Raw genomic sequence first — 72,089 nt, forward strand, 5'->3', positions numbered from 1 at the left:
GATGGTATCGATTCTTGGTCGATGCAATCGAACTGTTCACTTGATTTATCGATAAGTGTCTAAAGGTGAATGTTTTCAATTTTTAGCATTTAGACAATCTTCCATGTATATTATTAGTATATCTATGTATCAACAGTATACACAGCAAAATTTTGTACAATCAATGCACACATCAAAATTATAAACATTTGAATGTTTAAATACAAAAGATTGAGGTGAGGAACCTCAGATATTTCATTTATAGCTCAGCAAAAATTACATCATTTCAACAAATATCCAGATCTAGATGCATGACCTGGACTTGTTTTTCTATGCTCAGTACTTCTAGGCATTAGTCCTTTCTTTGCCTCTAATAATGTAACAGTGGTTGTGTGTGCGTTGACCCTTCATTACAGATTTTCCTGATTAGTTTAGGATTTTGCATTCTTGTTTGTTGAATTTGACCACATGCCCATTATCACAGATTTGAGATATACTTAGGAGATTATGTGCTAAACCTTTTCTACAGAAAGCATTCTCATTTTTAAGCAAATTAATCCCTTTTATGATTCCCTGTCCAATTACTTTAACAGTGGTTCCATCTTCGTAGGTGACTATCCCATTATAAAGATTCTTATAGTTTGAAAGAATGGACTTGTCACCTGTGACATGTCTTGAGCAACCACTGTCTAGGTACCACTTAGTGTCATTGCTTGTTAAGTGATTTGAGTGAGTAGCAAGACAATTTTTCTTTTCTTTACTTACCCACTTTGTGATAGGATTCTTACTTATAGTAGATTTAGTTTTCTTATTTGATTCTACTACTTGATTAGTTTCTGTGTTGCTACCGGAGGCATCAAAATTTTCAAGTATTTGTGTTCCATACCCAGTTTTTGCTCTAGCTTTCTCATACCCTAAGCCATTTTTGTTATTTCCAGATTTTCCCATACCTAAAAGTTTTTCTAACTTCTCACCACTCTGGGAAAACTTACAGTTTAGCTTGGTAATTTTTTTGAACTCTTCTAGATTAACCAGGAGTGTATGATTTTCATTTTGAAGGAGCATATTTTTTTCTTTTAATTGCTCAACCTGTTTGTTTAGTTTTTTGGACTTAGATTTAAGGAAGGAGTTAATTCTCTCAAGTTTATCATTATCTGAGTGATATTGCTGTAAATCATTGATTAGATGTGTATTAATTTCTAAGATTTTATCCAAATCTTTTTACAGCAATTCCTTTTTGTTCTCAGATATTCCAAGTCTTTTAACCACTTTGATGCTATAGATATATAGTTGATTGTAAGCTTCTTGTAGTTTGTTTTGATCCTCTTCTTCTTCCTTTTCCCTTTTCTCATTATCTGACGAAAATGATTCAGTGGCTTGTTGTTCTTTCTCGTTCTTAGATTCACTGGGAATGATTAGGGTAGTGGAGACCATAAGAATTTTCAAGGATTTTTGGTCTCCATCACTCTCTGAGTCACTAGATTCTGAGTTTAACTCTTTTGTATCATCTCACGTGACAGCCATCGCCTTGCCCTTAGTTTTTTGTTTGGGCATTCAGTGGATAGGTGTCCATACTTCTGACAGGTATAGTATTGTGATTCTTTAGTCTTTCTACCAAATTTTTCTGCAGAGGGTTTGTTGTCCACCTTTCTACCTTTGGAGGGACGACCACGATTTTTCTGAAAGAATTTCCTTAATCGTTGTGCCAGCAAAGCCACTCTCTCATCTTCATCATCTTTTTCACTTCCACTATCCTCGTTTGTTGTTTTCTTTGAAGTTTTTAGGACAGTTGTTTTGGATTTAGGGATCTGTTTGAAGTGTAGTTCAAAAGTTTGTAGGGAACCTACCAGTTCTTCTACTTTCATTTCATCAATATTCCTACACTCTTCAATGGTTGTTACTTTGGGATTAAACCGTTCCGGAAGTGTTCTCAGTATTTTCCTACAGATTTTAGGAACCGGAACTTTTTCTCCCAATCCACCCATGGAGTTGCAAATGATATTCAACTTTGTGAAAAACTCCATAAAGGTCTCATGCTCTTCCATTCTGAGACTTTCGAACTGTGAAGTAAGGAGTTGTAGTTTGGATCTCTTCACAGTGCTGGTGCCTTCATGGGTTGTTTCCAATAGATCTCATGCTTCTTTTGATGTCCTATACATGCTTATTTGATTGGATATATCTTGGGACACGTCACAGTAGATGGCGTTCATAGCTTTAGCTTCAGCAGTCTGTTTTTCTTTATCGAACGTCATCCACTTTTCTTTGGGTTTGGGTTTTGTGATGGTTGTGCCACTGTCAAGTACAATTTGTTCAGTTGGTGGCACATATCCACTTTCAACTATCTCCCAAATATCATGATTCAAAGATCTCAGAAAGTAGTGCATCCTAGCCTTCTAGTATGCGTAATTTGAGCCATAAAAAACTGGAGGCCTGGTGACTAATGAGCCCTCTCTTTTAGCCATATTCCCAACTTCAGTCAAGACCACTCTCTAGGCAGTGAAGCCCTTAAAGAGAGACCCACTCTGATACCAATTAAAATTGAGGTAAAGACCGCTTTAGTTGAAGTAGGAATATGCTAATACGTCCTAGAGGGGGGTGAATAAGACTTTTTTAAAATTTTATGTTTTACTTAAAATCCTATCACTATAATCCTAACAACAAGCAAATATTAGGATTGCTCAACAGTAACTCTACTGGCTTCCAAGCCTGGTAGAGGATCTAATCATAAACTAATTAAAATATAAACAATATGCAAACTAGTTCATGGAGTTTATGACTGTGTGTGAGGTGTGATCTCAGATAATCAAATATGAAGAGTATTATAGTAAATCACACAAATAAAAGAATAGCAATCTCAAACACAGTCACTTTTATAGTAGTTCGACTACTTATCTACTCCACTCTCGGTAACTGCACTCAACCCTTAAGTGTATCAGATTTCACTAAGGAGGTTTCACAGCGGTTCACCTCAAACCTAAGGTTTTAAATCAGGTTCACCTTCAACCTTTACAACCTACACTGAGGCTGATTGTTTATGCTCCCTAAGCAAGGGTTAACACATAGCACCCGGTTTTAGCCACACCGGCCAAGGATCCACACAAGGAACCTCTGTTTATGCTCGCATGAGCAAGGGTCAAGACAACGCACCCAGTTTTAGGCACACTGGCTAAGGATCCACACAAGGAACCTAACTATTTATGCTCTCCACAGAGCAAGGGTCAACACAATGCACCCACCACGTACACTCCCGCTAGAGGCCTCCTACGAGGGCTTGCAAGGGTGAGAAACACCTTAGACCCAACCCTAAAAAGGAATGATCACAAATGTCCTCTGGACTCTAATAACTTACAAATAAGTGGATGAGTCCCATTCAGCACGTTGACGAAGATCTCATCCTTGTTGATGAAGAATTTTCTACTTGATCCGCAACACAGATGATGTACCAATACACGGCTTCGAGTTGGGTCAAGTTCAAGACGAAATCTTACTCTATTAAATATTTTCCTATAAGGAAGATAGAGTGATTCCAGTCATTTATCCATTCAAGGCATCTCAGCTTAATAATTTGCCATTATGGTAATAGCTAGAGGATCCTTGAATGCGGAAGTTCATTCCCCAATCCACTCTATTGAATATCAATGATGAGGGTGGATTGGAGGATGAACTCCCATGAGAGAAAGGGCTTTAGGTATATGATCTAAGGTAAAACACTCAAAAGCACTCTCTTCTTTCTCTACCAGTAGCAATAGACAAGTCCTCTTTATATAGGCAAAAGGTTCTAACGAATATAAAACGGTCACATTTATGACAGAGTTCGATATCATCAAGCGTATACTCTCGATTGCATCGACTTGCCGCTCGATAACACAAACTCAAATATCATACGCTTTTGAACCCTTTTGCTAACTGGTTGATGGAATCAAAACACATATCGATGTCATCGGATTTTGAACTCCGATATCATCGATGAGAGGTTCGATTCATCGATACTTTAAAAAATGAGAGAGACTTGTTATGAAATATTTCAGGTTTACAAGGATGATCGGGGGACCTTCGAGATCATTGAAATTTAAATGTCGATGATAACGATAACTGTGTCGAGGCATCGATAAATCCAAGGGATTTTCGTTTAAGCTTAGTGGATAGTTTCTGTCCCTGTTCGATGCCATCAAAACCGTACCGATACATCGATATTTGAATATTGATTCTATCGAGTGACCCTCAATCATAGATAAACTATCCTGAAATAAATGTTGGAAGACTAGGCACCCATGATCGATAACATCGCGGGCCTTCCGATATCATCGAGATTTGAATTTCGATGGTATCGAGAAGGGGTTCGATATATTGATGCACATGTGATTTTCTTAAGTAAAAACAGGGGCACCGGAGATCTGTCTGTCTATACTATCGAGTCACCTTCGATGGACTCGAGATTTAAATATCGATGATATCGATAGGTATATCGATACCTCGATAAATCCATCTAGAGGTATATGTGGTTGCTGGACGTATTTTGTCCTCATTTCGATGATATCGTTTAAGCATCAAGGACATCGACAGCGCAGGTCGATCATATCGAGATGTGTATCAATAAAATCGACAAAGCAAGAAAATTTAGAGAATTTTCTAATTTTTAAAAAAGTTTCTTAACTTAAATGCCCTATGATGTTCTAGTTTGTTTTAAGGGTTTTATATACCTGATTTTTGGGACATGGGATGTGAGGCTTAGATTTACCTATGGCGAGCTCAGCACACATCCGGTTGAGGCAGACTCTTTGGATTGATCTTCCTATAAGGCTCTGCATCTAGCTGACTCAACACTCACGCTAATTAACAAACCAGGGTACTTTCATGGGGGTGTCTCACTTATTACACGACTCCTAATCCCAAAAGAACCAAGTTAGTACCTAGAGCTATAGAGTGCGCATTCTAAGGTATGCACAAAATACTAAAGCTTATAGACTCCTAAACCTAGAGTCTAACACCATTATAGAATAAAGAATTGCTGAGTTCTTTGAAAACTTACAATCCTTGAAGTCAAAGCATAATGAAGTCCAAAATCCTAATCGAGAACCAGTGAGTATAGCTTCAAAGAAGTGGAAGCTTATAACAAACCTCATAGGAGCCAGATGGTAAGAATAGAAAAGATTCTTACACTGATCAAATAGACTCTCAACGTATCCTTTTCCAACTAGTAGAAGGAGATAAAGAAAATGTTATCAGAAAAATACGTATAGTAATGATTATAAAAGATAATTCCAAAATATTCAGTGAGGCTATGTCTTTTAGAGACTCAGCCTTTTGGAAGGAAGCCATTAACGATGAAATGGAATCTATAGTGTCAAATTAAATATGAGAACTAGTGAACTTATCTATGGGTTCTAGACCCATAGGATGTAAGTGGGTATTTCGGAAGAAATATCACACTGATGGGACTATCCAAACCTTTAAAGCTAGATTAATATCTAAGGGGTTTAGACGAAAAGAAGTGATATATTATTTTGACACATATTCTACAATGGCTAGGATAACATCTATTAAGATTTTATTTGCGCTAATATCCATACATCATCTTCACATTCACCAAATGAATGTAAATATTACTTTCCTAAATGATGACCTAAATGAGGAGGTATACATGGAACAACCCGAAGGGTTCGGTCTACCAGGAAATGAGAATAAAGTTTGTATATTGATTAAATCATTATATGTACTAAAACAAGCACCTAAACAGTGGCATGAGAAGTTTGTTTAAAAAATAATATCTCATGGTTTCATGCATAATGTAGCTGACAAATGCATATATTCTAAAGTTAATGGTAACTGTGTAATTATTATTTGTCTATATGTTGATGACATATTAATAATCAGAAATAAAATGGAAGGTGTAACAGAAACAAAGAAGTTTTTGTCTTCTGTATTCGAAATGAAGGATCTTGGATATGTGGATACCATCTTAGGTATCAAAGTTAAAAAAACATAATGAGGGTTATGCTCTGTGTCAATCTCATTATATTGAGAAGATATTAAACAGGTTTAACCATCTTAATATAAAAGAAGCAAAAACCCCATTTGATGTAAGTATCAAGCTGAATGAGAATAGCGGAAGAGCAGTTGCATAACTTGAGTATATAACTGTTATAGGTAGTCTAATGTATGCAATGCAATGCACTATACTAAATATTTCATATGTTGTAGGTAAACTCAATAAGTTTACTAGTAACCCCAGTGTGGAATATTAGAATGCTATCATTAGAGTTCTTGGTTACTTAAAAGCAATCAAAGATTTATGACTATTTTTACTCAAAGTTTATTACCGTATTGGAAGGATATATTGATGCGAGTTAGATATCGAGTGCAAGGGACAACACTACAGGGTGGGTATTCACTCTAGGAGGTGCAATTGTGTCTTGGAGATCTAATAAACAAACCTACATAACTCACTTGACTATGGAGTCTAAGTTTATATCCTTGGTTGCAGTAGGTAAAGAGACTGAGTAGCTTAGAGATATTTTATTAGAAATCCATTTTTGGGTAAAGCCCATATCGACTGTGTCACTACATCATGATAGTGAAGCTACGTTAGCTAAAGCCTACATCGAACTAATAATGGAAAGTCTAGACATATAAATCTATGACATGATTATGTGAGACACTTGATTCAAGATGGAATCATTGTAATTTTTTATGTGAAATCGAGTAATAACTTGGTTAACCCTTTATTAAACGTCTAACTAAAGAGGTAGTAAATGCAACATATAGATGGATGTAGTTTAAACTTTTCAACCAAAGTTCCACCAGTGATGGAAACCCAACTTAAAATTATAAAATTTCTAAGTTCGGGTTCAATAGGTAAAAACAAGTTACTGATATGTGGAAAGCTTCGGCACTAAAATTATATAAAATCTCATCTATAATAGATAAAGTATTGAGCGTTACAGATAGAGGGTTGAGTCTTAGAACTCTTAATGAAATTCATTTTAAATGACAAGTATCTTAATAGTAACAGAGACACTGGAAGGATTTCACCTATATGAACGTAGAGATGATGCCGTCTCTCATGAGAGTTGGAGTTTCTATCAGGATCGTTTATGAAATATGATAAGCACATGACCATTAAATTATGCTGAGTAAGATCGCAAGAACTCTAATAACACAAAAGTAAATATGTGTGTGGTTTTTCTAACTCTATTATCTGGGAATAACTGGTTCAAAGTTGTGGCTACCAGGAATTTCAATAAAGCTTTGAGATACTAACACTAAGGAAATATTTAAATAAAAAAATTTATTTCTTTAAGCATATAATCTGTTTATATTCTGGCAGATATTTTTTCAAAAATATTTTCAATCAAGTGGGGGATTGTTGTGAAAAATATTGATTATATATATAAACAAAAGATTTTGCTTGAAAAAATGTGGTTTTGATGATTTTGGGAATAGTCCCATATCGGAAAGGAGAGAAGAAAAAACTGTGTTTATATATGGAGTGTGGAGTATCTTATTATTTGCTCGATTGATCCGTGGAGTACTAAACTTACATGTTCCAGTGCGAACGTGCACAAGCACAAGCTCAGGCTCGGTCACGGTTACAGGCTCGGGTTCAGGCTCGGTGCGAGGGCGTGGACATGTGAGGCAGTTTGGCTGTAGTGGTTCTAGTGGCGCACTTTGTACTTCGAACATGCGTATCATGTCGCAGATGGGTCGCTCCTTCACGACCTTATGCGAACTGATGCGACAAGGAATATGGGTCAGGTGGTTGGAGTGGGCGAGTGGTCTAAATGAGACTGGTGTGGATTTTATAAAGGTTGTAAACTAGTCGTTGGAAAGAGGTTTAACTGCACATGCAACATTAAACCCAACCATGCAGAAATTGTTGCATGTGGTCATAAAACGGCTATAGAAACTGTTATATGTTGCTAACCCAACAATCATAGAACGGCTAGCCAGTGAGTTTAAACGACTAGCATGCAACAGCTAGTTGTCCACATGCATAACGGTCAGAAACTGCCGATAACTGCTAGTTTCTCACCAACAACCATATAACGGTCATATCGAGTTATGACCTTAGACCAAAATGGTCAGCAACCACAGTCTATATAAGCAGTGCTTTGATGGTTCATTCGACCATAACCAACACTCGAACCATTCTCACTTACAATCCAACAAGAAGAGCAACAATATACTCTGATCAGTCAACAAGATTCCTACGAGCCTTAGCAAGAAGACCTCAAAAAATAGACCAAAGCAGTGGTCTAAATTTTATAATCTTCTTTCTAAACTAGGATTTTTCCTTTATTTATCTGCCAAACAAAATTGTGTATAGAGAGTTCCATTCTTAGTCTTTCATATTTGTTGAACGCAGAACTACATCTAGGCTCGTTGTATCCTAGAAGCAGTTTGATTGCAACCTATCAGTATTCTCAATTACTTTGAGAATGGGCAAATAACGCTTTTAAGGATAGTGTGATCACACATCCTTCAACTAGTCTCGTATGTTTTTTATTTCTTTAATATTTTGCAGAATTATAAATGAATTATAAATGTGTAATTTAAATTAACATTATAATCTTTAGTCTACGGAGCATCCACGCGTTCAGACAGCTTGGATTGATCTACACGTGAGATGGAATACCACCATAGATGAAAAATGATGGTGCCGCTGTTGCCCATGAAGTGATGATGCATGTATGTATGGGAACCGTTTGGGGAGTTATTTAATATTCTAGCTGCTCTGACGCTTAATACGCAGGCACTTAGAAATGGTGCAATCGACATATATTAATTAAAAGTAGACCCACCAACTCACTATTTCAGTTATAGCCCAAAAATCAGATTGGTTGAAACTCCTTACCTCTGATACCGAGACACTAGTTAGTTGAAAACAGGCCTTTTCATTTTAACCGTCCAATTGATGTCCATCAATCTGATAGTCATATAATCAGATAAGCTTAATAATTGGATGATTATATAACTAAACTAGCTCCTATCATTTGAACTATTTAATTTAAATTACTAGCATGCCACATATGCAAATTTTTTGTAATTTTTACGTGCCTGCCTATCATGGATCACACTCTGCCAGAGTATTAAACCCTCTCATGGACCCTAATTCCATTAAATGGCGAAGATATGTCGACATGGAGAAGATGTCGACATGGAGCACTTGTCATTTTGTGATATTGGATGTACACGTGTTATGCCAGATGTTGACTTCTTCCAACTGGAAAGTTTTTGATACTCACGCAGAGTCTGACGGTTCAAAAGGCGACGTGTTGAACGTCCAAATTGCGGGCATCACTTTAGATGGACCAAGAACGATCCATCGACGCTGTACTTAATTTGCCTATTGGATGGGTAAATTGAAAAGTGGTTAACAGTCTGACTTCAATGACCAAGTGTCAATTACTCATTACTCATTGTTAGATCATTCAATCAATCTGATTTTTGAATTATAAAATAATTGAAGTGGGTCCCAGGATTTGGATGGCTTAATTTGAGTGTGTGTATATCCAGGGAGGCTCCAAAAATGATTATGAATGTTTCAATGAGAGGGTAACGCTTCCCAAGTGTTGTATGTGATGTGCCCTACCGAAGCAATAGATTGACTTAATTTTTAAGTCCGTGGCCACCATTGAATGGTGCATCTAACTGATGGCATGGATGCTCAATACACATCACAATGGAGCCCACACAGCTCGACCGCATGGAAATGATTCCATGCAGTTGAATTTGATTCTATGCTGTTGAGCCCGTGCAACTTCCCATGAGGTCGAGCTATGTGGGACCCATCATGATGTGTGTCGAACATCAACACCATGAATTTGATGGGTTACCTTTAAATTGTGGGATATCCCAAAAATCAACTGTACACGGAACTCAGGTGGGTCATATCATCTAAAATCATATGAAGACATGCGTAAAACATATAAAAGCAGTTGGTGAGGCCCATCTGAAATTTGAATGTGTCTCAAACTTGGTCTGACCCCTCATCCAAGTGGGACACACATAATGGATGGGTTGGATTTGTGAACGACATCTCAGTGGGCCCAAAAAATGATTATGAATGTTTTAACGGGAGGATAACCTCTCTTAACTTTTGTATGTGGTGTGGCCCCAAAAGTCATGGATTGACTTGATTTTTAAGCCCGAGGCCCACCATGGAATGGTGCATCTAACTGATGGGGTAGATGTTCAACACACATCATAGTGGGGCCCACACAGCTCGACTTCATGGAAAGTTCCCATGAGCTCAACCGCATGGAGCTCTCTCTCTCTCTCTCTCTCTCTCTCTCACACACACACACACACACACACATATGAGAAATGGTACTATAAGGTCCACCTCATGGTAACTTTCCATGAGGTGGAGCTGTGTGGGCCCCATGATGTGTGTCGAACATCAACATTGTGCATTTGATGGGTTCCCTTTAGGTCATGAGATATCCCAGAAATCAACTCTACATGGAACTTAGGTGGGTGATACCATCTAAAACTATATGAAGATATGCCTAAAACATATAAAAGTACTTGGTGGGGGCCACCTGATTTTTGGATGCGGCTGAAATTAGTCTGACCCCTCATCCAAGTGGGACACACGCAATGGATGGGCGGGATTTGTGAAGCACATATCAATGGGCCCAATAAATGATTATGAATGTTTTAATGGCAGGGTAACCCCTCTCAACTGTTGTATGAGTGTGGCCCACCTAAGTCATGGACTGAATTGATTTTTAAGACCGTGGGCCACCGTGGAATGGTGCATCTGGCCAATGGAGTAGATGTTCGACACACATCATGGTGGGGTCCACACAGCTCGACCTCATTGAAAGTGCCCATGAGGTCGACCTCATTGTACCATCTATATATATCTAGTTGCATAATTTTCGGTGCATGAGTATCATCAGAGGTCCAGAGTACCACGTAACTGCGCTTGTGAGCCATCACAATTAGGAGTGTACATGAACCAAGTTAGCTCGGTTAGCTTGCTCGACTCGACTCGAAAAAAGCTCGATTCGACTCAGTTCGAAGCTGAGTTCGAGCCAAGTCAACTGATTTTTTGAGCTTGAAAATGATTTCGAGCAGGCCCCAGCTCGACTCGACTCGGATCGAATCCAACTCGAATCAAACTCGGATCAAACCAATTCGATGACTCAATTACTTTGCCATTGATGTTGCTCACCAAGTGTTTGATAAAATGACTCAACGAAGTGTGGCTAGTGGCAAGGAAGGTATGTACATGAAACAAATACCCTTTTTTCTTGGTTTTTCTTGGTTTTTATGTTGCCTAGAAGGTGTTTGATAAAATACCTGTAAAACTATTGCTTTTGTTTCACATACAGAGGGATTTTGAAGGTGTAGTCCAGGTGTTTGTGGAAATGCCTCAATGGCGAACTCGGCTCGATCTTGGCTCGAACTCGGCCCAAGTTGGCCCGAGCTGCTGACCGAACTGAGTCGAGCCGAGTTCGAGCAGGTCAGCTATTGGCCGAGCCGAGTTGAGCTGAGGCCAGCTCGACTAGGTTCGACTCGATGTACACCCCTAATCACAATCTGGCAGAGTATTAAATAACTGCTCCTAGTTAGTAGAGGTTGCATGCCACTTAGAATTATTGATAGCGTATGGGAACCTTCTGGCATCACATCACCTATCTGGCGGGTCCATTACGCCTGACTTGTCATTCATTAGTTGCCTTCTCACATGATCCAAACCATCCAGTCACTGAAGTGCAGAAAATGATGGACGTGATCGTTCGATAAGATAGGTCTGGTCCCTGATGTTTAGGATCATCAGAAGATGTCGTGATTTTTTCAAAATAGAGGAATAAGAGTGGAACATGAATTAATGGACAGTCCAGACAGGTGATGTGGATGACCAAGTCCAACTCAACTAGGTGCATGGGAAGACTCCGTACACTTAAGTCCAGGGTGGCTAGGTTTAGGCATGCAGAGGTTTGCTCAAGACCGGCCTGGCCTGGCTCACCTATAATGGTTAAAAAGAAACAATCCCAAGTTGGAAAAGTTAATGTGCCCACCTGGCTCATTGACAAACCTACTCAAGTCTAAAAGGTGTAGAAAGGTTGGACAAGGTCTACCCGACTTAACAAGCAGTGACCATGGATCTAAAATTTTGGACCACTTGGCGGGTCTACCTCCAAAGTTCTGCCTGAATGAGTAAATGCGTGCTGATAAATGTCTTAAATGTTGGGTTTTCGACTGCAGAATCACACGGACATGGATCTAGGATAGCATTCTAAGAGCACTAAGCAAACACAAGAGAACACTAAGATTTAACGTGGAAAACCCTTTCGGGAAAAAACCACGGCACAAACTGACAGATCTTCACTATGAAAGCAGAAATTACAAAGAGAAAAGACTTACCCGATTCAAATAAGCTTGAATCTCACCCTTGCAACACCCTTTGCAAAACCCTAGAACCCTTTTAAAAAGCCTTAGAATCCCTAAGAATAATACCTCCCAATCCCGTTTACACCCATATATATAGTTGTAGGAAGAATCCTAAACAAAATCGGAAAGGATCATAAACAAAATCGAAAACAAATCCCACACTTTCACGGTTGTGCGAAAAATCTGCACAGAATCTGATTAGTTTAAGACATCAAATACAACAATATTCATTATGTCTTCAATCTTCAAACGTGTAGCTCCTTGTCCTCTTCTCTTATCTCTGCTTCGCATCATAGCTTCATCAATGCTTCTCGTGTATACTCCGTCTTCCTTTTACATCATTGCCAAGCCCAGAGAAGTTGCACAAAACTTGAACTTCTCTGTAGGAATAACCTTGGTGAGTATGCCTGCTGGATTTACGCTAGTGTGAATATTATAACACTCCGTACTTTTCCGTACTCAAGTGTTACTATATAAACTGACTTAGTAGGATGCAATCCTATCTTAGTGAACATTCATGTGCATCCTAGTTTAGATCTGACCGTCGAAGGTGATCCCTATCCACATATCAAACCACCTAGTAGTCAAATAATATATACTAAGTATATTATCTTATCTATTTGTTATATTATAAATTTTACACAAACATGGATCAAAAGATTATGGATGTATTTTGATAATTTATTTATCAAAAAAATAATAATGTATGAAAATGCATTGTAATAGAGTGATATGTATACATTTAGTCTATATAAGATATTATGAAAATTATATTATATTAAATGAACATAATGAATAATAATTTCACAACATAAAATCAAATTATAAATAATAATGTAGGATTGAATATCTTTTATAGGTATATATACAAAAATCATTTGATACTTTAATAGAATTGTATATTATTTAACAATATTATTAAATACAAATATAATTTTAATTAAAAATGATATTGTACAATCTTAAATTCGTTTATATGTACAATATAATATTATATATTATGAATTATATATTAATGAATGTGTGATCAACAACATGTAAATAGTAATATGTTAATATTAAAATTATATTTATATATATGTATGAGATTTTAATCACTGTAATGACCAGTAATATACAAAAGTAAGGAATTGACTAATAGTATATGATGAAAGCCTTACAAATGGCCCCTTTAGGACCTTTTAACTGCTGACATTTAAGTTCGGAATCATCCGAGCACCAGACTAACGGAAACCCATCATTAGAAACAGAAAATTTACAGTATGGCCCACCCGAGCTGTGTACCAACCTGATCTTCGGTTAAAGTCCATATTAGGGTCCATCAAGTGAAATGGACGGAGTGGATTTCCCACAAAAATCACCATGGGCCCCGCATCGGAGTGCATGTGCACCGATGTTACAGCACCCGCTGTGCGCTGGTTGACCCAGCACGTTCTCTCCCAAAAAAAAAGAGAGATTTCTCTCTCTATTTGGTTTTGACAGTGGACGGACGAGCGTCCGTTTCCCTTGATCAGTGGCCCACCTGCACGGTCCATCTGGACAATCCAAACCATCCATCTGACAGAGGACACACGTACAACCAAAACCCACAAGTTTCACGTAATTCGGCACGTGTACATACACACGATTCTTGCAAACAAGTCCCAAAACCACAAACTTTTCCTGCCACGAAGGCAATCCGCGTGACTTCATTTCCTTCCATCGTAACCGTCCACCACAAACGAATCTTAGCCTTCAAAACTAGGTTTTTAGGAAAGAAGAAGAATAAGAGGGAGAGACAGACCATTCCCTCCTCCATTTGAACCCACTGCCCAAACTTTTCCCAAGCTTAGGAAAAAGCTTAACCACGAGCTTCATGCGGTCCATTTGGACCATCTGGGAGGAAGAAAACGGAGGAAGATGCTGTGTGGGAGAAGACGCCTTTAACGATAATCTTCTTCTCCACTGCACTTGTTGGGCCATCAGGGGATTGCTGGTCGGATTTGGAGTTCCTGCTAGCCAAGGATGTAACAAGAAAGAAGAAGATTAAGAGGAAGAGAAACAGAAAGGGAGAGGCACTGCAACATCTAGCTGCACCCCCTGCTAAGCCAACTCAGCTGGCTGTCTTCACCACGTTGAGCCGGGTGGAGTCCGAGCGAACAGCCGGGCTTCTTGGAACATCCAGAGAGAAGGAGAGAGGTAGGGAGCCCACCTTGATGTTTGTTTATCCTCACCATCCAATCTGTGGATGGCGGGAGTGGATTGGCTGGGGTATCGACATTACCAAGTTCTGTGGGTCTAACTGAGGTACGTGTTATTCAGCACCATCCATCCATTTTGCTTGAAGTGGGACCTCACCTAGATGTATGTTATATCTCCACTGTCCATCCCATTTCCCAGCTCATTTTAGGCGTTGACTCAAAAAATGAAGCTAACCCAACTCTCTGGTTGGCCACACCAGCAAAAACTCTCACTGTTTCAATAGTAGTAAATCATTAGGGCCCACTGTGATATTTCTGTGCATCAAAACTTATTCAATATTGGATTCATTGGACCTGTCTCGAGCCCTGGAACCCAACCCGCGGAGTAGATCCTCCTGATGTGGGCCCCACCTATCAAAAACCACCAGAAAAAAAAGGTAAATATATATGAAGCATGCTGGATGTTGTAATTGTCAGCGTCCAGAGGACGTTGCCTCTTGATGCTTGAGATTTTGGCCAGGACCATGGGCCCCACAGCAGGCCCCACCATGATGTATGTCGAATATTAGCACCATGCATTTGATGGGTCTCCTTTAAAAACGGGGTGTCCCCAAAAATTAGCCGTGCGCAGAGCTCAGGTGGCCCACACCATCTACAACCATGTGAAGACATGTTATATTATATAAAAACACTTGCTAGGGACCATTTGAGATCTGGATGCACCTGAAACTTGGTCTGACCCCTTAACCAAGTGGGGCACACATAAAGGATGGGCTGGATTTGTGATCCACGGCATGGTGGGCCAAACAAATGATTATGAACACTTTAATGGTGGATAAACCTCCTAAATGTTGTGCATGGTAAGGCCCACATAAGCCACATGCTGACCTGATTTTTTTGTCCCAAGTCCACCATGATGTATGTGTGTTACACACACTATCCATTTATTTTTGGGTCGTGGGCCTCATTGCCTTGAGAGGCACACTTGTTGTACATATGAGACCCATTATGTTGTGTCAGACCCATGTGATGCAGCCCATTATGATGTGTTTAAGGCCCATTATGGTGTATATAGGCCTAGGTGTGAGGCCCAATTCAGGCCTTAGCTGTGGACAAACTCCAGGCCCGATCTAGGCCATTAGTTGGGACGAAAACCTGGTGGGCCTAGCCACCCTAAAGCAGGCCCAAATAATCTACCTTATGAACCCTTCTAACCCCCACCAAGTTCTCAACATACTAATTGATGAAAACCTTAGGAAGCACTTAACTAATGTAAATTGTTCCTCTAGGAAGCTGCTTGCGTGACTTTCGACCGCAAGAGACCCGTGGGGAGTTGAATCAAGGACAGGACTACAACTTCTCTGGTGATGATTCTTCCCCTTGAGCTTTCTATTTTCCTATTAGCTTAAGTTATAGTTCTATTTTAAATTTATAAATGATATCTCCATTCTAAAACCGCATGTGTTAATTGTTGGAATTGAGTTGTTACATCACATGCTTAATGTTTATTTTGTATATTTAATTTATGCTATTTGGATTACTTGTGGATCGCTTCTGAAACTTAAACTGGTACATTAGTGAGAAACCCCCACCTATAAATGTACACCCATACTTGGGATGTATCTTGACTGGTTGTGATTGCGATGGACCTTCGGCTTAGTGGCTATTGAGTGGTGGTTTGAATTGAATATTGATGGAGGCCTACCATCCAGAGGTTGTTGTGTCTAAGTGATTTTCAAGGATGGTCTTTTATCGCATGATTTTGATACTCGCCTTATGTGGCTTATTTTGATATTTGCCTTATGTGCCTTGTTTGATATTACCTTATGTGGCTTTGTTTTGAGTATTTTCCCTATATGGGTTCGATGTTTTACTTTATGTAACCATGCAATGGTAAGCCCCATATACTGAATATGATTGGTCACTAGTCGATTGGGTTCCATTTAAACATCTTAAGGTAGTAGCCTCATGAGCCAGCGATGGTGGAATGTGACACTATGCTTGAGCTGTTGGCCTACGCTGGGCTCTGAGCTCCTCGTAGTGACTTTTGAGCTTATTAAACTTGTTGGTTGTAAACGGATTAATAACAGTTGGGTTAATCATGCATTTATAGCATTCGAGCGATGACGGGTGGCTAATTCTGGATGTTGTAGCACGTGCCTAATAGGATTTAGTTGGGGTATCATTTCACTAGCTCCTAGATCATCGACTATCGACCCACTTTTGGTGAGTTTGACACTACACATGTACTATGTACTTTCACTGGTGACCGGCCACATTACATGAGTTTTGCCCAAAAGCTAACTGGATGAATATCCCCAATTGATGTGCACTCATATATCCATGCATTTAATAAGACTGCATCATGTATTATTTTGTATGCCTTATACGTTTTCATAACTATGCTTACCTAATGCGGTAGTGTGTAATCTTTAGGGAAATTCACACTGAGTTGACCACTCATCTATCAAATATATAACCGTATAGGTAACATAGGTGACTTAAGTGGTATGCAGGTTCAGACTGATGAGGAGCCGTTATAGTGGTCAAAGGTGCATAGTTGTACCTGTCAAGGAAGCTGTGCAATCTTGCAACTTTTGTTTATATGTCTTATATGCTTTTAAATTTCTCATGTATGTAATCTTGTAATTTTTAATGTTGAGACATTGGTTTGTATAAGTCATTATGGGCAGTTCTTGTATCTTTAAATGAAAATGCAAAATTCCCTTCATGTTTGATTTGTCCATACTCTGATGGAAGAATATATATATATGTGTGTGTGTGTGTGTGTGCGCGGACTTTGGCTCTTTATAGGTTAACACTCGGGTTTTTGGGAAACGGATCGTATACTCAGGTCTTGAAAATACGAGGCGTTACAAATCTTCTCTAGAGTTACGCCTCCTTCCTTAAGTACCTGTCGAAAAAAATGGTGACGAACATCAATGTGTTTCGTACAAGAGTGATAAACAGAATTTTTAGCCAAATTGATAGCGCTCTTACTATCACAATTAACCAGCACGATCTCTTGTTGAAGTCCTAACTAATTTATCATGCCTCTTAATCAAACACCTTCCTTAAACGCTTCCATTACTGCCATATATTCTGTTTTGGTCATGGAAAGTGTTATCACGGACTGAAGCTTCGACATCCAACTAATTACTCCACCCACTAGTATAAACGAGTATCTTTAAGTTAACTTTCTGAAATACACACTGCCTGTGTAGTCTGAATCCACATACCCTATTAATTTTGCGCATGTCTTCTTAAAAGTTAAGACGTAGTCTTTTATACCTCGAATGTATCGAAGTAGACATTTTACCTCTTCCGTATGTTGCTTGCCGAAGTTTGACATGTATCTGCTCACAATACCAACTGTTTGTGAAATATCTGGTTTCGTACAGATCATGGTATACATTAAATTGCCAACCGCATTTGAATAAGGTACATGAGACATAACCTGCTTTTCCTCATTTAATTTAGGACATTGTTCAGAGGAAAGCTTGAAGTGATCCGCGTGGGGAATGCTCATTGGCTTTGCCTGGTCCATCCCATACTTGATCAGCATCTTTTCAAGATATTCTTTTTGTGATAACCAAAGCCTGCTCCTCTTCCTGTCTTTATGAATATCTATGCTAAGAACCCTCTTTGCAGTCCCTCTATCTTTCATCTCGAATGTCCCTGATAACCGAGTCTTCTATACGTTGATTTCAGACATATCATGATTGGCGATCAACATATCATCAATATACAATGATGAATTTTCCATCACTAAGTGTCTTGTAATAGACATAGTGATCATATTCACTCCGAGTAAATTTTTGACTTAACATGAAAGAATCAAATTTCTTATACCACTGCTTATGCGACTGTTTCAAGCCGTACAATGACCTCATTAACTTGCAAACTTCTTTCTTTACCCCTTTAATTTCGTAGCCCTCTGGTTTCTTCAGTAGATCTGCTCTTCCAACTGCCAATGCAGGAATGTAGTCTTAACATCTATCTGTTCCAACTCGAGATCGTATTGGGCAACTAGCGCCAACACAAATCTGATGGATACTTGCTTAACCACCAACGCGAATATCTTTGTGAAGTCGATTCCTTGTCTTTAAGCATAACTCTTCGCTACTAACCTCACTCTGTATCTATCTTGTTTCCTTTTGAATAACCACATGCATCCGATCGTTTTTCGGCCCACTGGAAGCTCCACCAGCTCCCGTGTGTGATTTTTGTGTAACGATTCCATCTCATCATTCATAGCCACCTTCCACTTTTCTGCATCAGGCCCATCAAAAGTCTCCTGAATAGTTGACGGGTCCCCCTCATCTGTAATGAGGGTATATGCGATATTAGAGTCGTCCTTGTATCTTGCCGGTAACCTGCGATCACGCGGTGGGTTCCTTCTCACAGGTGGCAGCTTCACCTACTCCTGTACCTCTGTCTGCGCATCTATCTCTACTTGAATATCATCTTTATCAATCTGAACGTCTACGATCAACCTTTCCAGTTTCTCTTGCTCTTCTTGATCATTCTTGTGGAATAGGGACCTTTTATCAAATTTGACGTCATGGCTAGTGATAACCTTACGCGTGACCTTATCAAATAACCTGTAACTTTTCACACCAATACCATAGCTAACAAAAATATACTTCTTGGCTCTATGGTCTAGCTTATCTCTCTCAACTGACGGTACATGAAAGTAAGCCTTATAGCCAAATATGCGCAAATCTGAGTAGTCCAGCGTATGACCACTCCATACTTCCTTTGAAATTTTATATTTAATTGCCGCAGAAGGAGACCGGTTCACCAAATAACAAGTCATGTTAATGGCCTCAGTACATAGGTCCTCACTCAAAGCAGCATTACTTAACATGAATCGGGCCTTCTCCAAGAGAGTTAGATTCATTCGCTCAGCCAAACCGTTTTGTTCGAGCATGTGGTGTACTGTGTTATGCCTAATGATCCATTCATCCTTGCAATATTTATTAAACTCAGTAAAAGTGAATTTTCCACCATTGTCAGTCCCTAAAACCTTTATTTTTCGCACTGATTATTTTTCCACAATTGTTTGAATATGATGAAAACTTCGGATATACGTTTCATGAAGTAAATTCAAACTTTCTTGGCGTAGTCGTCAATGAATGAAATAAACCATGACGACCCCCCAATGAAAATCTCTAGCGATGGCTCCCATATGTCAGAGTGTACATTATTAAGCACTTCCTGATGTATATGTTTTTCAATTTTAAAAGATAATCTAGATTATTTACCATATACATAATGCTGACATATATCTAAATCAGAATTCTTAAAAGCTGGAATTAAATAATGATCAGATAGTACCTTCATGCCCTGCTCCCTTATGTGGCTCAAATGAGCATGCCACATATATATATAAGTAGAACCTGCAACAGCTACTACTGCTCCACCTGTTGAAGTGCTCCCAATCAACCTGTAAAGGTTTCCATGCCTTTGCGCTCTTATAACCTCGAGTGCCCCTTTTGAAACTTTAAGGATACCATCAATACTAGTGAACTTGCACCTTATAGCTCAAGTGCACCGAGAGAAATTAGACTTTTCTTCATATCAGGAACGTGCCTGACATTAGTCAAGGTACGCTCCATCCCATCAAACATTTTGATTCTCATAGTACCAATAACCACAACATTATAGGCAGGCATTAGCATTGCCCATAAAAACCTTTCCACCATCGCATTCCTTATAACTTGCGAACCAACTCTGATGAAGAGTCATGTGATATGATGCTCCTGTGTCAAGGATCCACTCACTCTAAGATTGTCATGTAAGTGTCCGACCATAGACATAGATAGAACATCACCACCACTTGTTTCTTCATCAGATGTGACAACATTGACCTCCTTAGAAGAAGCCTCTGAGTTTTCTTTCTTTGCTTTAAGATTGGTACAATCCTTTTTCATGTGTCCAGTCATCGCATAATTCCAGTACTTTAATTTTTCTTTGCCCTTGTCCTTGGATTTGGATCTACATCTTGAAGATCCTATACCTCGCTTAGTATTTCTTCCCCTCGTAAACAGTGCATTGGAAAATGTCCACATGTCGTCGTTTAGTTTTCTCATGCCCTTCCCTTTAAGGGCTGAGATAACGATGTCAACACTCAGGGTTTTATTTACTGTGCACATTGTATCCTTGAATGACTTATACGATGCCAGAAAGGAATTCAACAATATACATGCTTGTTCCTCATCTTTGATTACTTCCTCTATATCTAGCAGTTTGCAAACCAATTTGTTAAAGTTGTTGATGTGGGCCTCCAGATCTCCACCCTTTGCTATCTTGAAGTTATACCACTGTAACTTCAACTGTAGGCGATTTTTAAAGAATTTTTTCGTATAAATATACTCTAACTTCGCCCATAAACTAGCCGCAGTTTTCTCCCTCAAAATATTATAGAAAACCTTATCTATGAGACATAAACGGATGGAGGCTAAAGCATTACTATCAAGAGTATCCCATTCTTCATCTTTTATAGTCGATTTTCGCTCCTCAAGAGCCTTAGCTGCACCTTGCTTAGTTAATAGACTGATCATCTTAATCTTCCATAACTCAAAATTATTTTTGCTTGAGTACTTCTCAATATCAAACTTGACGTTTCCCATTGATGTTAATCCTCTAGATCCAGATCTGTGCCTCAACGATATCTCTAATACCACTTGTTGGGTTTTGGACTGCAGAATCACATGGAGATGGATCTAGGATAACATTCCAAGAGCACCAAGTAAACACAAGAGCACACTAAGATTTAACGTGGAAAACCCTTTTGGGAAAAAACCACGGCACAAAGCGATAAATCTTTACTATGAAAGCAGAAATTACAAAGAGAAAAGACTTACCTGATTCAAACAAGCTTGAATCTCACCCTTGATACACCCTTTACAAAACCCTAGAACCCTTTTAGAAAGCCTTAGAATCCCTTAGAATAATACCTCCCAATCCCATTTACACCCATATATATAGTTTAAGGAAGAATCCCAAACAAAATCAGAAAGAATCATAAACGAAATCGGAAACAAATCCCGCACTTTTATAGTTGCATGAAAAATCTACGCAGAATCTGATTAGATTTAAGACATCAAATATAACATTAAATCTATAAATTCAACAGTACGTCGATGACTTGTTTGATGCCATTGAGCAAGCTTCGATGCCATTGAAAATATCCGAAATAAATCGAATTGGTTGTTGGACATTTTAGGTGTCATTTTCAATGCCATCGAAGGTCATTTGATGCCATCGAAGGTCTGGTCGATGTCATCAGTAATATCCGGAATTTTTATGTTGGTCACTGGAATTTTTTGGTATTATTTCGATACCATTGATGGCTTATTCGATGCCATCGAAGTCCCATCGAAGATGTCATCGAGCGTATCGCAGAGTTACGCAGATTTGCAAGATTTATTTTCGATTTTGATTGGGATTCTCCTAAATGCTATATATTGGAGTATAATCGGGAGTGAGAGGTGTCTTAAGTTTTCTAATTCGTTCTTAGGTTTCAAAGGGTTTGTAATGGAGATTCAAGGCTTGTTCAAATTGGGTATTCTCTCTATCCCTTGTAATTTCTGCTTTTATAGTATTTATTGTCACTTTGTACCACGGTTTTCTCCATAAGAGTTTTTCCATATTAAAATTATTGTATTTCCATTGTACTTGCTTGGTGTGAATGGATTACTATACTTGAATCATCTTTGTGCTTCTACGGTCCTACAACAATGTATTCGGTTTGTGTCTTCTTAAAATCTTTTTTTTTCTTTTTGTTAGCTTGTTAGTACACCCCATTGTAAGTTCACACTTCACTGTTAGCCACCCCCACTAGGGATTGGTACCAAGACCTCAGTGTTGAGACGAGGTATCTTTCACTTAGTCTACCACTTGAGCTATGGATAATCAATTTGACCTGACTTAAACCTAATTTTTAAATGATTATATTTAGGATAAGATTAAATGGACCTGACCTGGTCTCGAACCCAGATTCAAAATTTAATGAGTTAGGCTTTTTAGTTGAACCTAACCCGGATTTCATTGGGTTGGGTCCTAAAATTCGTACGCAATTCTTAAATGGGTTGAGTCTGTGGTCCTCTGCTTTCTAGGTATGACATCCCTTCCGTTCGTTCCCTGCATCGCCTAATGTTACCCATACACACCAAACATTAGCCTTATATAAAATTCAGTGAGCCACACCATAGGTAGCAATGTAAACCTCCAAGTTACAGCATGTTGGATGCAATATACACACCATGTTGGACTGTTACAGCATGATGGGCCCACAGAGCGCTGTGGGTAACTGATGTTGTTAAGCGTCATGGTCCCTATTTACACGCCCCTTGATTGATGTACTACCAAAAGTAGAATTAAAGGGGTGTAACTATCAGTAATAATGGACGTCTATTTCCATGGAGAGGTCCAATGCAGGACATAAGGTCCACCATCCAACAGTCTTGTTTTGGGAGATCACATCGTAGGGCGTAGAGGAAATCGGATTGCGTACTAAGTCTCTCATCGTACTGAGTAAACCCTTTTGGGCCCACCGTGAATTTATGTGGTTTATCCACACTGTCCATCCGTTTTTCCAGATCATTTTAGGGGTTGATCCTAGAATTGAAGCTTATCCGAAGATCAAGCGGACCATGCCACAGGAAATGGTGGAAATAATGAAACCTTGCTAGGCCCCATAGTGATGTTTATTTGTCATCCGAACTTCTTATAAGATCACACAAACATGAATGAATGGATAAAAATAAAAAAAAACAAATATAAGATTGATCCAAAACTTCTATGGACCCAAGAAATTTTCAACAGTAGACATTTAATAAACCACGATCCATATATTATAACAACCACGACTCATTGTTAAGTTCACGATTTTCTCTACGGGTCGTGGTTCAAATGCACAACGGATTGTGGAGAGTTTTACACCATCCTTTACATCTAAAAAAACACTCTTCAAAAGTAATAACCAGTGATGTTGAGAGTGAGGATGATGATAATATCCCCATACATGCACATAAGATCCTTACCTTCCATCAAAGTCAGAAAAGTAACGTGCCCTTTCGTACAAAAGCTAACCTGGCGTTTTTCGAATATGATACAACTATTGATAGACTGCTAGGAAACGCAGGCTATATGGGTCGTGGTTGCCATGAGGCAAGGATCGTGGTTGTCATGTTACGTGGGTCGTGGTTGTCATGTTATATGGGCCGCACCATCTGATGTGACCTATGCTACTATATAAATATCATTTGCATGATATCTACGTATGTCATGTACTAAATCTAAGGTGGAACACACCATATGATATCTCTGGTTCTCATGTTATATGGGTCATGGTTCTCGTGTTATATGAGTCGTGGTTATCATTTTATATGAGTCATGGTTTTCGTTTGATATAGGTCATGGTTTTTAGGTACCACGGGTCGTGGTTGCCAACGTTGAATGACAACCATGATCCAACATGGATAAAAATCACGATCCATTTTGAATGTCAACCACGACCCATTGTTCATCATATCCATGACCCTTTCTTTTAGAATCAGCGCTGCATTCTTTTTCAGGAAATCCCGTAATCCCTTGTCGAAATCAGTGCGACCCTTCGAAATGTTTGACCAGCCTATCCATAAAGGTGTACTTAGGTTTCAAATTAATTTCACAAGCCAATCCAAACCAGATGTCCTTCTCGCGTTCTTCCTTTATGGGTGAACCCTTCCCTTTCCTCAGGATGTTAACGATCTTCCTGAAGATCAATCTCCTCCACAGTAAATTCTATAGACACCTTCCCAACAGAGTTTTTCAACTCGCTTGGTGCTTGTTGAAGAGAACGATTCTTCATTATGGTCATGTTTGTCAGAACCACGACCCATATAACATGACAACCACTATCCATTTAACATGATAACCACTACCCATATCACATGAAAACCATGACCCATGGGATTTTCCTTTGTTCTTCACATCTGTAGCTCAATTATAACAACCACGACCCATGGGATTTCCCCTTATTCTTCACATCTATAGCTAAATTATAACAACCACGACCCATATAATGTAATAACCACGACCGATGCAAACCACAACCCATATAACACAGTCACTGGGAGAAGAGAAGCTAAAGTTGCACTAACTTCTGTCACCAGGCAGTCCTAAGGTGCCCGTTCTAGAGAAGTGGATAAAAGGATATGTTGCGGTGCTTGTTAGAAGTGATGCGATGCTTGTTAGAGGTCAATCCGCAGAAATTTACCCATACAGGTGTATGAAGAAAATAGATATATTCCTAGATCATTGTATAATGTCTTTGCTCCATCTGATGAAGCTTTTGTTATTTCAGATCATCAAGGATATCCAGAATTTGTGGAAGATCCTATCGAAATATCTGTCGGGCAGGTGTTCAAGGACAAATGTCGATTATAATGGAACATTTTAGATGAAATGAATATTACATGTGAGAATATGAAGCCTCCAAAAACGAGAAGATTACAACCTTACAACCATAATCCATATACAATGATAGTCATGACCCATGTATCATGTCAATCACGACCCAATGTGGATGATAATCACGAGTTGGCGGAAGTCGTGGTTGGGAACCACTACCATTGTTTATGACAACCACGACCTGAAAGTCGGTCGTGGTTGACATGCATATTGAATCGTGGATCACATGGCGGGTGATCTTCATTGTCGACCTTGACCCATCATAGATGACAACAACAAACCATGTAGCATGACAACCACGATCCTTTAGAACTCGTAATAACCACGACCCTTTGTTTGTTACATCATCGATCAACTATGTAGTACAATTATGATCATGTTAGATTTTGCAAGACCTTCTTATTATTAATTAACAATCCACGACCATATTGGAATGCAGATCGAAACAAGACAATGTAGCATGACAACCACGATTCATCTGATTTATACGTTTAACGTGATTCTGTGAAAAAGAAGAATGCGGCGCGGTTTCCGGAGGGTCGCCCTGAATCCGTTTGAAATGGTCGTGGATATGATGAAGAATGGGTCGTGGTTATCTTCCACAATCCATCTTGGATATAAATCTAAGGTGGTTTTCCCTATGATGTGATACAAATGACTATTATATTTAAATAGAATTTAAGATACATGGGTTGTGTTTCTCATAAGATCGTGGTTGTCAGCAATGATCCATGCAATAGGACAACCACGACCATGCAAAACGATTAACATGACCATTGAAATCGGCCAACCGCGAACACATATCAAATGACAACTAAGATCAATTCTTCACATCAACTATGAATATTATAACTTGATACCACAATCCGTATAACAAGACAACCACAAAACATTAATCATTACATTCAATATCCAAATTTCACGACAAAAAAGACTAATATAACATTACAACCATGACGATATCAACCGATACCATGACCTATGAAACTTTGATCAATAGTGGGTCGTGATTGTACCTTGCATTGTGTTGTGGTTATGATGAATAATGGATCGCTGTTGTAAAATGATAACCACGACCCATATGGCATGACAACTACAACCCATTATTTATGTGAACCACGACTCATGCCATCTTCATGACCCTTCTGCCATACAAACCACAACCAATATCGGCTAACAATCACGATCTGTATAACATCATAACATGAAAAGTGTATACTGCCATGTAAAATTACAAACAACGACTAATATAACATGAAAATCACGACCCATATAGCATTAAAACAATAATCCATGACAACTACAATCCATATAACACAGTTACTACTAGAAGAGGAGCTCAGTGATGCACAAGACTCTTCCACCTAAGCTTGCAAATGGGGATATTATTATCCTCCTTACTCTCATCATCACTGGTTAATAACTATGGCATTCCCTTTGGATTCACCGCGACCCTTCCCTTCAGATTCACCATGACCATTCGAAATAAATGCCACATGCAACATGCAAGCCATGACCCATTTAACATGACAGCCATGGTAAATGAACCATCAGATTACTTCCATGACAACCACGGCAGATTTATCATGACAACCACGACCATATTCACATTAACAATATGAAGAGAAGATCTCTTCAACGGGCACCCAACCAGTGGAAAAACTCTGTTGAGAATGACTTGTTTTAGCCTGATCTAAAACTCTGTTGAAAAGGTCAGGCTTAAACAAGACATTCTCGCCAGTATTTTTTAGCTTGCTGGGTCCCGTTAAAGAGACTGTTCTTCCTATTCTGTTGTGATTATGGTCCTGATTATCATGTTATAGCGGTCGTGGTTGTCATGTTGTATGGGAAACAGTTATTATCATGTGACACACTAATTACTAAGGGTTGAAAGAGTTGCGCAGATCGTCTTCAGAACTTCCTATGGAGGAAGTTGAGCTGTAGGAAAATCGCAACATCCCTAAGGAAAGAGACGAAATCACCATTAAAGGAAGGAGGTGATAGGGAATCGATGGCTTCTTCGACTTTCTCCTCCATTATTTTGAATGATAGAGCAAAGAAAATACATGAATGCAAAAGGTGTTGCAATAAGGGTCGGATTGGTTTGTGGAAGAAGTACCGCTCTTATAGAGTGGTCATTTAATGGTGAAGCGCCGATTCCAAAGGGTTGCATTGATTCTAAACAGTCACGCAGATTCTGAAGGATTGCACTCAGTACTGAACAGATTACGGGAAGTAGCAAGTGTTAATGTCCTCTCCTCAAAAAGTAGAATGTGGCGTTGTTTTCAGAGGATTGCGCTTAATTGGAAGGGAATGGTCGTGAATATGACTAAGAATTGGTCGTGGTTATCTTCCACATTGAATCGTGGTTCACATGCACACTGGATCGTGGTTTTCTATCCACGTTGTATCATGGTTGTCATCCAATGCTGGATCGTGGATCATTGAAAAAAGGAATGGCAACCACGACCCATATACATTATCACAATGACCAATATAACACGAGAACTACGAACCATGTTATATGGGTCGTAGTTGTTACTTTATATGTGTCGTGGTTTTATGTTATGACATCCCCGACCCATATAACGTGACAACCACGATCCATATAGCATAACAACCACAACCTTGTAACACAACAACCATAACCGCCATAGTCATTTCAGGAAATCGTATTAATGTCGCTTCCTCCACGCAATTCGTTGGGAACCGATTGTGACCCTTTAAAATCCACGCGACCGTTCAGAATCAGTGCGACCCTTCAGAGTCAGTGCCTTGGCCATTGAATGATCAGCCTATAAAAGTGGTACTTGGGCTTCATATTACTTCCACAAACCAATCCGAACCAGAATCCTTAATTATTGCAACACTTGACGCATTCATGGATTTATTTGCTCTTTCATTCAAAATAATGGAGGAGATATTCGAAGAAGCTATTGAGTCCCTCTCGTGTTCTTCCTTTATTAGTGATCCATTCTCTTTCCTCAGTGAAGTTGACGATCTTCTAGAAGCTCAACAGCCTTCACAGAAAGTTCTGAAGATAATTTTCAAACTCCGGCAACTCGACAATTTCAACAGGCACCCAGCCAGCAGAAAAACATTGTTGAAGAATAGTTCTCTACAATGACATAGGACTACTTACCTTCTCTTTAGCAGCAGCGCGACCCTTTAAAATCAGCGCGCCACATGTTAATAACTACTTCCCATACAACTTGACAACCACGACCGGTAAATCATGACAACCACGACCATAATCACAAAAGAGAATACAACAATTTCAACGGACACCTAGCCATGTAAATTTTATCATGATGCCCTAAACATCGAATGTGTCATGGTTGTCATGTTGTTTGGGTCGTGGTTGTCATGTAATATGAGTCATGTTCATCATGTAAATTTTATCATGGTGCCCTGAACATCGAATGGGTCGTGGCTTGCATGCTGCATGTGGTGTTGATTCCGAAGGGTTACACTGAATCTGAAGTGGAAGGAATAAAGTATGATAATATCCCCATTTGCAAGCTTAAGCGGAAGAAACTTGCAGAGTCTTGCGCATCACTGAGCTTCTCTTCTGACAGTTACTGTGTTAAATGGGTCGTGGTTGTAATTTTATAAGGGTCGCGGTTTTCATGTTATATGGGTCGTGATTGTAATGCTATATGGTTTATAGTTGCCATGTTATATGGATCGTGGTTGTCATGTTTTCTTGATTGTGGTTGTGGTTTTCAACGTGTTCTCTTCATTTTCTACCAAACTGTTTGTACCAATTCATCTACCCTGTCGGCTATCTTGCTGTGGCCCCAAAAAGTCCTTACTTGGGCAGTATCCACTTTTATCCACCCTATCGCCACCTGTTAATAACTACGACACACATATATATAGGATTTTTGAAATTTACATATACCATAACCTAACTTTGATGGGTCGTTGTCCATTACAAATGCGACCCACATAACTGCACAACCATAACCTAACTTTGATGGTTGTTATGTTATGAGTGTCGGGGTTGTCACGTTACATGGGTCATGGTTGTCTGTGATTTCCTGTTGTGTGTTCCACCTTATAAGTATGATCACACCACAAGAAATCAGCCGACCACCATGGAAAAATTACATGGGTCGTGGTTGTCTGTGATTTCCTGTTGTGTGTTCCACCTTATAGGTATGATCACACCACAGGAAATCAGCCGACCACTACAGAAAAATATAATGCAACAACCATGACCCATATAACATGACAAACACCACCCATGTAACAAGACAACCACGATCCATATAACATAACAACCACGACCCATATAACATGACAAGCATGACCCATAATTACAATACAATATCCACGACCCAATTACAATTACAATTACAATACAACACCACCCATGTAACAAGACAACCACGATCCATATACTGTAACAACCACGACCCATATAACATGACAAGCCACAACCAAAAAAATGACCAAAGGCTACAGACTATTCTGGTTTTTTGCTACGGCTATAAACCATAGCTCATTTGCTACGGCTTAAAACTGTAGCTAAAAGCTAACTCCGCCAAATGTACATACAACCTTAGATACCTCATAAGGGACTCTACGAAGCCCATTAAAATGTGTATACTCCATCTAATACGTCTATCCATTTTTTAAGAGTATTTTAGGGTAAGAACCCAAAAAAGAACGTAGAGCAAAAGCACAAGTGGACCACACGGTAGGAAAGAGTGGAGATTAATCCATTGATCGATGGTGTGGTTCAATTAAACCTTCGATTTGCCTAGATGTTGGGTTCATTCCCTATAGAAAAAAAATTATAAAATTAATGGATGGAGTGGATATATCGATTGCATCAAGATGGACCCCACAAAGCCCTTGACAAGGTTGTACGTCCAGATCCTGTCAAATGTGAACCGTGGAGGGCCTATTACGGATTGTTCAATGGCTACGGTCATATTGGCTTTTAGCTACGGTTAAAAACCGTAGCAAGAAAAATACAGAAAACTGCGCTGCCTTTTTCTTTTCCCCCTCTCACAAAACATTCATTTCCCTCCCTCTTCTCAACCCTATTCCCTCTCAGGTCCGTCCCTTTCTCTCTCTCTCGATCTCCCCCGCCCCTTCTCTCTCTCTCTCTCTCTCTCTCTTGCACTCCTTTTCTCTCTCTCGATCTCCCCTCTCACGAACTCCTCTTCTCTTCCTAACCATCCCCTCCCACTCGATCTCACGAACACCTCTTCATCAATGGATGATTTCGAGTTGTTGCACTCCCGGTCGTGAAGGATGTAAAACCTCTCTTTGCTGAAAGATTTGGAACCCCTCTGTCACTCCCACTCACAAAAAATCAAACACCCCTTTCCGCTGATAGATCTGAAAGCAAAGCTCTCTCTGTTACTTGTCGTAAAAGTCATAGGCAGAGCACCAAACAAGCTCTTTAAGGAAAGGTTATTTTATGTAGAAACAAATTTCAATCAATTTTTTATTGTTTGTTTCCAAATTTTGGATGTTTAGATTTAGGGGTTTTAGATTATTATTTTTTTATTTATACTTTTTTTTACTAAAATCGAATGTTAAGATTAGAGTTTCTAAAATTTATCTGTAAATTTGTTTTATGATGATGTAGAGGGGGATTTCCCTTGGAAAATGCATGGTGTACCCTATTGTGAAGCTTAATATGGTGTTGTGGGCTGCAGCATGGTTCGATCCTGAGCCAATTGATCGTTTCTTCACTAACATCAATCTAGTGTCTAGGGATAAGAACATGTGGAGGAAGGGATGCCAACTGCTTGATGAAATTCCCAAAGCCCATGTTGCACAGGCATGCACCTCTTATGTACTTATCACAACTTCTTTCCAGTAATATTTCAAATATATATTACAATAGTTATCATAGGTTTTGATTTTGTTGTTGCATTGATTTGAATTGCAAGTGGGTTTTGTTGGGCAGGTGCATGCTTTATATGCACAAAACTAGCAAGCTTAAAACATGCATATATGGTTATACAGCCACCACCTTCAGGTATATACCCTACCTCCTCCTCCAAACATGTGGAAGTGTAACCACTGAAGTAAGTTGTAATGCATTTGTGGACTTATGGAATTGAAAATATAGCCCAGGGAGCAGGGACGAGTTGCCTTAGCATGCTGGCTGCTATGCTAAGGAAACACTCTTTTATGCAAGCTTGGGCTTGGCAATAAGAACACAAAACTCTTACAGATGATTTTTTTTTTTTTTGTTTTTTTTTCTTTGTTTTTGTTTTTGTTTTTGTTTTTTGTTTTTGGTTCGTTTTAAGAACTTCCCATCCCACTTAGAAATTTTAGAAAGTGCTTGTATAAAAATGTTGTTTTAACCTTGCTGTCCATATGTGCTATGAGTGATTCAATAGAAAGAGATATGGAGCTATTGGTGAGAAATGAACATTCATCATGGCCTGAGGGTAAACAGGAAAATGCTTTGTTATGGCTAAGTACCATATCAGAAATCTCCATTTTGCACATTGAAAATGCAAACAGAATGTAATCAAATTCCTTTCAAGTGGGACATCCATTGCTTGACAAAAGAAAAAAAATGTATTGGCCCTGTAAGTATTTTTGGACTGATAGCTATCTCTGTTGGTGCAAATTACCTAGACTGTCCAAATCATCTTACCATGAAGCCAGATATCCATGGTTTTTAGCTCATTGTTTTGTTTTCAAAGCTAATATTCTTACTCACAGTTGTCTCTTGGACCGACATAAATCCCTAATTATATGCATCTTGATGGTTCTTTCCTCTATTAATGCATTTTGTACTTGCTTTTTATTAGCTCATGATCTGCTCTCAATGGTAATTTCATGTTCTTAGTTATATTTTGGACTGCTATAAATCCTTAATTCTATGCAATTTGATGTTTTTTCTTTTTAATTATATTGATGTACTTTATGATTTGGGTTTTTTCATTTTATGTTCTTTACCTGATGAGTTTGGTTTGAAGGGAATTTCATGTTCATAGTTGCCTTTGCCTGATGAGTGTACCAGTCTGATTATTGAGTTAAGGCTCGTTAATGGCGGTATCACCTTTGATTTAAAATTGTGGCTATTTTTTATGCTTCATCTCCATTCTTACATATGCCATGTTGCCTTTGCCTCTACAGGAATGGTGTTGGGGCTAGTATATGCTAAGACGCAGAGCCCTCTCACCCCAATAACCATGCATGAATGTTGGAACTTGGGTGTTGTCCTCAAGCTTACGTTTCTTCAAGTAAGTGATTTGATTTTCCAATAATACCAAACAATTCATTGGTCTTTTTCTTTTATTTTTTGGTCTACTTATTCCTACTTCTAATGAGACTTTTTCTTTAAGTCTCTCAGAGGTTTTTTTTTTTTTTTTTTTGTTTTTTTTTCAATGGTTTTTTAAAGATACTCTTGGATTTTTACTCACACTACTTACTCACAAGCATGGCATCCATGTGTGGTAGGCGGTTCATCAAAATGGCATCTAAGGAAATGAAAAATAGCCTGCATTCAAAATACATGCATGGCCCATCTGATTAGAAGTTGAGACTATGTCCTTCTTTCTCGGCCTAGGCAGCTACAAAGTAAGTTGATTTTATGGACGATGGGGATCTTCCTGTTCCATGTCTGTGTAGTATGGCTAGGTGTATGGGGGCAAGTTTTTATATGTTCATGAGACTGCACATCGAGTAGATTCATTTCTTCACATCTTCCAGTTTTTCTAAAGTCATCCTAGTAGATATCCAGCCTACTTATTTCTGCTTTTGATAGCGGACTTTTACTTTATTGAATATGAATACTAACTAATTGCAATTTGGTCATTTCCACTTTATTGAACTTGTTATTGCAATTTTATTGGATAGTGCATCCAAATGCTGCCTAAATAGTTAGTTCGTGTTGGATTAGAAGTATCACAGTCGCGAGAACATACAACCTAAACTGATTGTACCCAAAAAAACCATTGGGCTGAAACTCAGAAGACAAAACAGAATCATGTAATGAATGTAGCACAGTCTCTCTCTCTCTCTCTCTCTCTCTCTCTCTCTCTGTGTGTGTGTGTGTATGTATGTATAAACTTGTATAGGTCCACATGCATTTATGCATAGCCTATTTATGTAGGTTTAGATGTGTTTATGTATGCATATGTAACACGTTCATGTGTATGCAATATGCAGACGAACATGGATAATTGGATATTGTATATATACCTAGTTTACTTTCTAAATGACTGCAGATAAAAAGTCTTTTGGGGACAAAAGTGGAGTGGCTTTATTATATACTTCAGGCATTTAGAGCTTTTGGGATGGTGGTTATTTACATTTTTAGTTCACTTGCATAGGAATCTCTTCAAGTTCATTGAGGCTGCATTTGGATGCTCAGTTGAATTCAATCGCAAAATTTCAATTCACTAAAATGGAAATAACTAATGGAGTAGCTCCTTTTCAGCTATGAAGTGATATGAAGGATTTTTCACTTTCTGAGAATAGTGGGATTAGAGAAACAGGGTTCGTAACACCAATCTCAAATGGCTAGGATCATGCGGTGGTGATTATGGAAAAAAAAATACTAATATTAATTCTTGCAGATGTAGTGAAGTAATCTATATGCCTATGGTCCTTTGTCAGAATTCTAGCAATAGTTTTCCTTGCTTGCATATATATGTTGTTGCATATACTTGAGTAAAAATAATTTTAATGAGTTGCATGTAGTAATATACGTGCCTAGCCATGGAATTCAAGTAATACCTTTGCTTACATATGTTGCAATATTTATCAAATCAGCTGCAGTTCTTCAAATTTCAGATACTTTAGGGACTGATTAGATACTTGGAAATTATTGAATTGGAAATTGGAGTAGCTTAGAAAACCCGAAAATGAACATATGAAGTCATAAAAAGGAAATGAAATGAATTTTATGTTTGTTGAATCATGAATGAAAATCCTTCCTGATGTGCAGGTGCTTATTTGTTTGTCTTATTTAACATTGCTTGTTCCATTTTCTATGTGCCTTTTTATTTTTCTTTGAGACAAATCGTGATTTTTCTATGTGCTTTCCATTTTCTATGAATAAACCGCAGGTTTCTCGTCTATTTGCTGAGTGGTGTCGGATTTGTGAACTTCCTGGCAATACTGATGTCACTTATACCCATTATATCTCACAGTTACAGCAAAGTGGGTTGCTTAAAGAGGATGATCTCATGGATCACTTTTTCTGAATCCTCATGGTAAACTTTTTCTGTGGTTTGTATTATGTTTCCATGAGAATCCTCCAGATCCTCACAGTTGTTAAGAGTTTTCCTTCTCTTTCTACCTATAATTTCAGGAAAATTTTGTAGCAAATTGTTTGGCCACTGACATGATTAATCCAAGCTTATTGTCCCTACAAATGCCACAACAAGTCCAACATCTCTCATTTGCTGTTATTGATATGTATGCAATGCTTGTGGTTTTAGTTATTAAAGTAGCGATCTTTTTTTTTTTTTTTGTGGTTATGGGAAATTTCTTTCAGTTGTAACAAATGTTGCTAGTTACATTAACCTCAGTAGGTGTTGGCTTTAATTAATTCAATGATTTGTAACTTCACTTATCTTTGTTGTTGTTGGTATCGTGCGGTGGATCAGGGATCAAGTAAAGTGTTTCTCTTTCCCAAGGTTGAAACACACAAGGAAAATTTTTTTGTTTTGTTTTTTTTTTTTTAAATAAAATTAAAATTTATACTTCTGCTTCCATTATGGTTACTTACAGTGTTCTCATTATGACATGTGACAGATTTTGTTAGTGACTGTGAGAGTTATCCAAAAGGATACAGAAGAGAAGAAAGCTGCTTTCAGCCAAAGGGCATATTTAGATTGTTTCTGAACTGGCTTTTGGACCTTGGCTCCCCTGACCTTGTCCTTGATAGTTCCAACTTTCAGGTATGTGTTACTCATGAATGTCATCATTATCTTCTTTCTCCTCATCTTACACAACTGTGGTATCATCAGGTTTTTTTTTTTTTTCTTAAGTTGTGGGCAAGTTCACTTTCTGTACAAAGGCATTCTAAGGGTGCTCTTGGTACTGCTTCATGATTTTCCAGAGTTCCTTTGTGATTATCATTTCAGCTTTTGTGATATGATTCCACCCAGTTGCATTTAAATGCGGAATGTTATTCAAAGTGCATTCCCACGAAACATGAGGTTGCCCAATCCTTCTACTCCCAACTTCAAGTTGGCTGCATCACGATTTTGTTTGAACTTCTTAATCAATATTTAATAGTTCTCTATTAAGATAACATCTTTCTTCTCTCTTAAATGTAGATTGATTTGCTGGCTGAAATCAAGTAATCACCGGGCATTCTCTCTGAGATTGATGGTGCTCTGAAAGCAAAGCAGATTAAGGTTGACATTGATGAGTATCTCAAGTTATCTTGAGTTGTCATTATTTTTCTCTACCTAACATTGAGAAATTCTCTTATTTTCATATTTACATAGCAAACCATGCTATACTATTATATAAGTGCATGTTGCCAAATCATGTGAATTTTAAAGTATTTAGAGCATGATTTTACACCATTCCCTATGTTGTAGCCCATGTAAATCTTAGGAGCAGATCCATAACTAAATCCCATCTACATCATCCCAAGTCCAACGACATATCATAATCCAACTTCGTAGTAGACATTCCTCTTATTCATATAGATCAGCTAAGATTAGGATGAAGAATCTGATTCATATAGATCTCCCTTTGAATCATCATTTAACACGAAAATTCTAGTTGAGTGCAGAAAACATGGCTAGCTATTCAAATAAATGTTTCTCTTGATTTTCACTTAAACTGCAAATCATTTTTTTCAAGTGCCTCAGCCATGGGCACAACATCTACAAACTTTGATCATCAATGTGGGCCATAGTGGTGATGTATGCCATCGAATCGATTCATCTACGGATTAATAAAAAATAAAATAAAAAATACAAACACATATGAATTTGCAATTGGCCCTTTTTTTTTTCCTTTTATACTAAACCTCCTAATAAAGTAGTAAACCACACTGTGTGACTGTGTGATTCTAATCCTTATGAATATTATTTGGCAGTGATAGTTGCCAACTTCTGTTAGGCGTTTCTAACTTTTCCCATTTCCACTTGTTATGAAGGACACTGAGTATGTGGAGGAACTACAGGAGGCTTTCAAAGTCTTTGACAAGGATCAAAATGGTGTAAGTTTTTTCTTCCTCCTATGTAATATGACTAGATGTTAATGTGTAGTAGTTATGTTTGTCAGACAACTATCTAATGAATGGGATGCTACCAAAATTGAGGCCTTACATTGGATTACAACACTTTTGGTAAGACATCAGGCTGAGGTAATCATTGATGATTTCTTGTTCATTTATGACATCAGTTCATGCATATGTACTTACTGTATATTGATCACTCGTATAGGTTTCCTGAAGTAATATCAAATGTTGTGTTCACTGCCTCTGTTCTAGTGAGTAAATATCATTTACTGGATTTTAAATATTTTAAAACAAAATAATGTTTTTATGGTTTTTATTTTTCTGCTAGTGACAATTGTAAAAATTTTGGTGACCAAGGAAAATATTGCTGCTGATGGCTTGCTATAAGAGGCATGTGCATGTTAGCTTTCCTTTTCAAGTGGCTGTCTTTTCCGAGGTGGAGTGTGTTTGTTTTATTTTTTGAGTTGATGAATTTCTTTTTGACTTATAGGAAACTATTGCATCTCATTTAGATAGCATTGATTAGAGAAGAATGAATCCTTTGCAATCTATCATCTATTGGGTTATGCACACGACTATAGGAAAGGCTAAGATGATGATGGTGATAATATACTTGTGAGCTTTTGCATGTCCATCTTTTAGATTCTCTATACAAAATGGAGAACAATCTCTATATACAAAGCTATGTATCATTCCTTCCCATTGGGGCTATAGAACCTATGGGTTTGGATTTTATAGTACCTCAAACAGTATTAGTGGAAACATTTCGAAAAATTAGTTTTGTGTTAATTTTGCATGTGATACTGCAAAAATGTATCTAATTATTCATTGGCCTCTTCAGATTAATAGAAAATAATCTTTTTTAGCATCTCTATCCAAACACAGTTCAAAAATGTCGCACTCTTTGTCATGCAGCAAAATTCAGGTTTCTCTATCAACCTGAATTTTGTGAATCTTGCTGGGAACAGAACTCGGTATGCATCTTCTTCTTCTTCTTTTTCTTTTCTTTTTTTAATCCCGAAATGATTTCACTATCAACCTGAATTTTGCATAAAGAGGAAGTGCAAAGATAGGGTTATGTTCCACACAACAATGGTAGCAGATTTTCTATACATTAAATACCATTGAAAATCCTTTTGCAGATTTTCTAAGGAACAATGGAACAATGGAAGATGTTGTTCCAAACTGACAGCTGTTGTTTAAATATATCTTAATGCTATTGTTGTATAGAACAATGGTAGCAAATTTTTGAAGTGTGTGGAATAGTTACTGGGGTACGAAGGGTTTAGTTGAACAGTTGTTGTTGTATAGAACAGTTGGTGAAGGGTTTGACCTGGGCTCTTGTATCTTGCAGGTGATTTTCACAGGTCTTGAATTTCAAATTTCTTTCAATCTCTATCTCTTGAATCTGATTTTCTTCTAACATCTTTCTTACTGTAGATGGGGTGTTAAGAAGCCTCAAATCATGAAAATTCTATCACAATCTTGTCGAATGCAGGTCTTGGGTTGGCCATGTTCAGTCTCGGCAAGATCATTGATATGCTCATCATGATTCTTAGTCCTTGTTTTTCAAGTGTTTTGAATTGACTTGAACTACCTTTGAATTTTTTGAATTTTCAAGACTGTTCATGGCTTTGTAGCTAAGAATCATAGCCTGTGGGACTAAACTCGCCTCATACAAATTGGTTGCGAGGTTCCTCGCTGGCCCGGCTGTCATGGCGATCGCATCTGTTGGGGTTGGCCTCAGAGGCACAATCCTCAAAGTGTCCATTGCTCAAGTGGGTCCATTACATTTTCAACTCAATCTTCAAAATACACACAAACACATTTTCAGCCTCTTACATATAATGTCATAACATGCAATTTCTTCCATTTTGTATGATTAAATTGATTTTCAGCCATGTACAAGATTTCAGATCAAAGTGAAGCTAAGAATAGGGTGTTAGTTGATGGCAAATTGATAACCAGTAGAGGCACATCCATGGAGTTTTCACTTGCGATTGTTGAGAAGCTATTTGGCTGCGAGAAGGCATTGGATCTTGCTGTTAATGAGAACTTTAAATAGACATATAATTATTATGTTGACATTGTACTTTTGTGAATGGAAATGAATGATTGTATATGATTAAATGAATGATTGTGTTTGATTGAAAGAATGAATGATTTAGCCATGAAGTTTTTATCTATATTAGCTTATATGAGTTATTAGGGTGTACTACAATGGTAAGAGCTGCCATTATTATTTAAATTTTTTATTAAAAAAATAGGCATTAGCTACGGCTATTAACCGTAGCCATTTATCTGAAAACCGTAGCTCTTACTTATTTCAACCTATTGCTACAGTTCTCATTCCACTTTTAGCTACGGATATAATCTGTAGTTATATATAATCTAGAGCTACGGAAAATATTGCTACAGATTTAATCCGTACCTATTGTTTCAATCATTACGGCTATTAACCGTAGCCCTTTATCTAAAAACCGTAGTTGTTGCTGATTTCAGCCTATTGCTACGGTTCTCGCTCTACTTTTAGCTACAGATATAATCTGTAGCTGTAAATACCTTAGTGCTACAGATGCTACGGCTACGGATTTAATCCGTACCCATTGTTTATATGGCTAAGGAGGAAATCCGTAGCCATAGCTTTTAGACCTATGGCTATGGCACCAATGGCTTCGGTTGTGCTACGGACTTTAACCATAGTCATAGGCCTTTAGCTACAGTTTTTATTCGCAGCCTTTGCTCGATTTTCTAGTAGTGAGCATGACAATAATTACAATACAATATCCACAACCCAATTACAATTACAATTACAATACAACACCACCCATGTAACAAGACAACCACGATCCATATAGCGTAACAATCATGACCCATATAACATGACCAGCACGACTATAATTACAATACAATATCCATGACCCAATTACAATACAACACCACCCATGTAACAAGACAACCATGATCCATTGTGGAAGACAACCATGACCCATTGTTCGACATATCCGATCATTCCCTTCGAATTCAGCACGACCCTCTAGAAACAGCGCCACATTCTTCTTCTTCACGAAATCACATTAAAGTCGCTACTTCCCCGTAATCCATTGGGCACTAAGCGCGACCCTTTGGAATCCGCACAATGTTCAGAATAAGTGCAACCCTTCAGAATCTGCGCGACCATTCAGAATCAGTGCAAGTTTTAATGTCCTCTCTTGAAAAAGTATAATGTGGCGCTGTTTTCGGAGGATCGCGCTCAATCTGAAGGGAATGGTCGTGGATATGACCAAGAATTGGTTGTGGTTATCTTCCACATTGGATTGTGGTCCACATGCACACTGGATTGTGGTTTTTTATCCACGTTGGATCATTTCTGTCATCCAATGCTGGATCGTAGATCGTTGAAAAAAGGAATGGCAACCACGACCCATATAACATTATCACAACGACCAATATAACATGAGAACCACGAACCATGTTATATGGACCTTCTCAGCAGTGTTTGTCAGCTCGTTGGGTGCCCGTTGAAGCCACCCATTATTCATATTGTATTGTAATAATGGTCGTGGTTGTCATGTTATATGGGTTGTGGTTGTTACTTTATATGTGTCGTAGTTTTATGTTATGACATCCCCGACCCATATAGCGTAACAACCACGATCCATATAATATAATAACCACGACCCCCGTAACACAACAACCACAACCGCCATAGTCTTTTCATGAAATCGCATTAATGTCGCTTCTTCCACGCAATCCGTTGGGAACCAGTGACCCTTTAGAATCATGCATGACCCTTCAGAATCAAAGCCTTAACCATTGAATGACAAGACATAGATGTCGTAATTGGGTTTTGAGCTAATCCAAACCAAAATCCTTACCGATCGTGGTTCACATACACACTGGATCATGGTTTCTTTATCCGCGCTAGATCATGGTTGTCATCTAATGTTAGATCGTGGATCGTTAAAAAAAGGAATGGTAACCACGACCCATATAACATTATAACAATGGCCAATATAACACGAGAACCACGAACCATGTTATATGGGTTGTGGTTGTTATTTTATATGTGTCGTGGTTTTATGTTATGACATCCCTGACCCATATAACGTAACAACCATGATCCATATAACATAACAACCACGACCCTTGTAACACAATAGCCACAACCGCCATAATTATTTCAGAAAATTGTATTAAGTCACTTCCTCCACACAATCCGTTGCGAATCGAGCGTGACCCTTCGAAATCCGCGTGATTGTTTAGAATTAGTGCGACAGAATCAGTGCATTAATCATTGAATGCCAGCCTATAAAAGTGGTATTTGGGTTTCAAAGAGCATTTAAAAAAATAATGAAGGTGATATTCAAAGAAGGTATCGAGTCCTTCTGGCGTTCTTCATTTACGTGTGATCCCTTCCCTTTTCTCAGGGACGTTTACGATCTTCCTGATGCTCAACGACCTTCACAGGAAGTTCTGAAGACATTTTCGAACTCTGGCATCTCGACAATATCAACGGGCACCCAGCCAGTGGAAAAGAAACCATTTCCTTTGTAGATACGCATAGAGGGAAAAGGAAGCTTCATTGAATAAAATTCTTCATTGGATTTGGAAATTGAGCAACTAAAAGTGGAGCTTCCATACACTTCTTGCTCATTCTCAACCAACCTCTCTATAACTACGAAGCCGGGAGAAGAAATTGTACCAGAAATAGACATTGGATTTGGAAAGTGAGCGAGGCAACCTATAAATAAGCGGGGTAAACTTCTTATATTTGGAAAAGAACATATGGGTCATGGTTTCATGTTATATGTGTTGTAGTTGTCATGTATCGTGGTTATCATGTTACAGGGGTTGTGGTTCTCAGCTAATTTCCTGCGTTATTGTCTTATGAATGAGTAGTGCAATATATAAAAAATTTACCTAGGCTATCGTCGTATGTATGTGCATGTTACATTTTCTGATTTGTATAGTATGGTTCGTGGTATACGTGAAGCATTGGTCGTAGTTGATATGGGTCGTGGTTGTCATGTTAAAATTGTCGTGGTTCACAGTTGTAATGGATTATGGTTGTCATCCATGTTGGATCGTTGTTGACAACCACGACCTTAAGAGAAGCAACCACGATCGTGGTTGTCATGCTATAGGGTTCGTTATTATGATCTATGTTGGCATAACCACGACTCATATAGCATGATTACCATGATTCACAACCACGACCCACATAAGATGTGAGCAACGATCCACTGTGCCTGTCAACCATGATCCATTTAGGCATGTCAACCACGATCCTGTTTGTCATGCTATACATATCGTTGTAGTCATATACATTGGGTTGTGGTTCACAACTACTACCCACATAACATATGGGTCATGATACAGTGTGCCTATCAACCATGATCCATTAGCAAACCCATGACGATCGAAACCATTATCGTGGTTGTCATGCTATAGAGATCATTGTTGTTCTCTACATTGAGTTGTGGTTCACAACCACGACCCACATATGGCTAGTCACGAATCGTGGATTTCATGTTATATTGGTCGTGGTTTTCATGTTACACATTTCGGGGTACTACACTCCCGTGACTTGCCATATGGGTCGTGGTTGCCATGACATGGGGATTGTTGTTGCCATGACGTATAAATCATGGTTTCCATGACATATGGATTGTGTTTCTCTTAAGGCCTTGATTGTCAACAATGATCCAACATGGATGACAACCACGATCTATTACATTTATTAACCACAAAAATATTAACACGACAACAATGAACAATATTAACATGACCAATGATCCATTTGTTCTTTTTACAAATCTCTCAAACTCTACTCTCACGGTAACAATAAATTCACCGGAGAACATATTCTCCACATGTTAATAACTACAACACACACACACACACACACATATATACATGGAATTTTCAATATCTACATATGTCATGTCCTAACTTTGATGGGAAGATTTCCATACACTTCAACGAGAACATATCAAAATATGTGGATGGGCAGATTTTCATACACTTCTAGCTCATAAGATAATTTCTCAGCTAACCTCTCTATAAATACGACGGTGGGTAGAAAACTCTCCACCCCTTCAGAGGGAGAGGGAGGGTAACCTTACTGTGTTATTCATGGTGCTTCATCCTCAGCCGTCTGTGGGATCAACACGTTGACCATTAAATGACTAGAGAAATATCACATGTTCTTTTTCGACTTGCATTCCAATATGGTCGTGGATTGTTAATCAATAATAAGAATATCTTGCGAAATCCAACATGATCGTAATTGCACTACATAGTTGATTGATGATGTAACCAACAAAGGGTCGTGGTTATTATGAGTTCTAAAGGATCGTGGTTGTTATGCTACACGGTTCGTTGTTGTCATCGATGATGGGTTGAGGTCGATCCACGATCCACTGTGCTTGTCAACCACGATCCATTAGGCAAACCAACGATGATCGAAACCATGATCACGGTTGTCATGCTATAGAGATCATTGTTATTATCTACATTGAGTTGTGGTTCACATCCACGACCCAACATTCGTCCTATCCATGACCCTTCCATTCGGAATCAGCACCACATTCAATTACAGGAAATCACATTAATGTCGCTATCTACCCGTAATTCCTTTGGAATCAAAGCGACCCTTTGGAATCACCACCCCCACATTAACCATTGGTTGACCAGCCTATAAAAGTGGTACTTGGGTTTCATTTTTTAGAAGGCAATCCGAATCAGAAGTCCTTCTCGTGTTCTTCCTTTATGGGTGATCCCTTCCCTTTCTTTAGGAATGTTGACGATCTTCCTGAAGATTAATAGCCTCCACCTGAAATTTTGAAGATCATTTGGTGCCCATGGAAGATCAACGACTCCTTCTCAATAGATGTTTTGGGCTCGCTGGGTCTCCTTTGAAGACAATTGTTCTTCATAATTGTGGCTTATAGTTGTCGTCAGTGATTCCAAGATAAACATCTCTATCCCATATTATCTTTCGCTTAATTCTGTGTTCTTTTTGCAGATCTCTCAAACTCTACTCTCACGGCAATAATAAATTCACGATCCAGCATTCTGACCAGAGAAGTGAGAGTGCGGTTGTCATGGGTCGGGGTTGTCATGTAACATGGGTCGTGGTTATCATGTAATATGGGTTGTGGTTGTCATGTTATATGGGTCGTGGTTGTTGCATGTTCACCACGACCCATAAAACATGATAACTACGAACAATGACAACTACTCATGATAACCACTACCCATATAACATGACAACCACGACCATAATTAAAATACAATGTGAAGAACAGTTCTTTTCGAAGGGCACCTAGCGAGTTGCAAAGTACTTTTGAGAGTGTCTTGTTTAAGCCTCACCTTCTCAATAGAGTTTTTAGTTAGGCTAAAACAAGACATACTCAAAAAAGTTTTTCATCTCGCTAAGTGTCCTTCGAAGAGTGCAGTTCTTCATATTGTATTTTAATTATGGTCGTGGTTGTCATGTTATATGGGTCGTAGTTATCATGAAATATGAGTCGTAGTTGTCATTGGTCGTAATTATTACGTTATATGGGTCGTGGTGAACATGGGTCATGGTTATAATGTAATATGGGTCATGGTTATCATGTAATATTGGTCGTGGTTGTAATGTAATATGCATCGTGGTTGTCATTATAATATGGGTCATGGTTGTAATATAATATGCATCGTTGTTGTCATGTAATATGGATCATGGTTGTCATGTTAAATGGATCGTGGTTCGAACGTGAAATGGCGCTAGCCCTAAAATCACAAGACAAAAGGATAGGCGACACGGACAATAAACATACTTCAATGTAGGCCCATATGGTTCGTGGTTGTCATTTTATATGGGTCGTGGTTGTTACATGTCCACTTCTAACAGTGGATTCCATTGTCCCTATTGTTTTCTATTATGGCCCCAATCACCAGCCATGGTCCCAACCATGACATATGTGTTTCATCCATTCCGTTCATCTGTTTTTACAGTGAAAGGCATGATCGTTCATCTATTTTGATAGATCATTTTAGGGCTTGATCTAAAAAATAAGAGGGATCATTTTCATGATCGACGACGCTCATTCATCACTGTTTCTTGTGATGTGGTCCACTTTCTATTGGGATATAGCTCATTTTTGGTTTTATGGTTACCATAAAATGATTTGGAAAAATATATGGACAACATGGATGAAACACATACATGGAGGCCTTCTGACAACTTTTTGAGATTGTTTCGGATGAAAATGCCCTCGACCTTGGTTCAGGAGACATACAGACCTAAAGTGAAGCAGAAGTTACCTTCGGTTTCAACCCCTGAGAAAGTGACGAATCGGGTACTCCCCAGGGCACTGGCTAATGGCCGGTGCCCAGCGATCTGTGGGCCCCGCCACCACGTATGTGTTACATCCATGCCATCTATATATTTCTCCAGATCATTTAATGGTAGGAGTCCAAAAAATGAGTGATACTCCAATTACAAGCGGACAACATTACAGGGAATGGTGATGAATGACCGTCACAGACCATTAAAATGATCCCTCTCATTTTTGGGATCAAGCCCTAAAATGATCTGTAAAAAAAATAAAAAAATGAACGATCGTGCCTTTCATTGTAACAACAGATGAACGGAATGGATGTAACACATACGTCATGGTTGGGCCCATGGCTGGTTACAGGGGGAGTAGCCAATCCATTATCCCACAGATTATACGGAAGAATATATGAGCGTTCGAAGGGCCAAATGTAGCCTTTCACATGCACCTTTTACAGACCTTCTTCTTTTTTCATTTGTATAGAAAAGAGAAGATCCAGTAACCAACTACCAGTTGCTCCCAAAGAGGGACGTTGTTTGTCCTTGTCTGAAATCCTTTTCCACTATAAGGTCCAATTTTATTTTATATTGTAGGCATTTTGCTAAGGTAAAGGATGATCAGAGTCAAGAAGGTTCCCATGCGAAGGATCGTGGTATCGAGTTCCCATGTATATTGGATCTTGGTTGTCATGTTATAAGGATCGTGCTTTTCGCACCACATGAGTCATGGTCATCATGTTACATGGGTTGTGGTTGGCAGATGTTATGGGTCATGGTTGTCATGTCAGATGGGTGGTGGTCATCATGTTATAAGGATCGTGTTTTTCATTGCTCTATGAACCACGACCCATTTTGGTTAAGAACCATGACCCTTTGAGTGGTTCCTAAGTGTAAATCACGACACCTATATAACCGTGAACCACGACCCATATAACATGTCTACCATGACCCATATAACATGTCAACCACAATGCAACACAATGGGGCCAACGAGTTAGGACTATAACGCGGCCCTTACAACCACAACTCCTACCACATGACAATCATGACCCTCACCACGACCTACATTACATTCTATTGCACCTGAAAATTACATTAACTGTGAACTCCGCAAGATGACTATAAAATCGACAAGTGAACTTTCATTTAATTAGAAGAATAATAGGATATTGGATTGTGGTCTTGATAAACAATGGATCACGACTGTACATGGGTCGTACAACGTCATTGCCAACCACAATCCATATACCGTGAAAACCATGACCTATGTAACATAAGAACCACGACCCATATTAGCTGACAACCACGACCCGTCTAACGTAACAACCATGACCTTGTTGTGTGATCATGGTTCACATGCACAATTGATCGTGGTTGCCATCAAATTTGGATCGTGATTACGATGAACAATGGATCGTAGTTGTATATTGGTCGTTGAACGTGGTTACCATAAAGGAAGAATGCGAGAAGAACTCGATGCCTTCATTGAATATCTTCTCCATTATCTTGATTGAAAGAGCAACAAAATCCGTGAATGATTAAGGTGTTACAATGGGTCGTTGAACATGGTTGACAACCACGATCCATATACCGTGACAACCACGGCTCATGTTACGTGAGAATCACGACCCTCATCAGCTGACAACCACGACCCCTCTAACTTAAAAACCATGAGCCATATAACATGACAACCATGACCCAACGAGTTGGGCCTTACACAACCCAGTTAAAGGCACAATCCTTATAACATAACAATCACGACCCTTCGAGTGGTTCATGGTTGTCATTCATAGTGGTCGTTGTCGTCAACCACGACCCATTGTGGATTACAACCACGAACCAATGTGGATGATAACCATGACCCATTTAAGATGACAACCAGTATCTTGTATTACTCACAAGTTGTACCCATTCTTTTTTTTATATATAGAATAACTAATCTTTGGAAGGAGTATGGGTCGTAGGGCTATATTATGCTATTATGATGGAGAGAGTGTGTATGACAAGGGAATGTTTATGTATGATGGTGGAGACTCAAAGGGATTTGTTGTGAGTGATGATATCACTTAGCAATAGTTGCTAGATAAAATGCATTAGATTACGAAGACTATGTCGGATGAATTCGATTTGATAATTAAAGTTGTATATGGTGATGCAATTCATGGATTCCTACGCTCACATACAATCAAAGACGATGAAGATCTCGAAGCATACATGTTATTTTGGGGACAGACTCTTTCAACACAAATACCATTGTTTGTAGAGAAAGTGAGGCGTTGTCCTTTCGTGGAGGATTACAACATAGATTATACCTTACATTCGAATCCATCGTCTCTTCATTCGCAGCCTTCAACCAATGATCGGATAGTCGATGATTCCGATATACCTGGCCCTTCAATTAATGATAGATATCACGACCGAGGATTCAACGAGTGCGATATAAGCGGCCCTTCATGTAACGATACACATCATGATTTGGGGAATGATGACTGCGATATACCTGCCCATCAAGTAGTGGTAGATATCACGATTAGGAACTCGATGATTGCGATATAGGTGGCCCTTAAAATAATGATACACATCATGATTTGGGGAATGATGACAACGACATACCTAGCCCATCAAGTAGTGATAGATATCATGATCGAGGATTCGACGATTGCGATAGAGGCGGCCCTTTAAGTAATGATCAATTTCAAGGAACAGCTGACCAGTGAGATCTCTAAACCCCATCTGTCAATGATCCATCTGTTAATCCATCCATGCAGGTCAATCTGTAGCCTATAAAATTAAATTTACCCATACCGGTGCATGAAGAAGATGGAGATATTCCTAGATCATTGAATACTGTCTTTGCCCCATCTGATGATGCTTTTGTCAATTCAGATCATCAAGGATATCCAAAATTTGTGGAAGATCCAAATGAAATATCTATCGGGCAAGTGTTCAAGGACAAAGTTCGATTACAATATTGTCTATGTAAATATGCAATGCGCCGCAAGTTCTAGTATAAGTTCTTGAAGTCTAACAAGCTGATATATACGATTGGGTGCATTATAGAAAATTGTAGTTTGAGGATTTATGCTTCAAAGCTAGACGGCATAGGGATATTCAAGATAAAGACTTACAACTCGAAGCATACATGTAGCATGTCGTTTGAGGCGATACGGCACTTTGAGACAACGATCGCGAATGATGGTCCTGATATAGTAACCTCAAAGAGGAAGGGAAGAGATCATCGCCAAGCCACCAGTTTGATAAGTAGTAAATTTGGTGTCGTTCGTATGAGTTCGGGACTGACTTGCACGCCAAAAGAAATTCAATATCGTATGAGTGAGATGCATGGGGTTGAGATCAGTTACAAGAAAGCATGGAAGGGTAAAGAGATTACAACGAAACAAGTCTTAGGATCTTACGAGGGTTCTTATAATGAGCTTCCAGTATATCTTCACGAGTTGAGAAAGGCCAATTTAGGGACTGTGACGGAGTTATAGGTAAACGACGAAACAAATAGTTTTGAACAATGCTTTATTGTGATTGGACATTGTATTAGAAGCCTAAATTTGCATGTTCTGAGGGTGTTGTGTGTTGATGCGGCACATTTGACAGGGAGGTACAAGGGTGTTCTTTTCATGGCTACTGCATTGGATGGAAATAATCACATCCTCCCTGTGGCATATGGGATCAGAGAATTTGAGAACAATAGTAGTTGGAGGTGGTTCCTTAGAATTTTATCCAAGTCAATTGAGAATCTTCCAAGACTAGTGATAGTGTCAGATCGTCATAAAGGGTTGGTTAATGAAGTCCCTAACATGTTTCCACATGCGATCCATGGATATTATACCCATCATATACTTGGAAACATTAAGAATGCATGTTCGGATGATTCTATGAGGGAATACTTTTAAGGTGCTGTTAAGACATACCGGACATCCACGTTTTGGGAGATGATGTGGTGCATTCAAATATTGAATCCCACAATATATCAATTCCTTAATGGTATAGAAAAAGAAAGATGGGCATCCTCTTTCTTTCCTGGCATGCGGTATAGCATCGTAACCAGCAACATCGTCGAAAGCATGAATGCATTGTTCGTAGATTCACGAGAGTACCCCGTCACTAAACTTCTCGAATCAATAAGGAGTAAAATCCAAAACTTCTTCCTCCACCGATGGGACAAGGCTTTGGCTTGTAATGGAATTTTGACTCCTTGGGCATCAAAAAGACTGTCTAAACTTTATCACTTGAAAGTGCGAAAGACACAATGCATTGCGATTTTAGCGGATGGTACCAAGTGACCGCACGGGAAATGACCGATGTAGTGAAGCTAAGAGAAATGAAGTGTACAAATACTGCCTTAAAAAAATGTTGTTTCCTTATGTTCATGTGATAGCAGCATGTAATAAGTATCAGCTTGATATGTACAAATACTACTTTCCATTCTACTTCAATGAAATATATTGTAAAACATATCAAGAGTCAATTTACCCAGTGCTTGACAAGACACAATGGAACACTTCAGAGGAAGTGAAGATTTTATGTGAGAATATGAAGCCTCCAAAAATGAGAAGATCAGCTAGAAGATCGAAATTTTTTTCGAATTACATCTTAGGGAGAAAATAGGTCAACACCCAAATGCTCTAGATGCAAACGAATAGGTCACAATCGGCGTTGATGCACTTTCGTCCCTACTAGCTGAGGCCGAGGCTGATAATGACTTAATATGTTGGTTTATTTTTTATTGTCTACGATGATGTAGTTTGAATGTAATATATATACTTATTGACTCATGAACCTTGGTGCATGTTAACCACGATCTAATGTGGATGATAACTATGAATTCTTGTGCATTTGAACCACGACCCATAGAGAAAATGGTGAGCTTAACAACCAGTCGTGACACTCATGACAGGTGGATCGTGGTCGTTATGTTATATGGGTCGTGTTTATTATTATATCATGGTTGTTTGCGACGATCCAACATGGATGGCCACCATGAACCATTACAACTGTGAACCACGACTAATTTAACATGACAACTACAACCATTGTTTCACGTATAACATGACCTAAATAAAATGACAACAATGACCTATGTATCGATCCATTCGGGGTCCATGTATCATGACAACCAAGACCTATCCAATGACAGTCACGACCCATATTTCATGTCAACCACGACCCAACGTGGATGATAATCACGAGCCTTTATGCATCTGAGCCACGAACAGAAAGATGGAAATAGTGTACATAATAATAGGTCGTGGTTTTCATGATATAATGATCATGGTTATCATGTAAATGGGTAGTGCAAAAAGTCAGTACCGTGGTTGTCAACAATGAGCCATGCAACAGGGCAACCATGACAATGCAAAACGATTAACATGAACCCATATCAAAATGAAAACTGTGATCAATGCTTTACATCAATTACCAATCATCTTACACGACAACCACGATCGGTATAATAAGACAACCATGACCTTTTAATAATTACATTCAAGATCCAAATTTCATCACAACTAAGACATATACAACATTACAACCACCAGCCATATCAAACGATAACACGACCCATGAACCGTTAATCATTAGTGGGTCGTGATTGTCCCTTGCGTTGTGTCGTGGTTATGATGAATAGTGGATCATTGTTGTTAAATGAGAACCATGACCCACATGTCGTGACAACCACGACCAATTATTCATGTGAACCATGACCCATGTCATCTTCACGACCAATCTGCCATGCAAACCACGACCAAACCTTGCTGGGTGCCTGTTAAAGAGAATTGTTATTCATATAACATGACAAATACATCACACATTACATTACAAACCACGACCCATATAACCTGAAAATCACGATCCATTGTAAAATTAAACAAATGATCCATGACAACTACAATCCATACAACATGACAACCACGACCCATATAATACAGTGACTTTCAGAAGAGAAGCTCAGCATGCAAGCCAAGACTCTGTAAGTTTCTTCCAATTAAGTTTGTAAATGGGGATATTATTATCCTACTCACTCTCATCTTGTGGTTAATAACTACGACCCTTTCCTTCGAATTCAGAGCGACCATTCGGAATAAGCACCACATGCAGCATGCAAGCCACGACCCATTTAACATGCAAGTCATGACTCAATTAACATGATAAGCACCATAAATGCATCTTAGCCCCCTTTCCAATAAGACAGCCACAACCGATTTAAGATGATAACTACGACCATAATCACATTTATAGTGGGAAGAAGATCTCTCTTCAGCAGGTAACCAGCGATGCAAAAAAACTCTGTAGAGGATGAATTGTTTTAGCCTGAACAAAAACTCTATTGAGAAGGTCAGGCTTAAATAAGATATACTTGCAAGTGATTTTCAACAGAGCTCACTGGATCCCATTGAAAAGACTGTTCTTCCATGTAGCCTATGATGGGGTGAAAAGCGTAGATGCGAAGGACAACGTAGAAGGAAATGGAAGTAGTTAACATTTTTTCGATAGATGGGTGTTCATTGAAATTATTAGTTGGTGGATTTCAAAAATTATCTTCAGAACTTCCTGTGGAGGTCGTTGAGCTTCAGGAAGATCATGAACGTCCCTGAGGAAAGAGAAGGGATCATGAATAAAGGAAGAACGAGATAGGGGCTCTATGGTTTCTTCGAATATCTCCTCCATTATTTTGAATGAAAGAGCAAAGAAATGCATGAATGCGGATTGGCTTGTGGAAGTATCACCAAAGTACCACTCTTATAGGCTGGTCATTCATTCAATGGTTAAGGCGCTAATTTTGAAGGGTCACGCTGATTTGGAATGGTGGCGTGGATAACGAAGGGTCATGCTCGGTGCCCAATGGATTACGGGGAAGTAGCGACTTTAATGTGATTTTATAAAGAAGAAGAATATGGCACCGTTTACGGAGGGTCACGCTGAATTCGAAGGGAATGGTCGTGGATGGGACGAACAAAGGGTCGTGGTTGTCTTCCATAATGGATTGTGGTTAGGAATCACAACCCAATGTGTATGACAACAATGATTATTTCGTGTGATCGTGGTTCGCATGCACATTGGGTCGTGATTGTGTTACATGGATCGTGATTGTAATGTTATATAGGTTATATTTTCCATGTTATATGAATTGTGTTTGTCATGCTACCTGGATCGTTGTTGTTGTTTCAACGTGTATGGCAAGGCATGGATTATGTACACCATGGATGAAACACATAAGCACCGAGCCGTCCATGAGCCATGCCGTGTACATAATCTGTGGTTGTCCGGTTACATGGGTTGTGGTTGTGATGGTATATGGATCATGGCTTGAAGGTTGTTACGAATCGTGGTTCTCGTGTTATATGGGTCGTGGTTTTCATGCTTAGGGGTCGTGGTACTGCACTCACTTCCATGACTTGCCATAATATACATATATCATGCAAGCTTTTCAAGGGACTGGATTAGGGTCGTGGTTGTGAACCACGAACCAGCATGGATGACAACCACAATCCAATATGGACAATAACCATGATCTAACATGCATGTAAACCACGGGATCATATCACATGACAGTTTTGTAGTTGTCATACAGACTGTATTGTTGTTGTTATAGACCATGGTTTTCGTTTTAGAAGAATCGTAATTATGATGTTAAATAGATCGTGGTTGTAAGATGAAACGTGTCATAGTTCTAATGTTACAGGGGTTGTGGTTATCACGATATATGGATCATGTTTGGCATCCACGTTCAACCACCCATAAACAACAACGATCCATTGTGCATGTCAACCAATGAGTCTAAGTGCAATACAACTTCGAATTGTTCACGGACAATTACGACCCATCTCATTCACCAACCCATTATAGATGATAATAAGAAGAAGAAATATCAAATACACCAAATCATTCATCATTCAACATCAAATCAGTGTTTGGCTTTCTTCGCTGGTCTACCTGACGCCTCTTCTCATTATTTTTTTGTGAACGCAGCATCTTCTGCTCTTGCCTGCTGTAGATAGTCATATGCAATTGTCTTTTTAAATTTTAGAATTTGAACGAACTAATATTAAAACAAAGTACAAAGCAATCAAGATTGAATGTAGAAGAATAAATATATACTTATAAGCATAAAGTCAATTGCACTCATGCTGTACAAGACGTCTATATATTTTAGCATGAATATGCTACAATCGTTTGAGTTGTGTTACGTAGGCCTATTAGTGGATGGCCTCACATTCCATGGCTTCTCCCACCCAACTAATTCGCCATCAAGAACATGAAATAACCACCTCAGTCCATCCGTTACCTGTGTGATGACTAACTCATTTTTCTCTTCCAATTCGGTACTCAAGCTGTCGTATAAAGTGACCTCTTTCTTCCTCGGATAAACAGCAACCATCAGCCAGTACTGCCCCCTCGCGTTAAGAGGGATGTGCACTTATGAAGCACAAGAAATATGACAATAGTTAAAGCATTGCCTTTCCAAAAATGGATATAATCATTTAAATCCATGTACATGTGCAAGAAACTAAGATCTTACTACTTCATATTTCCATAGGGGTTTCGGTTTAGAGTCAACTATTTGTATAAGCACTTCACTCAACCTTTCAGACTTCATGGTCCCGCGATCCTTATGGTTCCCAGCGCCATAAGTTCGCAACAGGTCAAGTTGATGTTCCATGAATTACTATTAATATATTGGATATTGTTAGAAATATAAATGATTAATGATGTTTTAAAGATAACTATGGTCCTCAAATTCACATTACCGTAAATAGCGACGAGACAAATGCGCAGTCCTCTCTACCTCGTGGTCGATCTTCCTAACGTGCTGATAGGTATCTTATGTATAGGTTTATGGCCTACGTAACAAGGAAAATATGTGATATAACTATAATATTCATACACTGATATGAAACAAAAATGGAAAAATGATAGAAACTTTCCTCAGAGTCGACCCATGAATTTAGACCATAGACACTTTTCAACTAGACGAGTGAACCTGACTCTCTGACAACTCTCAACTCGTCCTCTTCGGCATCGGTTAGAGCTCGGTGGGGTTCACTGAGCCCCTGTCGAGGCTCTGTTACAGTTAGAGCTCAGTTGGGATCCGCTATATCGTGATGTGGTCTCTCTTCCTGACTCAATTGCAAGGTAACGATGTTGAGCTGTAATAAAATGACATATTATCTATGGAGTTCATAACATAACGTCTAATTTAAACCACGATCCAAATGTAATTTCACGTACAATTGTCTTATTAACTTCATCCTTTAGCAGTTCATCCCCTGCTTCATTTGCACCCGTAGCGCAACATTCTCATCTTTAAGATAGGTCATCCCAGCTTCAAAACTAGAGAGCTGACTGATCACAGCCTCAACATTGGAGTTGTTGACCTATTATAAAATCGTATATTAGAAGACATTACATACATAATGACTTGTTAACTATTTAACCAAAGACAAATCACGTACATATTTTGTATATATATCATATCTCGTCTACTGTGGGTCGTGCATCAACCACGACCCATGGTGGATGATAACCACGACCAATCACACATGATAATAACAATCTAATATTGACAATAACCATGATCTAAGGTAGAACACAACAATGACCAAATTTCAATTTCATATACCTTTATTGCTTCTACCTCCTCTCTAAGCTGCGTCATCTTCTCATTCAAGTAAGCATTCTCTTCCCTGAGAGGTCTCGTTGAATGGGCAAGGGCCTGTAACAGCGAACCTCACTAGATTATAACCACGACCTAAAAAGGAATACAACAACGACCAAATAAGATTCAGAAAAAATTCAATTTCATATACCTTTATTCCTTGTATTTCCTCCCCAAGCTGCCTCATCTACTCTAGCAGTGAAGCATTCTCTACGATCAGAGGGCTGGTCAAAGGAACATTGTCCTGTAACAAAATCATATATCAGAAATGGTTATTACGGCCAATGGAGCTTGGTTGTCATCCATAGTGGGTCGTGGTTCACATCCTGGAGGTTCGTGGATGTTAACCACAATCCACTATGTATGAGAATCACAATCCATATTGGATGAGAATAACGATCATGACGGATGATAATCACAATCCACACTGGACGATAATCACGATCCACATTTCGTAAAAACTATGACCCTTGTCTAAATAGACGACTATTATGTTATATGGATTGCGACTCATCCACGATCCAGTGTGCATGTCAACCACAACCCCTGGTGTATGATAATAACGATTCAGGATAGATTCAACTTCATATACCTTCATTCTACTCCTGCATTGAAGCATTGATCTCCTCTCTGAGTTGCTTCACCTGCTCCTACATTGAAGCATTAATCTCCTCTCTATGTTGCTTCACCTGCTCCTGTAGTGAAGCATTGATCTCCTCTCTATGTTGCTTCACCTGCTAATACAGTGAAGCATTTTCTCATCTGAGAGGGCTGATCGAAGAGACAATGTCCTGTAATAAAATTATATATTATTATGTATTTCAATATGTCTTTTCATAAGGAACCCAACCATGACCTTCATATATGTGAACCACGACACACTGTGGATGACAACTACGATGAACTAAGGGTCGTGGTTATTACGAATAGTAGATTGTGTTTATCAACCGTATTGGGTTGTGGTTAAACCAGCTATGGGTGACAGCTACGATCAAGAATAGGGTCGTGGTTATTACGACCAATGGGGCGTGGTCGTCGTCCATGTTAGGTTGTGGTTCAACCACACACGAACCATCGTGGATGAAAACCACGATCCATATTTCATTGAAACCATGAACCACGTTACACAGAAACCACGACCCTAGGCCATCAATGTTGGGTTGTGGACCCTAAGTGCATGAAAAACCATGACCCTTCCTAGATGATAACAATGATCCTAAGTGGATGACAACCACGATCCATTTTTCATTTACCTTTATGGTGAGCTATTAACAGATAGGTTAGATAAAGCAAGGCAATTTCACGTACGTGTTTTGTATTAATATCATCTCTCATCAACTTCACTTCTTCATGTAAAGAAGCATAATCCTCCTTGAGGTGCTTTATTTCTACTCCAAACTCATCAATTCGCTTCAATTCACCCTTTTCCTGCCTCTCTTCTTCCGGCCTCGGCACGACCGCCACCATCTATCCTAAGTGGTCCAAACTTAAGACACATTATTAATGCAATATTGAGCTCAGTAAATTTTAGCTTAGTGCCCTCAACATCGAATTTCAGATCACCAACATGCCTTTGCATCAGGCAATGTATGATCTGAGAATGTGCCCTCCACTCGGCCAATGGAAAGTCAAGTAGAAATCCAAAACAGCTGTCTCTAAATAGTTTCTTTCTATCTGGTTTCTTCTCCATATCTTTAACCAAGTCTTTCTGAAAACTGATGGAGCACTTGGGAGAGACCTATGCCCTTAAGAAGTCTAAGCATGTGGTCATGATTGGCTTGTTTTGACCTGCATTCTAATATGGTCGTGAATTGTTAATCAATAATAATATGGTCTTGCAAAATCTAACATGGGTCATAATTGTACTACATAATGGATCACGGTTGTAATCCACGAAGGGTCGTGTTTATCATCGAATTCTAAAGGATCATGGTTATCATGCTACACAGTTCGTTGTTGTCATCTACGTTAGATTGTGGTTGTCCTCTATGTTGGGTCGTGGTTGATAGTCGTACTACACGGTTCGTTGATGTCATCTATATGCCTGTCAACCACTATCGCAACAATGATCATGGTTGTCATGCCATACAGATCGTTGTTATCATCTACATTGAATCGTGGCTCATTGCCACAACCCACATAACATGTGAGCCACGATCGACTTTGACTGTCAACCACAATCCATTATGCAAACAAACCAAGATCACGACCATGATCATGGTTGTCATGCCATACATATCGTTGATGTCGTCTACATTGAGCCGTGGTTCATAGCCATGACCCACATAACATATGGGCCACGATACACTGTCCCTATCAACCACGATCCATTCAGCATATCAACACCGATCACAACCATGATCGTGACTGTCATGTTATACATATCATTATAGTCATATACATTGGGTCGTGGTTCACAGCCACGACCCACATAACATAATAACCACAATACACCGTCCTTGTCAACCATTACCTTGCTTTGCCATTTATATTGACTGAGCTGCATTGAACTTGTAGATGTACTCGCTGAGTGGCGATGAAGAGGCCCAGTGAAGAAGATTCAAAACCAGTAATTAAAAAAAGAGGATTAGGGATAAAAGGTGAAGGGGTTCCAGAGAAGAAGCTCCAAGATAAAGTCGGTGTTCCGTATAGGGACAAGCAGTTGCTTTACATTGTATATCTTCTAACCTCGGACGTTTCTAAGTCACATCGAATTACCTTTTCTCTGATCCGCACTGTCCATTTTCATTGTAACATTAAGAAACATAATTACCCAAAGAATGGTCAAAATGTTCGAATCCAATGGACCACAACAGTTCAACAAATAGTTTCTGTAAAAGCCCATAATTTGTCATCTTTACGTAGTGTGGGCCACTGATGGCTCGATACGTGTCAATAATAAAATCTTTGAATGAATCCATCATCCATGAACAATTCTAACGAATTAGATTCGATTTATGATGGGCCCATAAACTTGAACCAGATGATCGACGATTGATCTTCTGCGTTTGGAATCATAAGCGAACTTCCTGCCTTTAGCACTCTATCTTTAATGTATGTACATGCGACATATTAATTCAGTACAAACTAAGATATATGGGGTCCACAGTGATATATAAATATCATCTAAACTGACCATCGTATGTAATGTACGTATATAAAGGCATAGCATAAAAATAATTTTTATCAGGTGGATGTACGACCCACGTAGTTCTCAACACCTTATAACCATTTATTTCGGTGTGATCAACTATGCCTGTAAGTAAGGTTCATGTTTTTAGATAAAGATTAGAAAATATTCTAACAGCTAACAATCAGTGTAGATTGAAAATTTACATAAGATTTGTCGCATAATCGAGAGATAACCAAAATCTTATAAAACATACTAACATAAAACAAATACGGTGCCCACCTTACCTTTCATCATTACCTTTTTTTATGTGTCGAGGGCATACTGGTCCGTAAAATTCAAATACAACGATCCATAACTACAGCGATCCATATACAATGAAAACCACAATATATATCGTCATATCAACTACGACCCATTGAACATTAACATCACGACCCATATAACATAATAACCGCAATACAGAGTTGTGGGCCAAAGACTTGGGCTTCAAACTAGATATGGTGAGGGCTTTCGTTGTCACAACTTGATCAAAGTCATCTCTACCTTCCACAATGACAAACACGACCCTCTATAGATGATAACCACGATCTTTCACGTTGTCAATACATGACCCAGGCAAAGGCTCATTGTTGACTCTTTTTTTTTTATCATGGTTTTCATGTAAAATGGATTGTGGTTGTTATAATACATGGATCATGGTTGTCAAAGTAACATGGTTCGTGGTATCGGTTGATATGAGTCATGGTTTTCATGTTTTATGGATCATAGTTGTCATGTTATATGGATCGTTGTTGTCATATTACAAAATATCGAGTTCGTTTACCTAAAAGCCAGAATAGGCCATTTCACATCAGCCTAGAACCCGAAAGAAACCATTACACACCTGGTCCGCTAACTCCGAGTAGGTGGTCATCGGATTATATGGTTGGCTCGGACAGAGACAAGCCCTATGATCACGCTCGAGGCACGATACATGGGTCGTGACTGTCATTATATATATGTGTCGTGGTTGTAATGTTATATAGGTCGTAATTGTCATGAAATACGGATCTTTAATGTCATGATCTTTGGGTCGTGGTTGTCGTGTTATATGATTCATAGTTGATGTGAAGCATTGATCGTAGTTGTCATTTGATATGGGTTCGTGGTTTTCATGTTATACGGGTCGTGGTTGTCGTGTTGAATGGAATGTAGTTGACCATTTACATGCGCCGTGGTTGTAATATTTGTAATGGATCGTGGTTATCATCCGTAGCGGATCATTGTTGTCACGCCCCGAACTCGGAAATCGGGCTCATAAAATTCCCGACTGCCGAATTCGGTACTGACAGCCTCTGTAGTACCCCATTCTTGGCTCCCAATGCACATACACCAGGTTCCGATCATGGGATCCTACAAGGAGGATTTTTCAATGTACATTTGCCTCATAAGAAGCATAACCACAAGAATACCCAAATCACAAAGGCAACATCATCATCACATATTCACCAATATAAACATTTGAATACAATACTGAAAGAGAAATACATATATCGAAAATCAAAGCTCCAGAAGACGCTGCGTGCTCCAAGCTCCACGCTGCTGCAACCTAACGCCACCTACACGCATCTATCGTGCATAAGCTTATAGAAAGCTTAGTGGGTGGTGAAAGTGTGTGTGTAAGTTAAGTGCCGAGTATGCAATACAATGTTGTAAATCATACAATATCAAAATAGGCGAAAATGCTAACAAGATTATGAATCATACGATATTAGAGTAAACGGAAATATACTGATAAGATCATGAATCATAAGATATCAGAGTAAACAGAAATATACTGATAAGTCCATGAGTGTCATCAGCCGTACCAAGGCTATGCGATGCAAGCCATGAATGCAAACAGTCATATCAATGCAAAAACATGGCAACCCAAAATGTAAAATCCTGTGGATGCAATGTAATATGTGGTGCGAATGAAATGAACAAGTTGGAGTGAATTCAGGATGACAGTACGTAGTATCGCATGCTATGGGGTCCATTACAAGGGACTTCTATCCAAACCAGTCCCATACCTAAATTTGGATAGTTAGACTTAATGTGGTAAACTTTGATCTCAGGTTAGTCACGCACCCCAACTGAAATCCTGGCCGTTGTGAAGGTACACGTAACAAATAATTGCGCACCACCAGCCTGAGTGAATAGTGAATGAATGAATGAGTATGCAACTCATGCTCAATAAGTCCACATATCAGCACCGTACATCTCTGGGATCATCACCGGGGTCTGGTACACTGTACATGCAAATCGCGGCCCACTGACGCATGACCATGCAAGTGGAAGAGACCTCACTATTCGCCTGACTAGTAGTCAGTCAATATCTACCTGGCACGTAGATAGCGGACCCATTCACGAGATGGTCAAACTCAGCCTAGCTATGCCTCCTATGCTCGGGCGGGTAAGGCCATACCCCCTCCCAACCGACCACGACATAGTGGAAGACGCGGCCTCCTGGTATTCGGCACTCGGGCGCTCATGTATCCACTCGGTCTCGACATTGGGGCGTCTCCTGTCCTAAGAGGTTTAGAGACTTTCACCCACGGACATCCAAAGTGTCCAGATGCTCGAACCAAACATTTTCAGTGTCCCATCTAGCCATCCACGACATGCCTGTGGAGGTCACAACCCTGATGTCGCTAGGGCGTATAATAATCACAATCACACAATACAAGATGCATGAGTCATGTACTCTAATCATGCATCAATCCTTCGCATACCATGCGCTCATGTGGGATAACTCCACCTATCAGGGAGTCTCATAAACATCTATACTATGGCATATGCAATGGTCAATCACATCTCACAATAAATATACAGATGATGCGTATGGGCATGTATCATGATGTTATACTGTCATATACTCATAATCGGTATCAATAACCAGCATCAACAATTAGCCTCAACAATATGGACATTTAACCAACATTGCCCCCAAGGAATGGCCCACATAGAGCCTAACATATAGTGGACCCATGGCCTCACACAAGGACCTAATATACAACACCATGGGCCTCACTCAAGAGCTTAATACACATCATGATGGGCCTCTCACATGGGTCTAATATACATCACAATAGAGTCCATTGCCTGGCCCTCAAATGCATCACAATGGGCCTCATCAGATAGCCCTCATATTCATCACATTAGGCCTTAAACACGGGCTGAATACACATCATAATGGGCCTCAAATATGGCCGCATATACATCACATTGGGCCTTATCACATAGAGCTCATATTCATCACATTATGCCTTAAACACGGGCTGAATACACATCACAATGGGCCTCAAATATGGGCCGCATATACTTCACATTAGGCCTCAAACATGGGCCGCATATACATCACACAGGCCAAATACACATCACAATGGGCCTCAACTACGGGTCGCATATACATCATATAGGTCTCGACAATCGGCCTAGGCAATCAAAATCAGCCTTGACAATTGAAATCGACCTCAACAATCAGAATCGACATCGGAATCGGTCTTGAAACTCGGCCTCAACAATTGGAATCGGCCTATATAATCGGCCTCGACAATTAGAATTGGCCTTAATACTCGCCTCGATAATTGGAATTGGCCTATACAATCGGCTTTGACAATCAGAATTAGCCTCGATAATCGGCCTCAACGATCAGAATCGGCCTCGACAGTCGGAATCGGCCTATACAATCAGCCTCGACAATCAGAATCGGCCTCAACACCTGGCCTCGACAATCAGAATCGGCCTATACAATCGGCCTCGACAAATCAAAATTGGCCTTGATACTCGGCCTCAACAATCAGAATTAGCCTATACAATCGGCCTCGACAATCGGAATCAGCCTATACAATTGCACTTGACAATCGGAATCGGCCTCAATACTCGGCCTTGATAATCGGAATCGGCCTATACAATCGACCTCGACAAATCGAAATCAGCCTCGATACTCAGCCTTGACAATCGGAATCGGCCTCAATAATCGGCCGAACAAGGCCTAAGGGAAGGTCACGATGTGAACATTAAACCATCATTACCCATCAATGTGGACATTTAACCAACATTGCTCTCAAGGAGTGGTCCACATAGAGCTAAACGTATCGTGGGCCCATGGCCTCATACAATCACCATGGGCTGTATCAATGGGCCGCACCAATGGGCCTCGAATACATCAAGTGGACCATATCAATGGGCCACACCAACGAGCCTCAAATACATTAAGTGGGCTGTATCAATGGGCTGCACTAATGGGCCTCGAATACATCACTATGGACCGCAAATACATCTCAATGGGCCTCATCATATGGGCCATAAACATCACATTGGACCGCACATATGGGCCATACAAATATCATATTGGGTCTCACCACGCGGGCCTCCTATATATCACATCGGGCCCCATAAATGGGCCGCATATGCATCACAAAGGGCTGTATCGTGGTGGGCCAAATACATTAAGGTAGGCCCTATGATATGGACAGCCAGGATAATACACGTACATCATGGAGATCCCACGTGGCAGGTGGGTGCCACACATACATCACAGCGGGCCCCACCCACCATACCGTCTAAATAAACAGTGTGGATACAAAATACATACATCAAGGTGGGTCCCACCTACCCACACGTGTCACACATGTGGGGTGGGCCCACACCTACAACAGATGGGAGGCATGGATACACATACATAAAAGGTGGGTCCCATGAATGGACGATGTGGATATCACACATATGTCAGGTGGATCCCACATGGGGCCTACCATTATTTTATATATATATATATATATATATATATATATATATATATATATATATATATATATATATATATATATGCACTAGCGTCCAGGCCCTGGACAGACGGCCTGGATGCAGGACACATATCTCACATGGGTTCCACCATCTTGCAATGGACGGTGGACACCACATCCACAAATACATCAAGGTGGGACCACACACATGGCCCACCAGTCCAGTAAGATGGATGGATAGCTTGGATAAGATCCAATCATTAGGTGGGTCCCACCGTCTTGCTGTGTGGACAGTGTGGATGCACACATAGATCACAGTGGGTCCACGTGATGGGTGGCATGGATGGAGCAAAAACATCAGTGGGGTCCACAAAGCTTGCTGATGTCGCAGCAGTGGGACCCACGGAACTTGGTGGCGTCAATACACCAGCTATATATATGATGTGAGGTACCTAGCCAATCCGTTTCCAGCAAGGTGGAGCCCACCATAACGTTTATTTTCCATCCAACCTGTTAATAAGGTCACAACGTCTTGGATTAAGATGAAAAAATAACAAATTTCATATACATCCAAAACTCCTCTAACTAAGAAAGGGTTTCAATGGTAAACATTCGACCTCCTACTACTAGTGGTGTGGACCACCAAAGTGGCATGAACGGCAAATTTTTGGGGTAATCCCATGCCTAAAGGGGACCCATCAAATGCATGGTGTGGATGCTCCACATGCATCACGGTGGGGGCCCGAGGTGGGGCCACTCTCCCAACGTCCAACCAGGCAGTAAGCAGCGTCCTCTGGACGCTAACAGCAACAGTGTCTGCTATGATATTATTATTTTTTTCTAAGGATTTTCATATATGGGGCCCACATCGGGACAATCCAGTCCATCCACTGGGTTCTCCTGCTCGTGACGGGTCTAATAAGCCCGATATTCAACATATTTTGGCGTATAGAAACATCGCAGTGGGCCCTAACTTATTTTAGCCATAAATATCACTATTCTCTATAACATGGCCCACCAGAGATTTGGATTGGCTCCATTTTTCGGCTCAACGCCTGAAATGAGTAGGTAAATAGGGTGGACGGTGTGGATTAAATACATGCATCATGTATGGGGCCATGTTGGTCCCACTCTCCTCTCTACTAAAAACAAACTGGACGCTGCTTACTACAGCGTTCTCTGGACGTTGGCAGCAACGTCCACCATACCCCATCACACTCATGCTGCAGTGGGATTTCACTAAATAGTGGGCCCACCTGGTGGATGGTCTAGTTAAAATACATACTTCATGGTGGAGTCCATCCAGGTGGGCCACAAGGCCTCATCATCACCATAAAATGATGGAGAGGGAGAGAGAGAGAGAGAGAGAGAGAGAGAGAGAGAGAGAGAGAGAGACAGAGAGAGAGAAAAGAGATCAGTGAGAAAGGGAGGGACCCCGCCACTATGGGCCCTCCCTATACAATGCATACATCAAGATGAGTCCCACCATAAGTGGGCCTTTAAATCACAAATCAAGACATAAGATCACCCACCTTTGATCATGGACTTTTTCTTCCATCAACATACCCTAGAGCTCCAAGGGATGCATTTCAATGGTGGTGATGGTCTTTGCATGGTGGGATTGAGTGGTAGGGAGGTAGGCCACACTAGCTTCTCCTCTCTCCTATGGAAATGTTGGACATGGGTTACTTGGAGAATGAGGGAGAGAGATGAGAGAGAGAGGGTTGTAAGAGAGAGTGATCGGTGAGTGATGGGGAGTGATGGGTGGAGAGAGAGAGTTGCCTTTGGGGATGAGTAGTTGTACTTAGGGATGGGTGTAAGTGATGGGAGTGATGTGTACTTGATTGAATGATTGATAGGATTGATGTGATGGATTCTCTTGGGATTAGCAATGTACGACGTTTTCCTCGAACTGAACACGGGCTCACATCTCTTGGCCCGAGTATCGCCTCAGCGCGTGAGACGCGGCATCGGAACTGCGGCGACGGCACGGTCGCAGGGATACAAGTCTCAGATCGATCCAACTCTAATATGCGAGACATGACTCAGGATCATGCACAAACACCAATAACAGATCTAGAATTGCCAAAATTCGATCGGGAGGACCGCAGAAGCACACAGAACGGTACGGGTTAGGATACGGGTCTCAAAATTGTTGACAACCACGACACTGAGTAAAACACGACCAATTAACATGACAATCACGATCCATATATCACGAAAACCATGACTTATTTTATGTACATTATTCCGATCTTTAGGTTCGTGGTTCATATTCATAAAAGCTCTTGATTATCATCCACATTAGGTCGTCGTTGACATGATACATGGGTCCCCACTGTCATTGTATATGGGTCTGGTTGTGAGGTTGTATAGGTCATGGTTGTCATGATACATGGACCCTGACTGGAATGATATGTGGGTCATTGTTGTTGTGTTATATGGGTCGTGGTATACATGAATTATTGATCGTACTTGATATGGATCATGGCTATAATGTTAAATAGGTCGTGGTTCACAGTTGTAATGGATCGTGGTTGTCATCCTTGTTGATCCGTTGTTGACAACCATGACCTTATGAGAAACATGACCAATATAACATGACAATCACGATCCATTTGTCATGATAACCACGACCCATTGTTAAGTTCACATTTTCCTATATGGGTCGTGGTTCAAACGCACAATAGATTGTAGTTAGCATTCCCATTGGATGGTGGTTAACATGCACCAAAGTTTATGAATCAATAAGTATGTTACAGTTCACATTACATTATCACAAATAATAACAAAATAAGTCATCATCAGCCTTGGCCTCATCCTCAGCCAGTAGTGACGAAAGTGCATCGACGCCGATTGTGACCTATTCGTTTGCATCTCAAGCATCTGGGTGTTGGCCTATCTTCTCGCTGGGATGTAATTCGAACCTTGTTGGGTCTCCCATCAGATCTTCTAATTTCTGGAGGCTTCATATTCTCACATAAATCCTTCACTTCATCTGAAATGTCCTGTTGTGTCTTGTCAAGCACTGTGTAAATTGACCGCACGTACACTTCATTTCTCTTAGCTTCATTACATCGGCCATTCCCCATGCGGTCACTTGGAACTCATCCGCTGAAATCATGACACATCAAATCTTTCGCACTTCCGAGTTCTGACACATTGGGTTGTGGTAATGAAGCACAATGGGTCGTAGTTGTATCAAGAATGACCCATAACAACTGACAACCATGACCTGTGTAAGCTAAGGACGACGATCCATATAACATGACAACCACAGTCATGACAAGTGGTAGCCACGATCCAAATACCATCACAAACATGATGCCGTGGTTATCTACTATCCAATGGTGAAGGTTTGATCAAGGTGTATCCTAAGTTACACTCTCTTTCACGTGACAATCAGAACCCTCGGCTTCTCGACTCTGATCTTCCTTTACCTTGATAAATGCCTACAGTTAAAACCAAGTAAAATACTAACCTCGTAGTGGAAGAGGCTTTCAGACGAGAGAAACGACATAGAAAAACAACGTCGTTCTCTGGCTGTTGGTCCCTGGATCTTCGCTTTTCTAGGAAAACAAAAGAAGAAAAAGAAAAGGGTCTTTAAAAGGTAAATAAATGCGACATTTGCCCCTTCCAAAGCTCGTGGTGCTGGTGACTGGTGCTCTTTGGGCCCTACCATGATGTATGTGCTTCATCCATGCCGTTCATCCACTTTTAAATATCATTTTATGGCTTAAACCCAAAAACGAGAGTGATATAAATCTTAGGTGGACCACACTGCAGGAAAATTATAGTGATTGGATATTCATCATTAAAATCCTCCTAAGGCCCACAGTGATTGGAGTATCCCTCATTTTTGGACTCCTATCATTAAATGATCTAGAGAAATATATGGACGGCATAGATGAAACACATACGTGGTGGTGGGGCCCATAGAACGCTGAGCACCAGCCATTGGCCGATGCCCTGGGGAGTAGCCAATCCATCACTTTCTTGGGGGTTGAAACCAAAGGTGACTTCTGCATCACTCCAGGTTCGTGCGTCTCTAAACCAAGGTCAGGAGCATTTTCATTCGAAATAATTTTCAAAAGATGTCGTAAGCCCTTTCTAAGGATATATGAAATGAAGTAGCTTTCTAAGTAATTTAGCCAAACCCCGAGGCAAGTAAGGTGAATTTTCTAGGAATTCTTTATTCAATAGGCGATGAAAGCGAGCCATGATGCCTCGAGAACATATGCTGAGGGAATCAGTTCTCAGGTTTCATACGGGCGAGTGCAGCCATTACTATGGAGCCCAGCATCTATTTTATATCTATGCCGACCATCCATTTTTACCGATCATTTTAAGGTATGAGCTCAAAAATGAAGCAGATCCAAACCTCAGGTGGACCATACTATAGGAAACAATGGTGATTGAACGTCCCACCATTAAAAACTTCCTAGGCCCACCTTATTGTTTCCGGACTGTTTATTTTCCATATAACATGTTGATATGGTCACATAAACTTGGATGAAGGGAAAAAACAAAAGAAGCTTAATCCATAACTTTTATCTTCCATTAAGTTGTTAACGGCCAATCACCACCGAGTAGTGAAGTATACCTCGTTTCAACGAAGTCTTGGTATCGATTCCCTAGTGGGGTGGCTAACAGTGAAGTGTGAACTGGCTGTGGGGTGTACCAGCAAGCTAAAAAAACGAAAAAAGAAGAAGAAAGAAGTTGTTAAATGCCGATCACCACTGTTTTCTATGGTATAGTCCACCTGAGATGTGAATATGCCTATTTTTTGGAATTATACCGTAAATTGGTCTTAAAAAAATAGATGAACGGCATGGATATAGAAAACATGCATCATTCTAGGCTGTCTTGGGTGAAGTTGGGCCGCATGCAATCCGCTTCCGTGGTACCGCGGCTGCTTTCCTACGCCGCGGAATTTGCCTCCATTACACGGCAGTGGCACTGTCAAAGATGAGAAATCGGATTGCGTACTGAGTTGCTCAGTACGCTTTTATCGTACTGAGCCTACCGTGAATGTTTGTGTATTATCGACGCCGTTAATCCGTTTTTACGGCTCATTTTAGTGGTTGACCTGAAAATTGAAACATGCTCAAAGCTTAAGTGGACCACACCACAAGAAACAGTGGAAATAATGACTTCCACCGTTGAAACCTTGGTAGGGCCCAAAGTGATGTTTATTTAACCTGTTCATGAGATCACACCGAGATGGATGAAAGGAAAACATAAGTAACAGATCCATCCAAAACTTACGTAGCTCTCAGGAAAATTTCGACGGTAGAATTTCAATTCACACTGTTTCCCATGGTGAGGTCCACTTGAAAGTTGGATATACTTTGTTTTTGGGCTAGACCTTCAACTCATCTGTTCAAATGGATGGACGGAGTGGATAAAATATGCAAATCATGATGGAACCCACTTTACTAAGTACGCACAGCATACTGAGTTACTCAGTACGCAATCCGCGTCCCCAAGATGACACATGCAAAGCGCTGCTACTGTAGGTACGTGTCCTGCGAGGACGAGCACTGACGTTTTGAACTCCGAGTTGTACGAACGGTTCAAAGAAGATCAAAGTTACATGACCCCTATATTGATGTATTTATTATATCTACAATGTTCACCTATTACATATTTTTAGAGATCATTTTAGAGCATTATTCAAAAAATGAATCATATCCAAAGATCATGGGACAACACTACAAATAGCAGCGGAGATCAAGATTTTCATCGTTAAACAATTCGTAGGGCCCACCATAATGTTTGTTTTACATCCAATCTGATCATAAGGTGTAATGCCCTGAAATTTGGGGGTCAAGCATAACTCAGCTCCTGAGTTCCAAAACATCACTTATGTAACATATTTAATGATGGATGTATGTTATCTGTATTAGTGCATAAAACATGGAATAGATTAAGCTAAATAGCAAATATTATTCAGGGATAAGTGAAGAAAACAAGCAGAAGACTTATAGAAATAAATGTATATATGTGCAAATCCCTGAAATACATATACATACCAGGTCGAAATATAAGTGTTACTATCAAAATTTATAAGTATCAAATTACATCATTTAATTCCCAAAAGAAATCCCAGCATCTCGCGCATCAGAACAAGGCTCACTAGAACCCATCTGAAAACTGCATAAAAGATAAAGCAGCCTCATCATCATCCATCTCCCGCTCTGCCTCAGAAGTCGCATCAACATCTGCAACATCAGCAACTAAGACAGAGTCTGGTGGGTGTTTAACACCGCCGCAGAACGTGGGAGTGAGTGATCAACTCAGTGGAACAATAAAGCACAGGTTAACATGTTATTAATTCAATCAAGCAGTAATGATAAAGGAGAATAATCAAACATGTCCTAAGTACTCTTGTTAATGCAAGGATGTATGCAGAATGATGCGTGCCCTCACACGTACACCCTCAGCGCCTTCATCTTACGTTACGCATGACACCACCTCGAAGTGCGCCACGTCTACAAAGCACATGCAAATGCGGTGCATGAACATGATTACCAAGTTGTTATTAGTCCTTTCATACAGCAGGATTGAGAAGCTAAAGTACCTTCCTCATATCACCATCCAAACAGTGATCCATATTAGGGTCGTCAGTCCTACACATCTCATACGATCATATGGTTTTAGGTCGTTGTAAAAGGCTCGTCACCAATCAATACACGCCTATCATACCGTCGTTACCACAACAAGGCTTGTCACCTTAATGCGGTATCCAGGCATGCTCGAGGTCACTACAAAGGGTTCGTCACCAATCAATGTAAGCTGACAGCACGATTATAGTGTTCCATACCACCATAATTGGCTCACGAGTTTAGTTGCTCACTGGTCACTACGGGGAGGCTCGTCACCCCAGCGTAGGCCGACAGCTCGACCACGGTGTCCCATACCACCATGTCCGGCTCATGAGTCTTAGCGGATCAAGGTACCATGGTTAATAGGATTTCATCGGTAAGTCTGGTACCCTAGATTCAAGCAGTAGCGTCCATACATGGTGAACATACATCAGACAATCGGATTACTTGACGAACTCGATTAGCACGAGTGCACGTTGGGTTGAACGACATAGAGTGCGCAAACACTCCGCGTGGCCAAACCACTGCCAACAACTCTAATACGACTTGGGTTCGTCTAATCACGTCCTACGTGGCGTAAACAACCTCAGCCACGAACTTAAGGCCGACTACCGATTTCCTGGACTAGTGCATAGTCCCACACACATTCCACTACAACAGGTATTCACATCTACAAATTAGAATAGTAATGAAACAACAACTCAAATCATATGGTATGTAAGCACTTGAAGAATATCAACTGAACATGAATTTAAGCATAAGTAAGACTTGAAATTAAATAACAAGGAATGTAACTTACGTGAAGGAAATTATACACACTACTGGGAGAGTTAAGAGTCGCTTCTCAACGCCCACAAATAGTATAATATATTACACTTTAGATCATTCAGGCATTTCTACAAACACTTAGAATACATAGTTCAACATACATGACGTATGTTGAAAACACGCATTTGGACAATTCCTTTTACCAAGGAGTTGTCGCACATACATCTAGCATAAGTACACGACAAACAATCATGGCAATCATATGTTCATATTTTATACGCATACGGTACTTTATACATACACATAGAATACACAAATCTCAATAAATCACATGCATATCAGGAACGCAACATAAACATAACATTTGACATGTGAAATCTCATCCATAGCAAGAATAAACCATTAACTGGCATTGAAAGCCTTGAAAACCATAACCTATACACTTAAAGTCTGCACCTTAAACCAGAAAAGAACACCGAACTGATTTCAGAAGATATGTCTTCGTCAACGGCGACAGAACAACCTAAGACAAGAATAGAAATGAGATACAACAACACCAAAACTATTCTAAGCTCTAACACAGATTAGGGTTAGGTTAACTTACCCAAAGATGAACTCAGAATCGCCGGAATAACGATTCAAAGTGAAGGTTAAAGGATGAAGAACAACAGGAAAGAATCTATGATGATTCACCAACTTCTCTCTCACTTTCTCTCTTTTCCTCTCTCTCACTTAGCTTGGGTTAGGAAATTCGTATGGAAAAGAGAGCTAGGGTTTTAAGGTTTATAAATAGGCATAACATTAATGAAAATAACCCCAGGGCCAAGGTATACTTAGGGTATAACCAAAACGAGCCTCTCTCGATCCAACGAAGCACTTCCAGTGGGCCTATTACCACGAAAGGTCGGACTTCAGCTCACTGACCATGGATCTTGGTCAGGCTGAGTTTTCGTACCGACCAGATCTTCAGATCAGCCATGGCGGATCACACACAATTCAACAGTCACCGAATCTCGATCAGGTCCACAAGCACAAGGACATGCCTGGGCCACCTTTCCTGATCAGAGGGTGAAATTGGGTCAGAATCCAACGGTCAGATTGCTTAAAATCGTCGCACAAGTGACACGACTCAGATTTCATAAAATCACATTTACTTTCCAACCGTTCTCACACTTTTCACTCCGAACTCAAACAAATCGACCCAGAGCATCTTCTGGACTTGATTTTTGAGGTGATGACCAAGTCCAACATGGTGACCGTAACAGCCTAAGATCATTGCTATCGGACTTTCGACGCGCGGTCCAGGTCCGATCCAAAACTTCCAAAAATTCTCCAGAACAACTGGATTTAGCGATGAATCCCAAATTTCAGAGTAACATAGCGCTAGCTAATCTACAATTTTAGAGCCATGCAGATCAGATTTAAAGTGATTGATGCGAATTTCACAAGCAATCGAGTATAGCGCTAATTATCCCAAAAACAACTACTAGGGAAAGAAAAACACAAAATTTTCAGGGTCATTACAATCTACCTCCCTTAAGGAAAATTTCGTCCTCGAAATTCATACCTTCTCATATTCCTCAAGGATCTGAGGGTAGCTCTTCCTGACCTCAGCTTCAGATTCCCAAGTAGCCTCTTCTTCACTATGATGCGTCCATAGCACCTTCACAAGATGGATAACCTTGCTACGCAATACCTGCTCCTTCCTGTCGAGAATACGCGTCGGTCGCAGTATATAAGTGGCATCCTCACTCAACTGCACCTGCTCCCAATTGATAATATGTGAAGGATCAAGAACGTACTTCTTCAGCATAGAAACATGAAATACGTTATGCACGCCCGCAAGAGGTGTGGGCAAAGCAAGGCGGTATGCTACCGCTCCCACTTGATTCAGAACTTGAAATGGACTAATAAATCTCGGCGTCAACTTCCCCTTCTTACCGAACCGCATAACTCCCTTCATAGGAGAGACCTTCAGAAAAACATGGCCTTCAACCTCAAACTCAAGCGGTCGACGCCTCGTATCAGCATAACTCTTCTGCCTATTCTGCGCCGTCAGAAGTCGACATCGAATGATGTCAACTTTCTTTGAAGTCACCTGCACCAACTTCGGGCTAAGCAAACTACGCTCGCCAACTTCTGCTCAGCAATGCGGTGTTCTGCACGGGTGACCATACAACGCCTCATAGGGAGCCATGCCGATACTCGCTTGGAAACTGTTATTATACGCGAACTCTGCATACTGAAGACAATCATTTCAACTGTCCTTGAAATCCAAAACACAAGCTCGCAACATGTCTTCCAGGACCTGATTCATGCGTTCCGTCTGCCCATCTGTTTGCGGATGAAACGCGGTGCTGAACTTCAGTTTCACACCCATCGCTTCTTGAATACGAGTCCAGAAGATAGAAGTGAAACACGTGTCTCTATCAAACACAATCTCCAGGGGAACTCCATGCAGACGTACTATCTCTTTGATATACAGCCTAGCCAACTCGTCTGCAGAGTTTGTGACTCTGATCGGTAAGAAATGCGCCGACTTCGTCAATCGGTCGACGATCACCCAAATAGAGTCATATCCCTTCCTCGTTCT

At 39.7% G+C, this 72,089-nt stretch overlaps 3 long non-coding RNA genes across 5 annotated transcripts; all 3 read left to right on the top strand.

Annotated features, from left to right (window-relative positions):
* Positions 1–30,078: 30,078 nt before the first annotated feature.
* Positions 30,079–34,226, top strand: LOC131247285 (uncharacterized). Of its 2 annotated transcripts, XR_009171603.1 has the most exons (5): positions 30,079–30,454; positions 30,634–31,029; positions 32,145–32,251; positions 32,469–32,588; positions 34,082–34,226. It is a non-coding gene; the product is annotated as an uncharacterized LOC131247285 (long non-coding RNA). The 2 variants fall into 2 exon arrangements; XR_009171604.1 differs by lacking the exon at positions 30,634–31,029.
* A 620-nt stretch (positions 34,227–34,846) lies between these two features.
* LOC131245955 (uncharacterized) lies at positions 34,847–35,839 on the top strand. Its single transcript, XR_009171047.1, has 3 exons — positions 34,847–34,918; positions 35,009–35,179; positions 35,300–35,839. It is a non-coding gene; the product is annotated as an uncharacterized LOC131245955 (long non-coding RNA).
* Positions 35,840–36,205: 366 nt separating this feature from the next.
* LOC131245956 (uncharacterized) lies at positions 36,206–38,394 on the top strand. Of its 2 annotated transcripts, XR_009171049.1 has the most exons (4): positions 36,206–36,470; positions 36,577–36,637; positions 37,450–37,997; positions 38,118–38,394. It is a non-coding gene; the product is annotated as an uncharacterized LOC131245956 (long non-coding RNA). The 2 variants fall into 2 exon arrangements; XR_009171048.1 differs by lacking the exons at positions 36,206–36,470; positions 36,577–36,637 and having other exon boundaries at positions 37,282–37,997.
* Positions 38,395–72,089: the final 33,695 nt, after the last annotated feature.

The sequence above is a fragment of the Magnolia sinica genome, chromosome 5 (assembly GCF_029962835.1).
Source record: "Magnolia sinica isolate HGM2019 chromosome 5, MsV1, whole genome shotgun sequence".
Classification (NCBI taxonomy): Eukaryota; Viridiplantae; Streptophyta; class Magnoliopsida; order Magnoliales; family Magnoliaceae; genus Magnolia; species Magnolia sinica.